Here is a 64,499-nt window from a genome sequence, read left to right as displayed (position 1 = left end):
TGCAGTTAGGCCATGGGTGTCCAAACTTTTGTTTACGACTGTAGTCAAAACACACTGAAAGAGAAGGTGAAAGTTTTAAAAAACTCAAAAAAGCTTTATTACATTACATAAAACTTTATCATAAAAATTTAAAAAACAATATTAGCTTGCTATAATGAAAATTCAGCATTAACAAACAGTACATGGCTGTAGACAATTTTGAATTCAATTCAATTGAAGTTAAAGTTAACGTCTTTAATTTTTCTTAAATTATTTGTGATAACAGCTGCTTTTGTAAAGACGCTTTATACTAGCTAAATAATGAGTGAACATTCAGGTCTTATGGGATACGCCGTTGACAGAGCTGCTGATTATGATTTCGTGCAAATGTGTCCTGCCCTTCATAGTGGACGGGAAGACAAACTAGACCAATGGAAAGATCACACGACACAATGGCATAGACTGAACGCTTCCGTGTTATTCCGATAACATAACATGCCAAGTTCAGTCTTTTACTCTCAATGTCAAATGTTTTTATGCTCTTGCACAAGTTGCCTCTTTCCCAAATGCTCTGTCCATTGCAAATCCTTTCTATCTCCAAACTGGAAGAAAGACTGACCACTAGACCCTGTCCAACCACACAGGCCCTTCCTGTTTAAGCAATCCGCTCATGCTGACCTTTGCTCAACTAGAATTAAATGTCTGATCATGAAAGTTTTGTAGGCAGTGATGTTTGCAGCACACAAACATGGATAGTTGTTATGGTCAGAGTAGGCCTTGTTGTGGTCATCACAGGGAATCGAACATATCAACCAAATTCTATATAATGCAATGAGATGGACCTTGGAACATAACGCTGATAGTTAACAGTCATATTAATGTGTCTTTCAAAAAAACGTATTTTTGTTTAACTAAAGGACTGAAAATTAAAATTAAATAACCAAAAACTAAAAAGAAGTACAGTGTTAGCAACTGAAACCTTTATACTACAAAGTTCTAAAAAAAAATTACTTGGAAAAAAGTCTGGTTCTATTAACTTGCATTATACTTAAAGTAGGCTTTTCCCTTCTCCTGTAAAGTTACTATTTTGGAGATACAAATTTTTGTTCCGATAGCAGTGAATTGTTTGCTTTCATTATACTATAGATTTTTCCAAAAGAGGGTCCCGAATGCCACTATTTTTACGTGCACGCTTCATTCACACTCATGCATACAATTCAGAACATTACATGAATGATCAACCTTCCTATTCAAATAGGAACTGTTATTTTGGACATTAAATCAAATTAAATGAGTTTTTTTAACTAATAGCATTGGTCAAACACTAGTTCAATAGTAAATCGTTTACATCCCTAGTTCATCCCTACATCCCCTACTGAGCCCGTCTTTGATGACTATATGATTAGTTACAGATGAAAAAGATCATGTAGAATATTTGTATGACATAAGAAAAAGCAGGAACTCGGAGAAAAATACTATTTTTGGAATTTGGAATTTTGATATATAGTACAGAAAGACTCCCAAACCGAGGGTGTAGTTGATAGTGTATGACTCATTGGCTAATTTTGGATACATTTTCAGAACTTTTAACAGCTCTTTGCAAAAAAAGCCTCCAGCTAATTAAAAAAAGCTTACCTTTGCTGTTTATTGTTTATTGAGTTACTCTGGAAACTTCCAGTTGGGCCAAAATGCCAAAAGCCTGATGTGCACAAGACGTCTTCAGACTTTATACTTCTGTTTCCTCCACACATCTCATTCTCCACCCTACCCGCTGTGTAGAAGTGGTGTTACAGTCACACACGTCAACCACAACTGAATGTTTTTATGGTCTTGAAACTTGAATACGCTTCACTGAACATTGATCTAATCTATTGTCATGATCACTAAATAAATCACCCATTATTACTAAAGCAAAATCAACCCAAAATAGAGAAACTTAAGAACTGGCCTTTTAATCATTGAGACTGGTGTAGTAGGTTTAGCACAATTAATTTCTACTCTTTTACAAGCACAACTTCATCGATGTACATGATGATAAGACTCAATGATGGCATTACACTCTGTGAGCCATTGCTAAATTATGTATAGTAGATGTTTAGGTTGAATTTGCTCAGTATTGGACACTCTGAATACACTGAATTCCTTCACAACAAATGAATCTTTCACATGTTTCATGAGCGCAAAACCACTTTTAGGATGCTGCTATTGTTTCAGATTCTTGAAAGTATGTTATTATACTGTGAAAAAAGCAACAAGACTATGCGTTTGTAGACAGTAGGGCATAAAAGGGTATAAATTACATGGTAAGAAAAGAAAATGTGAATGATAAACAGGGTATTTGCAGGCCATTTTAAAGTAATATTTATCAGTCTAAACATTCACCTCAAGGGGGAGCTCTTAGCCTTTATATTGCTACTGTGTGCGTCAATAAAAGAGAGGAAACCCACACTAGCAGGATATTATGACTGTTTGTAGCTACCAGTTGCTAGTATGTGAGGTAAAATTCTACAATTGGAAAAAGGTATATGAAGGGTGAATGAAGTAAAAGCTTTTGTTCAATTAGGTCAATAAGATTGGACAGTTAATTGGCTAACAGGCTCTTCTGGTAGTTTTCAGGTAGTCACTCATTAAGCCACTATTGAAACAAACTTAACGGCATCAATGATAACATCAATGGAGCACATTGCCTCTGTTAATCTGATCTGATATGAATTGATTCTAGATCAATTTTGCACCTTGACTGTTAAACTCTCCTTGCTAAGGATCAAGTTGTGAAAAGCCTATTGAAAGAAAGTAAAATCAATGTAAACTTTTTGGCCTAAAACTAAAATGTGAAACCAATCCAGTTGGTTGACAAAATATTTCTGTATTGAGATTAACAAGAGTGAGAAGAAAACATTAAAAAAAGCATTAAAAACTTTTTTAATTTTAACTTTTTTACAGTGTAAAAAATATTTTAGTTCCACTGAAAAATAAAAGCAAGAAATCAAATCTAACAGTGAGCAAATTTCTTTTTCTAGCTATTATTTCAAAACGAGACATTTCCATTTCTTTGATCCTTAAATAGGTTCATTATTCAGTACAGCTACTATCCATATGCATGACCAAGCTTTACCAACACATTTACTAATATAATCGATAGCAAAATATACGCATATATAATCGAGAGAAATTGCCCCTTAAAACTGCCATTGAGGTAAATTGGCATTAAAAATCGAAACTAATACAAGCAACATAAAGAAATATACTTACTATACAGATATGTCAAATATATTTAAAATTAATTTGGCAACACTTTCTATGAATGTCACATTTGTAAGTATCTATAAACACATTTAAAACATGTTATAATGCATTCATACAGCATTATAAACATGGTTATAAATATTTCTAAAAATGGATTACACTGAGTGACACTTTGTCAAGCCTTGCTTTAATGTTTCAGTAAATTCTACAGTAAATACTTCAACTTGAAGCCTCACTCTTAACAGTTGAGGAGGCTTTAGTACAGTACGCTCTACTTTACTTAGAATGGACAAACACAACTTATAAGCTCTTATAATTTGTTATGAACAGTACTTATAATATTATGCTAACAATTCATGCATAATAAAATAAATGCACAATAAGCATGGCTATAATGTGCAATGCATTTTTATAAATATTTATAGCCATATTTATAATGCCTTATGAATGCATTATGACATGTTATGAATGTGTTTATAGATGCTTACAAAGGTGACATTCATAGAAAGTGGCACCATTCATTTTATATATATATATATATATATATATATATATATATTTGCAGGGACATACCTTGCTTTTGCCTGTATTACTGACTGTTTCTTACGTTCATAGCTCTGCCAATGACATTGTGCAACATATGATCGTATGCAAAAGTTTAGGCACCCTGGTCAAATGACAAGTTCTGTTGATTTTCTAATTGTAAACACATGAGAACAAATTCTGCACATTTCAATGCAAAATTACTATTTATTTGCTGAATTTAATATATATATATATATATATATATTGGGGGGGATTAAACATAAAAAGTGTTTATTATGTATATTGTTGTTTTCAATATGGTAAAACTAGCAAATAAACAGAAATTGTGCCCTAAAATTACTGGAAAAATGCAATATTTCAGTGTATTCTCTATTGTTATTGTGTTAACCTATTTTTACTTAGAAAATCAGCATGAAACCCAAACTTTTTCACATCACTGTAACTTTACAGTCTAAACTTGCCTGTACAATTAATTAGAGAAGTCAGTCACTGTGATCTACAGGGCAAATGACCAGTGGGCTTGAGTTATCACCACCCTGACAAAAGTGAGGGCTAAAGTAGGGACGAATCACTTCATTGAACACACAGTCAGTGAATGAGTAAATGTGAGTTTTGGCTTCCATATCATAGAAGGAGACCAGCCCCTCCTCGTAGTCCATGAACACTCCCACTTTCTGGGGCTTGTCTGGGAGATAGAGCAGAGTCGGCGGGTCTTCCAGAGCTGCATACTGATCCCCATTGTAAAGCACAATGGCCCAGTAGCCTTGGCTTGGTTTGAGGGACAATTTCCCCTTTCTTTTGACCTCATTTCTTGCCACCCCAATATCCCACCCTTGTTTGTTCCCAACATCCACTACCCAGAAGGCCTTGCCCTTGTTCAGCCGGTTCTGGCCCAAGACACTGCCGAACATATCAAACCTCTCAGCAATGTCAGGAACATCCTTCCCTTCTCCAGAGTCTTTCACTTCTTTGCCGTCATCAGAAACCAGTAGCTGAGCATGAGCAGTGTCTGGATCCAGAGTCACATCCACTAAAAGATATCACAACATGTAAGATGAAACGTGAGATGCATTCTATGTACAGGAGCAATGGTGGCTTAACATGCCTTAAATTAAATTATGAATGGCTGTGATGTCTTTTTTGATGCTGTTAGTCATGAATTAATCATTAAATCAATAAATCAAGTGGAGAAATTCTGTCAAATGTGCATTTTCTAAACTATTGGTCAATGTTACATTATGTTGAAGAGATTCAGTACTGGATAAAAGTCAAAGGTCACCCTTCATATATTGAATTTCCAGCTATCCTTTATAGTTATAATTAGTATTGTAGTGGTATCATAAAGCTTACCTGCAAACTTCTTAATCCTCTCAATTTCTATAAGTCAAATGAGAAACAAAAAATGATCACACATATGCAATAGATCAAATGGAAAAAAATGAGTTTGGGAAACTTTGGTAATGTCTCTTATAGACAATTAAACCTTGAGCTGAAAATAGTTTCCCTCACCAATATTGGAGAGTTTCTCCAACTCAGTCTCAATATCAGACATCATGGTTGTCCGTGTGTTCCTCAAGGTGCCAAAAGTCAAGTCTGTATTCATGGCAACATTAGTCCAGTCTTTTCCATTGTCTGGCGCTGGGACAGAGGGATAACTCTAAAAAAAAGAGAATCAACATCATTATTTCCAATTAAACAATCAAAGCATACAGCCCCTTAATCAACACCACATGATCTAATTATTGCCTTCAGCTGAGGTGAGCCATGTTTACAGCTCCCAGGTATCGTTTGACTACAGCTTTAAATTCAAAACTAACACAGTGACAAATAACTTAAGGCTTGAGGCAATGGTGGATTGCAATGGTTGCTAAGCAGAGATTGGGACTATGGGATGGGACTATACCTTGCATGTTCATGCATGATGCAGACCACGTTGCTATAATACAGTAAAAACACTCACAGAAAACCAATCAAATTCCAACATCTTAACATCCCAGAGAGCAGGATGACATTGATCCATTATTGATTGTCCATTAGAACTTTTGTTCAAGGGTGAAATTTGAGAGTCTGTATTGTGTTGTCCTAACACTGGCCACAGAGACATGGAACACACAAGGATTTATAGTTGACTGCAAAATAAAAGTCACAAGTTTTTACTGGTAGCAGTAATAAAGCCAAAACATTGCTTTACAGTAGGCCATGAGATCATGTGATGGGCACAAGAACATGAACTCTCATGCATCCTGTGCCCAAGTTCTCCTCACAGTTTGTTAAGAAAAATGTGACTACTGCTTTTGACATAATAAAAAGAAAAAGGAATATTCCTCTTGTATCACAGGTTAAAACATTGTGCCTCATCCCCTAATGTCTTTTTCCTGCAATTTGCCCTTGAGAAAGAACTAAAAAAAACCCTTTAGAAAGATTCTAATAAAAAGTTCTTTAAAAATTCAGTTCTTAAACTGCAGAATTGTTTGCACCTTTGAGCTCAAGTGTGTGTAGAATCCCAAATAAGAAAAATACTGGTGAATGTCAGAATCTTGGTAAGCTGCAGAAATGGGCGGAATTTCTTAAGAGTGGCTGGTGAACGAGGCCCAATAATTTCTTGCTTTTTTTTTAGTTCAGCTCTCTCCTCATTATTCACCACCATCACTGTAATATTTTATCTAACGACTCATCATCAACAGTTAATGGATAAGATTAAGAACTGTAATAGCTTCTCTCCTAAATTCAGTCTTAACTAAAGTTAATAAAACAGATCAGATTTCAGTCTCAAGAATCTGTAATACAGCCCTTGGTCTGACCTCTGTTTAACTCATAATGTAGGCCCACACCTGGCTTGTGGTTAGTTTCTGACCTGTAGGAAGAGGATGTGGTCTTCTTCCTCTGTGATCTTCTTCAGGTCAGTGATGGCCTTAGAGAACGTAATGACCTCTCTCTGCAGCTCTTGTTTGAACTGTTTCTCCTCGTTCTCCACACTCCTCCTCTTCTCCTTCAGAGCGCTCAGCGCCTCCTCCTCTGCTCTGGCCACCACCTCCCTCACAGCATCAAACACCTCTTTTATCTCCTCCTGCTCGCGATCAATCAAAGCCTGTAAGGGTTTGACCAGCAGAGGGCGTCAGTGCTGGCCTTCGCTTCTCTTCTTTAGTGAACTTTTCAGTTTCTTTTAAAGGAAAACCTCACTGTTGTTTAATGTATAAACCAAATGGACATGTTTTGTTTGTTATATAAAGTAAGACAAATGTGCAAAATCTCTCTATATAGTAGGTCACCATTGGCACACCACACCCCACAACACTACATCAAGGACTCCTTAGTAAAGAAAAGGGTTCTATATAGAACCATGAACAAGAACCCTTTGCATGATTAAAGGGTTCTTTGCATCATCTTCAGATTGGTGGACAATGTTTTATTTATGGTTCTATATAGAACTGTTTTGAAAAGGGTTCTACATAGTACCAAAAAGGGTTCTTCTATTGTTATGATGTCAAGCCTGTAACAACAGAAGAACATGCAGAAAGCAGCATGTGAGAATCCCCTAAGCAGGGTGCCCACTGCTGTTACTGCATAGCCCTAATTACCCCTTAGTGGTGTCACCTCCCCCTAGTGGCTGGAGGTGGCCTAGCACAAGGTCAGGACATTACAGTTCTTATTATTATCTACTACAAGGGTCTTCAAGCACTGTCTTAAAAGAACAAAACTACTACTACTACTACTACTACAGGGACAATAATAATAATAACAATAACCTAAAATGTATGAATATGTCATCATTGTAAATTATTATATAAAAATGTTATATCAATATTATGAGGATTATTGTTATTAACAATATCAATGATGATGAGATGATTATTATTATTAGTAGTAGTCCAGTTATATGAAGTAGGAGGTTTGGTATATAATTTGTATATAATTATTATTCTGTGTATGTGTTTTATATTTTAATATACTTTGTTAATAATAAGAATAAGAACAGCGACCTCAGCTGTTTTGGTGCAGAACTGCAGGCAAAATCCAACTAAAACAGCAGTTCCTAAATTACAAACAGGTTGCATTTGTTGTTAATTTACTGGTGAGTTTGAACAGCACTTTGGTTAGGAAGGTTTTTTGGGGAATGCTTGATAATTAACAAACATTGTTATATTGAGCAAATGTAACAATCCAGTAAAGAAGCCGCTTGCCCCCCATTGTAAACCATTATGGTGAACTGTATGATGTATGAGTTATAGAGACGCACCAGACAGTTTGCTTTTGAATGTTCAAACTCCTTCAATTTCTCCTCCCTCTGCTGTATTCTCTGTTCCATGTCTTGGATAACATCGCCCAGCTCTCTCTGTTAGGAAACACGCATGCATGCACACACACACACACACACACACACATTTTTGCATCCTCATTTACAAAATCTCTTATACATGAACAAAAGGGTTACAGTCAGTCATAGCAACAGTGTGCCAGCAGCTGAGATTCAGCCAAAAACTACTACAGGAAAAGTGTTTACTGTGTTTAAAACATTATTACTATTACTAACACACTGTAACTTTAATCTAAAGGCAATGAACAGATTCCATGTATGATCCTTGATTTGACTGACAAATAACATCAGTCTTGCTTCGCTTACCTCCCTCCTGCCTCTTTCAGTTTCCACAGACACCACCTCTGTGGCTTCCTCCACACACAGGCTGCAGATGCACTTGTCTTCTTTGGCCAAGTAGAGCTCCAGAGGCCGGCCATGGGCCAAGCATGCCCGTTCGTCCAGCTTCTCAACCGGAGCCACCAGCTTGTGGCCCTTCAGTCGCAGCTTGTTCTGGTGTCTTTTCAGATGGCGAGTGCAGTACGACAGCAGACACATCAGGCAGGATTTCACTGCTTTACGTTTGCGATTCTCAGGGCAGATGTCGCAAGCTACCTCGTCTGGTGCCAAAGCGAACTCCTCTGGACTCTTCTGGGCTTTGTTGTACTCCTCCAGAATAGATTTCAGTACAATATTCACGCCCGGCCTCATTGGCAGGTACTCTTTGCACAGAGGGCATACCAGGTCGTTGAGGGTCAGGTGGCGCTCCAGGCAAGGCTTACAGAAGGTGTGGCCACAGTTGGTGGTGACGGGGTGCCCCAGCACATCCATGCAGATGGAACAGCTGATGAGGTGGGAGATGGGTACAGGTATGTCCGGTAGAGGAGCATCAGAAGTTGTGGCTGATCTGAAGGAAGCTGTGGTTGAGTCTGAGGTGGCGGAACTTCGCCGGAGCTGTTGGAGGAGATCAGTGGTGTGGTTTATTTAAGAGGAACTGAACACAAATCTAACCAAATCAGAACTGCGTGTGGCACCAAAACATACAGAGGGCATGATATTAAACTGAGCAGTGCTGTTAAAAGCTACAGACAGAGAGACAGACAGACAGACAGATTGGCATGCAAACAGGCAGATAAATAGACAATCAGGAAGACAGAGAGACAGGTAGACAGACAAACGGGTAGACAGTGAGACAGACAGACAGATGGACATGCAAACAGACAGACAGATAGACAGACAGGCAGGTAGGCAGGCAGACAGACAGACAGATGGGCATGCAAACAGAGAGACAGACAGACAAACAAGAGGACAGATAGAAAGGATAACGGACAGACAGGTAGACAGTGAGACTGACAGACGGGCATGCAAACAGACAGACAGGTAGGCAAGTATACACACAGACAGATGGACAGACAGACAGGTAGGCAGGCAGACAGACAGACAGATGGGCATGCAAACAGACAGACAGACAGGTAGGCAAGTATACAGACAGACAGATGGACAGACAGACAGGCAGACAGACAGACAAACAAGCAGACAGATAGACAGGATAGCAGACAGACAGATGGGCATGCAAACAGGCAGATAAATAGACAAACAGGAAGACAGAGAGACAGACAGACAGATAGACATGCAGGAAGGCAGACAGACAGACAAACAAGCAGACAGATAGACAGGATAGCAAACAAGCAGATGCACAGACAGGCAGACAGACAAATGAACAAGCAGATGAATCGACATGTAGGGTGACAAGCAGATAGAGTAATAGACATACCAGCAGACAGACAGACATACAGACAGATACACAGACAAAGATACAGACATACAAAGATGTGGAAATAATGCAAAAAGACAGTCCATAGTTGAGAAGACACGCTGCTAAAAGCAGAAGCAGTATATCAGGTGATGATATTATATGTATGATATACATTTACTCGGTCAGGCGTTTGAAGAGAAGCAAAAAAAGGTGTTGCTGATCTGAAGGGTCCAAAGATCGGATCTGTCTGCCATGTCTGTTGGTAGAGATTAGATGTCCATTTAACATCAGCTCACAGCATGAGGAAGGCCACAGGCAATGGGCTGGGTTTTAATTAAAACTGCTGAGCTGCACACACATCTGACCTAACCTGAACAACACAAGACATGCTGGCGTGCTGAACACAAGACTACACAGACCTACATCAACAACTGCGCAGAGTTTGCCGAATGTGCCTCTTCCCTTAAACTTATCAGAAGAACATAAACGGCTTCATTTATCAGGTAATAACGTATAAAGTCATATAGAAAGTCAGAATTACCTTGAGAGAGGTGGGGAGGGAGGCATCAGGTAGGGCGGCTGGTCTGAAGGGAGATGTTGCCATGTCTGAGGTGGGGAAGGTTTGCTGGAGCTGTGGGTAGAGATCGGCGGGGTGGCTCATTTAAGATCAGCTTACAGCGTGAGCAAGGCAGGGCTGAGTTGTTTTACAGCCTAACCTGTCCTGAATCACATGACACATGGTGACATGCTGAATACAAGCCTGAAGAGATGAAACTGAAGAAGACGTCTTTTTTTTCTTTTTTTGGTTGACCCAGGTTTTTGTTGGCCTAATTGAAATGAAGTACTAAAAGTGTAAGTTAAGAGAACCTTTGACAAAACTAAGCTGAGTTAACTCAAAAAGCTTTGACATCAGATCGATGTTGACTTTCATAAGTTGATGCACATTTGTTAAAATATGGGATCACCAGGCAGGTGCTGCCTTTCCTCACTTTGAGTTTCACTATTTTAGTCTCACTTCCTTCAAATTACTCCTACAGTGTGGGAAGTGTTAGACAATACATGAAGTTCTTTGGCTTTCCAGGATTCATGTTCATTCACTTACACACAGTGATAGATAGATAGATAGATAGATAGATAGATAGATAGATAGATAGATAGATAGATAGATAGATAGATAGATAGATAGATAGATAGATAGATAGATAGATAGCAGAACACATTACAAACATGACATGCTTAATCAGGCAGTCAGATTAAAAGAGGCTTTACCTTGTCAAAAAGTTTGATGTGTTCGTTGTCGCTGTCTGCCTCTCTCTCTCACTCTTCCCAGCCTGCTGTCTGCCTCTCTCTCTCACTCTTCCCAGCCTGCTGTCTGCCTCTCTCTCTCACTCTTCCCAGCCTGCTGTCTGCCTCTCTCTCTCACTCTTCCCAGCCTGCTGTCTGCCTCTCTCTCTCACTCTTCCCAGCCTGCTGTCTGCCTCTCTCTCCTTTCTTTTCCCCCGAGTTTCACTACTTTAGTTTCATTTCTTTTAAAAGGGCAGGGTTAATGACTTCCCTGTTCTGTAGAGGCAGCTGTTGTACCTGTATATGTCTCCCTGGTGTTACTGTGTGTGTACTTTCACTGTTGCACAATACGTGAAGTAGTTTCGTTTCCCAGGTTTGTTTCTCCACCTACGCACAGTTAAAGTGTTATTGACAGCGCTTTAGACTGATGACTCACATCACTGCATTAAACATAGGACAGAAACTCACTGTAAACATTTAATTACACAATCATTCATCATAAACACATCATGAGAAACAACTCAAACTCAACTTTTTCTTATCACAGTTTATTTTTACGCATGTTCTAATTTTCGCATGCAGTAAGTCGTACTAGGCCTTACTAAAATCAGGAGGAGACACTATTAATTTATTAAATTAATAATAATAATAACAATAATAAAAATAATACATTTAAAAACATATTTAAGAGTAATGTGTAACATAATTATATAGCAAGTAAATCATCCCTTTAAGCACTTTTTGTGGTTAAATGGTTCTTCTCTATGGTGTCATATATGATTGTTTAAAGAATCTTTTAAAAAAGTTCTTTATAGCACCAAAAATGGTTCCACTGTTGTTCCAAGTCATAGAACCTTTCTTGACACTACACGAAACCCTTTTTTGCTGCAACAAAAAGTGCCTCAAAGGGTTCTTTGAGAAACATAAAGGAACAATTTAAGTGTTCTGTAACAATTTACACGTTCTTCCTCTTACAACCTCCTCATTTATAAAAGTGGTTCTTCTATGGTGTGACTCAAAAGACCCATTTTTAAAAATGGCTCTTCTCTATGATGTCATTCCTGGTTCTTCAAAGAATTGCTTAAAAATGCTTCTCTATTTCACTGAATAGGGCTCCACTCTTAGTCTAAGTCATAGAACCTTTCTTGATACTATACAGAACCCTATTTGCTGATCTTTAGACAAGGTGCCACAAAGGTTTCTTTGAGCAATGCCACAGAAGAACCTGCCAAAGAGCGATATGGAGAACCTTTTTATAATGTAGATGTTCTACACCAATTTAGGGTTTTTTCCTGGAACGTTTACATGATGTGGAGGTTCTTTAAACTTCAAGAAGGTTCTTCACACTCTCATATCTCATTTACAGAAGTGAAAGAGTTTTTTCTATGGCGTTGCTCCGACATTTTTGGAACATTCATGTTTAAACGTGGTTCTTCTCTATGATGTCATTTATGGTTCTTCAAAGAAATGCTTTTGTTGCAAGTCTTAGAACCTTTCTTGATACTGTACAGAACCCTATTTGCTGATCTTTAGACAAGGTACCACAAAGGTTTCTTTGGGCAATGCCACAATAGAACAACCCAAAGAACGATATGGAGAACATTTATATAATGTAAATGTTCTACACTAATTTAATGCTTCTTCCTTTGAACTTTGAGGAAGTTCTTCACACTCACACGTCTCATTTACAAAAGACGTTCTTGGTTATCAAGGACCATTGAAAGGTTTTTTAAGGAACCAAAAGTTGGTCTTCTATGGCATTGCTTCAAATACCCCTTCTTGGTAACTTTATTTCTAAAGGTGTAGAAGCTAATCAGTGCCAACATCTTCCTAGCATCAGTGTTCCCCCTTTCTCAGCACTGTTTGTTGGGCATTCTGTCCATAACAGGGCAGATGCTCAGCGTGTCTGAGGCCTTATCGCAGCAGTACAGGTAGAAGAAAGGGTAGAGTTTCTCTCTGAAGGAGTCCATGAAAGTGTAGATGTGGCTTCTCGTCAGTACGTTGTAAAACGAAACCTGTCCTTCCTCGAAGTCCACGTACACGCCCACCCTCTTCAGCTTGGGCTCGATGGAGAGAATGAGGGGTGGGGAGGAGGACACTCGGTACCCCTGTCCCTTCTTCATAGCCAGTGCCCAGTAGCCTTGAGTCATGCTCACCGAAATCCGCCCCTTCCTGTTGACCGACTCGCGAGCCAAGCCCAGGTACCAGTCGTCCTTTTCGCCAACCTGTACCTCCCAGTAATGACGGCCAGAGGTAAAACCCTCCTGGCCCAGGGTGATGACCACTGTGTCGAATCGCTCAGTGTTGTCTGGTAGGTCCTGCCATGCGCCCAGGTGACGCACTTGGCGCCTGTCCTCGGACAGCTGCAGCCAGGGATTGGCCGTGTCAGGGTCAAGGATCACGTCCACTTCACAAGGGAGAAAAAAGAAAAAACTTACTCAGATGGACTGAAAAAGGTTACCATTCATTTTTTAGTCCATACAGTCCATATATAGACACTAAGCTGTGAAAAAAGATTGTTCTGAATAATCACATTATTTTAGTGATGTCACAAAAAACAACACATTTTTTTGCATGTTCGATCATTCACCTACTCCAGTTTAGCCACGCCCATTTAGGTTGATGTTATAAGGAGTGTTTCAGCCCAAAAACATACAGTAAATAACAACAAGAGGCAAGTTTTCCAACACAAATAACATGAAAAAACAGGATTTTCCAAATCAAGAGTTAAAAAATGCTAAAAGTTGTGGGATTCTTAACAACTATGTAAGAACTGGAGCACTTAAAGCTTTCATATTTGAGAGAGAGGAGAAAATCAAACTGCTTCAAAAACTGTTTCTGTCCATCCTTTCACTGTGAGGAGACAACTCAGCGTTGTGGGTCTGAAAGGACGTGTAGCAGTTCAAGAAGAACCTCACTGAGAAAAGGAGACGAACACATCAAACAAAGAAGCTGAACAGCTGACTGACCACCCCAGAGTCCAGACGTCAACACCACTGAATGTGTTTGGGATTAGCTGGATTGTGAGAAGCAGAAAATGCTTAAGTTAAATTCAGTTGTCGAGGTTTTTAAGTAATTTATCGTTATCTAAAAAGCGGAGTGGTCTGAGACCACCAGTGAAGACGTTTCCATTTTGTTTTCCTTTCTGATTTAATACATTTTCATATAACATATATTTTTCATTACAGATTCCAACACTGAACACTGCATTTACTGATGTAGGTTAAGGGAGGTGACGCATAAACCGTACCTGAGTATTTCTGAATCCTCTTCAACTCTATTAGAAAACAAAGTGATACATTTATTACTGTAATACATCAATACGTCATTATATAGATTACTATAGTTTCTGAAAACTATAGAGCAACAACGGATGATGGACCGACCATTTGCTGCCAGTTTCTCTATCTCCTCCGTCAGGGTCTCCTCCAATTTGGACACGGCCCTCCTGATGGTCCCCACGCACTGGTCTGTGTGCACATGGGTCCCAGACCAGTCTTTAGTTTGTGGGTGGGTGATCAGAGATGGGAAGTTCTGTAAATGCAGATTTCATCAAATATTTATTGACATCTTGATATCCTGGTAAAGTACAGAGAAGGTCAGAAGGAGCTACATTGTGTCTTTGTGGATCTAGAGAAGGCATATGATAGGCTGCCAAGAGAGGAACTGTGGTACTGTATGAGGAAGTCAGGTGTAGCTGAAAAGTATGTTAGGGTGGTGCAGGACATGTATGAGGATAGTGAGACAGTGGTCAGGTGTGCAGTTGGAGTGACAAATGGTTTCAAGGTGAAGGTGGGGTTACATCAGGGATCAGCTTTGAGCCCCTTCTTGTTTGCAATGATGATGGACAGGTTGACAGGTTGACCTCATCTATGAGGTCAGGCAGGAGGCTCCATGGACCATGATGTTTGCAGATGACATTGTAATCTGTGGTGAGAGTAGAGAGCAGGTGGAAAAAGAATCTGGAGAGGTGGATGTTTGCACTGGAGAGGAGAGGAATGAAGGTCAGTAGAGACAAGACGGAATACATGTATGTGAATGAGAGGGAGGCAGGTGGAAATGTGAAGATGCAAGGAGTAGAGGTCGTAAAGGTGGATCACTTCAAATATCTTGGGTCAACCATCCAGAGCAATGGACAGTGTAGAAAAGAGGTGAAGAAGAGGGTGAAGGCAGGATGGAGTGGGTGGAGACGGGTGTCAGGGCTGATGTGTGACAGAAGGATAGCAGCAAGAGTGAAAGGGAAGGTTTACAAGACAGTAGTGCGTCCTGCTATGATGTTTGGTTTGGAGACTGTGGCTCTGTCTAAAAGACAGGAGGCTGAGCTGGAGGTGGCGGAGATGAAGATGCTGAGATTTTCGTTGGGAGTGACAAGGATGGACAAGATTAGAAATGAGCAGATCAGAGGGACAGTGAAGGTGGAGCAGTTTGGAGATAAAGCCAGAGAGGCCAGGTTGAGATGGTTTGGACATGTGTTGAGGAGGAATAGTGGATATATTGGTCAAAGAATGTTGGAGATGGAGCTGCCGGGCAGAAGGAGAAGAGGTAGACCTCAGAGAAGGTTTATGGATGTAGTGAAGGTGGACATGGAGATGGTTGGTGTAAAAGTAGAGGAGGCAGTGGATAGGGCAAGATGGAGGCAGATGATCTGCTGTGGCGACCCCTAAAGGGAGCAGTCGAAAGAAGTTAAATAAATAAATAAATAAATAAATCACTGTTACTGCCCAATACTGGCCACAAGATGGCAGAAGAGTACACCATAACATTTACAAACATGTTTTGTGCAAAGCTAATGAAGCATAAAATGAGACAACTTTATAAACAAGAACTACTGTTGCTACTTTTGGTCTAGATGTGATTTTAAAATCTCATACTGAGGCTTTTTATTCAGTAACTACAGGGACTTCTGTGCAAACTGGCGGAGCTATTCTCCGTGTATAATAAAATTGGTGGGCCCTGGTCAGTGTGTGGGCAGGACAAACCACATTAGCCTTGTGATTGGTGAGGATCCTGTTTAGAAGATCAGGACTGCCCAGTTTACATTAAAACAGGAGAGTTTGGGCAAAATCCGTTGGCCACTTAGTAGACAATGGAAAGTTATTCACAGAGCCCTATTGGATAATTTGGGGTAATAAAGTTTGTACATTTTTGCTTCTAGAGATCTAGAAAACAAGTTGCACCTCAGATACCTTTTCAGAAATTGTTAGTCTGGAGAATCTGTGAGTAAAAATAAACAGTTAGCATAAGGCAGCCATGTTTTTATAGATTTTCTGTCCTCTTGGATTCATGCTGAGTGCTAAAACTCTGATGCACAGCAAGAGAGGCTTTATTTTTAATTACAAATTGAGGTGCATTTTTAATATTAGATATTTTTAATAGTCAAAATCAATGTAAACTGAAAGACAGAGAATTTTTAAAAATGTTGTTATAATACGTATCATATTTAATGTTTATCTGTTAAATATTACCGATAAACTCCCACCTGGAGAAAGTGAATGTGGTCTTCGGTGTGAGCAAGATGATTGAGCTCACTGTTCCTCATCTTTAGCACAGTGATCTCCTGTTCTAGCTCCTCGATGAGACTCTGAGCCCAACACTCTGTTTTCTTCTGCTTCTCTTCGATGGCCAGAACAAGCTCAGCCTGGGCCTTCTGGACCGCATGGACCAGGTCTGAGAACACCTGCACGCTGTCTTCGATCTCTCTCTGTGCGCTGCTCTGAAGGCAGCCAGATAGAAACAGCAGAGAATATGTAGGAGTTGTACTTCTGGTAACGCTTGAGGATAGTGGGACAGTAGAATGTACTTATAATGCTCTTAATAAGCCTCATAGCAGCTAGTAATTAACTTGTTGCTCATTACTACTTTATTAAGCTACAACTGGGCTGAATTAAGCAATTGTTTTGCTTTTATTAAACTTTACTAAACCCATAATTAAATATTTATAAATAAGCACATTCCCTTTAGGCCTTATGCTCAAGTATTGGTTGTGCACAATATTATAATGTAAAATTCATTGATATTACTTGAAGTGGACCTCCAACCAATTCAAAATTCTGCATAATTAAATGCTTAAGATGTAAACAAAATCATTCAGAGTGGTTTGGAGTGAAACGTTCTGTTCTAGGGAAACTAACAGAGTCAGAATTATTCACAGTGGTGGTGATAGGAGCCAGAAATACACCTCTAAAAGCTCCCTCACAGAAAGTTATTACAGGAAGTTACAGATTCACTGCCTGATGGCTTAGATATTGTTTTATGATCATTTTTGATAAGGTGAGTTTGAATTGCCTTTTAATCCATATATTTTAATCTATTCATGGTGGAGAAATACATGCAGGTTGCTGTGAGGCAAATAGTCCCCAAGTAAAACTTTTTTTTTCCAGATTATGACTATTTTACTATCAACACGCCATATAAAACTCAGAAGACTCACTGGTGAGTTTGGATAGTGAGTAAAATGTTTATTCATATTGTAGTCATGGTGACCCCTGGTTCCTATCACCACCACTGTAAAGAAATCTATGAAAGATGTCTATAAGTTTCCCTACAATCAAGCACTTCACATCAAACCACACTGGATGAGTCTGTTTACATCTGAAAGACTGATTTATTCAGAAAGTTTGAAAGATTGGTGGAATTTCCCTTCAATAAACTAGTAATATGGAGCCAGTTTCTTAGTAGCCACTAGCTTGATAAGGGCACAATTCACAATTTACTGTAGTTATTGCTTAATATAGTAATAATGAGCAGCTAGCTGCCAGCTACAGGCTTGTTAGCATTACTAGGCCATTATAATGTCCCCTAGATCCTAGAGTATTAGTGTATATGTCGATTAGCATTCAATACTGTGAAATGATCAAATACAGATGAGAAGATTTGACAACTGCTTAAACCGTTTTCTAATTTGATGATAAGAAGATTCAACTCAGCTTCGTGTTTTGGTAAAAAGACCATGCTAGCTTCACTACAACACTGTAAGGTAATCAGCATGCTAACCAGTTGTGAAAACTCCTACTTTGTTCAGTTCCACACAGTGTTTAATGTCCTCCACCTTCTTCAGCCGTTCCTGGATCATCTGCTGAACCTCTGCCTCAGTTTTCCTCAGCTGAACCTGTCAATCATCAGAATTTATACACACCCATTAAACTGCCTTCCTCGGTCTCTACTCTTGTTTCATCTTGGCATGCTAACACGATGCTGTTCTCCAGCATGTTAGATCAAATGCAAGCATTTGTTTTCGTTCTCTTACCTTCTTCTCGCTCCATTCTCGTTCAACAGGCACAGTGTAGTGAGCCCTGTGGTCCATCTCGGTGCAGAGCACGCACACCATGATTTGATCTTTCTTACAGAACAGCTCCAGCAGCCTTTCGTGCTTCTTACACATGCGGTCCTCTAGATTCTGCACCGGCTCGATCAGTTTGTGCTTGGTGAACCTGGCCGTGTGCGTCTTTAGATGCTCCTCGCAGTACGAAGTGAGGCAAACCAGGCAGGACTTCACAGCCAGTTGCTGGGGCCCAGTGCAAACATCACAGGACACATGCTGTGACCACAGTCCGCTCGGTGGGATCAGTTCTGGCACTTCTGTGGGGAGTTCTTCTGGATATTGCTCTGTCTCAAGGATCTGTTGACTACTGGGCTTCAGGACAGGTTTGGCCCTCATTTCTTTGAACTGCTCCGCAATCTCACGCAGCACAGTATTGATGCTAATGTCTGGCTGCTTGAAGAAGGTCTTCTTGCAAATGGGGCACATGAAGAGAGCACTGGTCTTCCAGTAGTTGCTGATGCAGGCCATGCAGAAGTTATGTCCACAGGGGATGGACACCGGATTGGTGAACACATCCAGGCAAATGGAACAGTGCACCTGCTCTTCAACTAACATGTTTGTAGGGGAAGCCATTCCCTGGACAGAAGGGAAATTTGGTGATTTGTAGAGAAGGTATTTTGGTTTGTATTGGTGAGTTTTGCTCCAAAATCATGTCATGGCTGATTCCCAACCACTACCACAGACTCAATGTGGAGCCAGCCATCTTTATGAAATGCTGCTCACACCGCTGAACAGCTCAACATGCTTGGAGGAGAACACTAATCACCAGTTGTGTTACATCATCTAATAGACACTCTTATTGGCTAGCACTGTGCTGAGTGATGGGGATAGAGAAATGACCATCCTACACACCCAGAGGGAATAAGGTCAACTATGTTCTAAGTAAGGTCAACTAACTCCTTATACCCTCAGAACCTAGCACGTTACTGCCATATCTTTGACATCTATGATTTATTTGCATTAATATTTGCAACTAAAGTTCCGTCAAACTGGATGTGATATCCTGAGTATGAATGGCCAACAGATTGTTCATTATTGAATCATATAGAGATGTTTGCAACATTTCTCACTCATGAAAACTGAAAACTAGAAAGCACCACAGAAGCACTCACATTTTTTTTGTGTAATTGTAGCCACACACGCACAAAGGAACTATTTTTTTGCTGAACGCAGTACGAATAGGACCATTCCTATGATGTTTTCCATTCATAAAAACTGAAAGCTTGGCTAGAAGACCCACAGAAACTGTCCAGTTCTATTCACACATGAGCCCTCCTGGTAGTTTTTAGGGATGAAATATTCAGATGTTTACGCATTGAGTTTTTAATTTTGGAATTTGAATATAGTTTTTTTATTTTGGACAGGGACAGTAAATGTGGCCTATGATTAAAAGCAAACTGCAAACTACTATAACATACAAGAAGAAACACGACCTCTAAAGCACTAACAGCTAAAAACTCAGCCATTTACTCTGCTCCAGAAAACCCAGCACTCCACCCATGTTCAGGCCCTTCAACATAAAAGTCCTTGTAAGACTAAACCTAAAAACAGCCAAACATAAATATTTCTTCTCTTTAAAAAACTGAACTACTAACAGCTCCGGAGCCTGACATGCCTCTCACTTACAGCTGTGAACATCATGCTAAGGCATTGCTAGACAGCATGTTTTCCCAGTGTGGCTTCAAACAGTGACCTGCTCTACTGGACCCTTTCTAGTACTTGAGTTACACTACCTCCATGAGGCACTAGTTAACCCATTCATGTACTGTGCTATTCTCCTCTGGGCCACCATTAAGAGAGCCTAGCAGGCCTGGTAGATGGATCGAATCTATTCTGTGAGTGCCGCAGCACTTTGCGAGGAAAGTAGCTAGTCTGGAGATTCCAATTCGGATGAAGCCATGAATGTGCTTTCAAAATAAGCATCAGACTCAGGTTGTTCATTCATGCCGAAGCTCAGGAACCCAAAAAATGGTATTCAGGACAGCCCTAGTTCTTTCTTAGGAATTGTACTAGCTCTCATGCGAATTGATTGACATATGAGTCTTACAGGAAATTTGGACCCTGGCTTGCATTCACACTTAACCGCTTCCTAAAATTTGTGCATAAAAGTGCATGTAAAGGGGGCTTTGGACTCCTTACCACAGATGGCTGGGATAAAGGTCACAGTCTCCTGATTGATTTCTCCTGTTATTCCACAGCAGCAAATGTTTCTAACCAAAACTCAAATAATCAAAAACTTTTGCCTTTTAATTTCACTGAACGTCTCAGATACAAAAAAACCCAATACTAATGACTCCTTAGTTCTTTTAAATGGCTAACAACCAAGTTCTCCTAATGGCATCTGTTGCCCATAGGCTATTTCCATATACTTGGCTGTAGCATCAAACTAAACTTGTGCAAGCGGGTTTGATTGGTAATCCTGCTGTTGAGACTGTTGGCACATGCTCTCAACAACATGTCCGAACCCCCAAGTCAGAGCAAAGAGGGCTTGCAGAAATATGGAAGGCCTGGCTATTCATAGAGCTCCAAGATTAACATGCCCCCAAAAGTACCAGTCAAGGCAACGTCCTGCTTCACCTCACTGTTCACAACCAAGTACAGTCACATGCAAAACTTCATATCAGTTCTAAAGACTTCACATTGTTTCTAAAGGCAAATACATTGCATGCTATCTGTGTTTGATGATGGTTTGGGAGCAAGACTTTGAGCAGTCCAGCGACAGTAACATGTTGCTTCTTCTTATCTAGATAAATCTTCCATATGAAACATGTCTTCTATTAATAATTCAAAATAATAACATGTTAGGTGAGCATTATTGGTTATACAGTTTTTAAAGAGACTCACCAGGGAGAATGTAGCTGCAGAAAGTCCCTGCATACAGTGACCGCTCTGCTGTGGACAGCAATGACACGCGACACAGCTGACACCCCCCTTCAAAATATCACCCTTTCCCACCCCCCTTCCTTTAGCCTAGTTTCAAATTTACACTTCCAGATTGGGGGTCTCTCAGTCTGTGAAGGAAAGAAGTTTAACCCCTCATACGCCACTTTTTACTTCATTCTGCTACTCTGCAGCACATCCATAGTGCCCGTTTACTTGTGAACAATCCTCTGGTCATCAAAAGAGCAAAAAAGCAAATAATATTTCATTTATTTTATTCAAATGTTTTGAAAAATATAGAAAACAGAAAGTGACATTCAGTACCGACTGGCATTACTGCTCATCATCGTTTTAAACATGTTACACAAATATTTTTCGCATAGAAAATTTAGAAAAAGATTATCATTTTAAAACTGGCATGCACTTTGTAAACTTAACTGTTTTACTTCCTACTTTCTCTCAAATGATGACACAAGCAACTCAAGCTCAAATAAACAAACATCACTCACTGCTGCCCTCTAAAGTCGATTCAGTATTGTTTTTCAGTTTTTGACAATTTGAAAATACCTGTTGTTCTTAAAATTGTGTGTAAATTTAATGAAGAATGGACCAAAAAAATGATGCAAATGTAGGTGGAAAAGAGTCTGGTTCCATTGACTTGCATTAAAAATAAGGTATGTTTTTTCCTTCTCCTGTAAAGTTACCATTTTAGAGATACAAGGTTTTGTTCAACAGCGATGTGTTTTCTTAACATAATCTTAATCTGCTGCACTTCTGATTCTCAACATAAGCAAACTGTTGCAAAATAATAATAAAAAAGTCTTCAAAATAGCAACTTTACAGGAGAAGGTAAAAACATTCATTGCTTTTAATGTAAGTTAATGTAATTAGAATATTTCCCAAGTAGTTCTGGATCATTTCTATTGGCCTATTCATCATGAAATTTTGGCACGATGGAAAGGACATCTGTGGTGTTCAAAGGATGTAGAAAAAAATAATAAGAAATCTGAAAAAATTGATATATTTTTCAATTATTTTTTTGAATGGCGATTTAACTGTAAAATCTAACGAGTGTGGCAAATAACCAGTTTTTATGTAATAATTGCAGCCAACATACTGTTAGTTTTAAGGTAGCTTCAGTTTGGATTAAATATGTACAATTATTTTATCAGTTGATTAAAAAATGTTAAGTTTCCCATCTCCCATTGATACATCCCTCCAAAAAAACATTTCATAGTATACCATTAAAAAATGTGCCATCAATATTTTTAATAATACAAACCAGAGTGTTATAGTATTCATTATAATTTATAATGATTGATTGAATTTTGGATACATTTCCAAAACGATTCTAGTCCTATACAACTGCATGGGTTCTAATAGAGAAAGTGAGATGGGTAAGAAACTCAGACCAATGAAAAGAGCTTCCAAAATGATGAATAAAATAGCAAATAACTACAAAGATGAAGTTAAAATACAAATATTGTCTAGGATGTTTCATACTTCAAAAGCAGTAATCAAATATTGAGGTAATTAATCTGTAAAATTATTGTGAATAGGTAATTACCCATTAATTACCAATATTTAATGTATTCTTGTTGTACTCAAACTATCAGAAAATTGAGCAAAACATGTTAAATGTACATTAAGAATATTTCTAGTTAGGAATGTACATAAAATGAAGATATTAACATTAGTAGTGATCCCAAACTTTTGAATGGCAGTGTATTCCTTAGCCAAGTGAAAAAAACAGGCAGGTCCTTAAAGTTGGTCAACAGCATCAGCCATGTTTCACTGTTGTGATGGCCAGTGCTCCTGCATTCTTCCCTTCTTGACTGGCACAGGGGCTGAAGATGGGGTGCACGTTCTCACTGAACATATCCATGAATGTGTAGAGGTGGGACTGCGCCTTCACGTCATAGAAGGACACCTGACCACCCTCGTGATCTAGGTATATGCCCAGCTTTTGGGGCACCGTGGGCAGCTGTAGGGGGATCCTGCTGGAGGCCAGGGCATTCACCTCTCCGTTCTTCAGCCACAGGCACCAGTAGCCGCCTTCTGGGCAGAGCCGGATTTCTCCTTTGCGACGGGCAGACACCCGGGCCACCCCGACAGTCCAACCTGTCTTCCGGCCCACATCCACCTCCCAGTAGTGCCTGCCGGAGGAAAAGCCCTCGCGGCCGAGCACGAACAGCGCTGGGCTGAAGCGCCGTGGGCTGTCTGACTGGGACGATGGTTTGCGGCCCTCTTCATAATGCACCTGCCGGCCGTCCTCAGAGACCACCAGGTTGCGCTGTGCTGTTGCCGAATCCATGAACACGTCACCTGAAAATGGGAGCATTGAGATGTTTCTGGCGATCAGTCACTTAACAGAGGAGCTGAAACAACTATAGTTCCACCACCAGAGTCTTTTCGGAATTGCCGATGCATTTAAACTCATTCTCAGCAGAAATGGAGCCTGAAATTCTAAACAAATGACATCTTTTGTTTCTTCAGTCAGCTGCAAAGTTTGAATATCCCTGGAAAACTGTTTTGTAATTAAATATGCCATTTTTCTGCAAATTTGAGCACATTATTTCAATTACTTGCTGAGTTAATGTACTGGAAAAATTATATACGTATATGTATCTGTATATGATTTCCAGGTGACAAGCAATTAAGTAATTTGCTTATTCAGCTATATTCAGGAAGGATTTTCCATGGGGAGGTGAACAGATGCCATGTAGTGTTCATGAGCAATTCATGCAGGATAGGAAATCTCAGTATAAATGACAGAGATTGGCTACCTCATTTTGGTAAAAAAAATTGTAGAAAATGTGAAGAAACACTTGATTTAAATGTTGCTGTATTTACTCTAACCATCTACCTTGCTGTCTTGAATGCAGTGTGTCGTTAGCATCACATTTAGCTTGTTAATTTAGGGCAAACAGTCAAATTCACTGCTTAAAATCAAACTTTTCACTTTTTTCTGCAATTTTTCAGCTAAAGAAAACACTAGTATATGCATCTTCAAGCCTCCTAAAAAAAGTAAAAGGTGCCAGAAAATTTCCTAAGGCTGGATTGTGTCGTTGGTAAAAATGGCTGTCATGGTGCATTGGGACAGGAATCACTGAGAAACACTGATAAAAATGACATTATCCCACCCCACCATGTAAAACTACTCCTGTTTGAGTAGGGCCTGGGATTGTAGGGGGTACAATGGTTAATCAGCATTTTAAGTCAGAGATTTTGTCACTTACTTGCATAGTTCTGCATCTTTCTTAGCTCTGCAAAATAAATAGTGAAAGTTATTAATAGCATAGAAACCATCAACAACAGATAAACAGAGTACATGTTTCAGTGAGAGATGATTAGACACATGTTGCTGTCAATCACCTGAATATGTGTCATTACTGGCACTCTCTGCAGCTCTTTAATGGAATAAGTCACCAGCTTTCATTTTCTTATTCCGTTTTTTGCCAAATATCATGCAGTCACATGACCACAGACAATCATTTTGAGCTGTTTCCCTGTGCTTAGCAAAATAACAGAAAACCTGTTGACTGAAAAACACCAAACTCAATGGGCAGATGCTTCAACACCTGCTCTTTGGCTCCTGCTCTGGGTGTGTTAGTGAGTCAATGGGTATTTTATTAATATGTACAAGGAAACACACCTAAATTCTGTATAGTACAATGATCATTTTTTTAAGCTTCCCGGAAAGAAACTAGGTGCATTGTTTATGTTTTTGATTGGATGCGCTGATCAAAGACACATTACCTTTCCCATACAGGCGTTTCACCTCTTCTTGGAACTTCTCAACTAGTGTGTTGACGGACTTCCTGATTGTACCCAGGTACAGATCTGTGTTTACTGACACACCTGACCAGTCAGTAGGCTCAGGAAGAGGAGGGACAGTGGTGAGGTGCTATGAGAGATACAGTACATGCGTCAGACTCACTGATAAACTCACTTACAAATGTACAGATTAGCCAACACAGCATGACCACTCAGAGGTTAAGTGTATAACATAACAACAAAGGTCTGGAATATATTAGGCAAGCAGTCAGTTCTTGTTGTCAGCAAGTTGGATACAGGAGAAGTGGGCAGGAGTGAAGACCTGAGCAAGTTTGACAAGGGTCAAATCATAATTTGACAACTATGTCAGAGCATTCTGAAATCAGCAAGGCTTGTGGGGCGCTCCTGGTCAGTGGTAGTGAGTACCTACCAATAGAAGTCAGAGGAGGGACAAACCAGGAACCAGCAACAGGGTGATGGGCAACGAAGGCTCAGTGATGCACGAGGACAACAAAGTGCTATCACATCTAGTCCAAACCAATAGAAGGGCTACAGTGGCACAGACATTTTTTACCCCTTAAATGGCCAGGGCCCACCGGCAGGCCCAAAGCTGTTACACACTTCTATAACCTAAGAATAGCTCAGCCAGTTTGCATTGGTGGCCCTGTAGTTACTGGATAATAAACCTTAGTATGTAACAAGCCGGGGATTTTGGGGGATTGATGATGGTTACGGGAGTAATTTGTCACTGCTGTACATGGTGCTGCGCAGCCACAGACCAACCAGAATGCCTATGCTGCTAACTACCTACTGTCAAAAGTGCCTACAACAGACACACAAGTGTCAGAACAGGACATTGGAGCAATGGAAGAAGGTTGTCTGGTCCAGCAATTCCGGTTTTGTTTTACATCATGTGGACAGGCCTAGTATGACTGCGAACTAGGTACACCCCTTCTTGATAGGGGTATTCCCTGATGGCAGTGGTCTCAATCAGCAGGATAATGCATCCTGCTGCACTGCACACAAAGAGAAAGACGAAGAGTTCAAGGTGTTGACCTGGCCTTCAAATACTCCAGATCTTGATCTGTGGTGTCTATGGTACAGTCCGATCTGCAGTGGCTTCACCTCAACTTACAGGACTTTGAGGATCTGGTGCTAACGTCTTGATGACAGATACTACAGGGTGCCTTCAGAGGTCTTGTAGAGTCCAGGCAGGATGGAAGGTTTTTGGCAGCACAGGGAGGACTAAAAGCATATTGGGCTGGTGGTCTTGATGTTTTGGCTCATCGGTACACCATACTGCTGAGAAGTTTAGAATCACTTGTCATATTAACATTTTTTTAGTACAACCTTATATAGTGTAGACAGAGATCAGAATGTATATTTTTCACTTTGTGGTAGGTTAAATAGCATTTCTTGTCAAGTTATCTACCTTCCTACATCTATCACCAGGTACCTGGTCTTATGTAACTAAAACAGCGATTCTGAATGTTCTTATATTGTTCCTAAATGGTGAAACTGTAAGTCGATGTTCACACAAGTCTGCACACACACACCTGTAGGAAGAGCACTTTGTCTTGTGTGTGTGCAAGGGCATCCAGGTCGCTGCTCCGGTTCCTGAGCAGGTTGAGCTCATGCTCCAGACGGCTAGCCAGCTCTCTGGTCTGCTGCTCGGCGTGCTTCTGCCGGGAGGTGATCTGCTCCACCAGCTGAGCCTGACTCTGCTCCAGCATCCTCTGCAGCTCTGCATACACCATCCAGCTTTCCTCGATTTCCCGCTGACTGTTCGTCTGCAACATACACAAACCCTTAAACATATCTACCTTGTGTAGCATGCCATAATTAGAAATCTACCTGCTGTTTAACACTTAGGGACTCTTATGTGGATTCACACTAAATTCCTCACTCTTATAACTGTATGATTATGTATATATTATATTACTTATTATTATAACTATATTATAACTTCAGGCCATGTTAGGGAGCCATTTCGTGACTTGTTGCTACATCATCTTTAGAGCGCAACAGTGAGTACTGTTTGTTTATTTGAGCTCCTGCTGTTTCTATTGTCCGTTGGGAGATACTAAGTATCAGCTATGAAGCAAGATAGCTAATCAGCCAATTTGCCCATATCAGCCATGTACTTTAATGGTTGCATTCAATTAAGAAAAAAAAGACAATTTAACTGATATAAAAATAGTTATATAAATAGTAATTAATTTTGTGGTCGTGACAAGCCTAATTCTTAATAATCATAGTAGTTTCTGAACAAGAAGTCTGAAAATGAATAACTGAATAATAAGGCTTATAATAAGGTTTATCAACTGTCAGCACAAAGGTTAGCTAGCAAGCGTCAAGCTACAGTGGATTTCAGTCTTAATAACTGGTTGAGTATGCACAAACATGTAGCAAAAAATAGAAGAAAGAAAACCACTGTGAAACGTACGTGCACAAATATTGCCAATAATTTCTTGGTTTATCTTGACTTTAAAATTGCGTTCTATGGCAAAACAAGATTATTAGAATTATCAAATTAGTACAAAGGAGAAAGTTGGCACTAGAGGGCGCTCTAATAAGAGTTTGGTTTAAATAGGAAGGTGCACTGCTGTTTCATGTAAGTCCGGCTAATGCTATTTGTCGGACTGCTAAGTGAGCCAGTGATTTAGTAGCTTCAGGTATGCCAACACACACACACGCACACACACGCACACACACACAAACACACAAAACAAACAATCCAGGCATAGATATCAGTGCCTTCTCCTGTTTCCACTAACCACAGCTAAAATGGACAGCCCAGCAAAACAAACACACACACACACACACACCTGTCAACTTCTAGCTTCGCTGTAGGCACCTGTTAGCAGTGCTGTTAAAAAACATACACACACACCAGCATTTACATGACCTATTTATCTATATGCCCTAAATATGTACACGCCATATAGATATATATGTCCTATATATCCTATATGTCTAGACGCCTTATATATTTATTTGTCCTATATGTCTACACTCCTTATATATTTATTTGGCCTATATGTCTACATGCCTTATATATTTATTTGTTGTATATTTGTATATATATATATATATATATATATATATATATATATATATAGAGGAATTATCTGTTATCATGTCCTTATCTGTATAATGTTTATTTTACATTTGAGGCCTAAACATTGAGGCCGATTTCAGGCTTTACAGGACGACACAAAACAGCACATGCACAAAATATTTTAAAGTTTTTTTAGCATTCTGATAAATGCTGAAAACCTTACAGTGCAGCTTTAGTAACTAAATGTGCCAACAGTTACACAGCCCCTCCTTTACACGCACATCCATTCACATGCACAGTGTGCAGTGCTTCCAGCTGTGCTGTTTGTTTAGCTGCTTGAATGTGTTTCTTGCGTGTTTGGGAGTAACTGCACTGACCGGTCTAACCGCACTGTGGAACCGTCCTGAATAAACATCCACACATAATCCTCACGCACTCACTCCAGCCACGTACACAATCAACTCCACAGCGTTATTACTTTCCTCAACATAATCAGCTCGCTGTAATTTTGTGATTTTCCGCTACCCAACTTTACATTTCACAGCATGTATGTAAGCGAGCGTCGGCTTAAGGATTGGAAACAATCAGTTTAATGGCACTGAAATTAGAAAACTGTTTTTAACCTCAGTGGAATAAAAATTCATTTCTCTGATGTACATAAACGTGCTGGTGGCTTTTACATGAGGATTTGTGTACAAAGCAGCTTAGCAAGTAGTGCTGTGTGCATAGATCCACTCTTAAAAGCTAAAGTGCCTGAATGGTTCTTGGCCTGAATGTACATTTCTGGGAAAAACCTTTAACTGGAGAAAAGCACTGATATAATGTGGGTGTTTTTTAAGGTTCTAGATAAGATTAACATAATGCTACATAAGATTGACATAATCTTGCCATAAACAGATCATATGAAAAATGTGATTAAGTTAATTTGTAAGCGTGTTATTTAATATAATCGTCATACATGCTGTATTTCCAATTTTGCAAATATTGCTGTCTGTATTGATGTGTTAAATTTTTGAACCGCCAAATAGAAAAAGGTCCAATCAAAGTTTTTTTCTCTGTGGTATTTAGGTAGATACAGCCATGCAAGCTCTCCCATTGGGCAGGACTTCAGGAGCTGAAATGAAGGCCTAATATGTCAGCTCACCAATTAACATAATTAGAAACTGACAGAGGGTTCAACCAATCATGTTTTGATTTACAATGCCAATTGTATAAGACAAAAACGTCACAAGTCTACATACAGTACTGACTGTGAGTATGAGCAGCTTCAAATATCCACGGTTAATCTGGAATGACAAAGAAGCTTAGTGCTAACATAGTACTAGAAACCATTAGCTAGTAGTAAGTAGTGTTATTATAGAGCTTTTCCCTCATATTTTGACCTAGATTTACCCTTTATGGACACACTGAAGGCCCAGATTTAGCAGTCAATTCACCTCTGCAGTATGCTATTTGAAGTCTTGAGTTTGGCTGATACTTCTTTGAAAAACTTTCAAATGAACCGATTTAACAGAAGTGCTTCACTTAAGATATCAACATCTAAAAGTATTCTCAAACTACTTGAACCCTTACCACCCCACAGGAAGAAATGCACAGCTAACTATATTATATCACACAATGCGTGTGTGCTTTTCAGGCTAAGTTTGTCCTGCTAGCTATTTTTATTTAATGTAATCATCATTCATCATTCATTGTGTTCAACAGATATTGTTACAGTATTTTTATTTTACTTTTTTTGGTTGGAAACAAAAGGGCTAAATTGTTGGACCACCCAATGGAAAGTTATCCAATCAGGATTTGTTTGCTCTGTGGTGTCTACTTAAGCTAACACTCCATTTGTTAGGACTTCAGGAGCTGAATGGAAGACCTTACATGCCTAATGTAGCAAAATTAGAGGAGAATGGAATCAACATTTTACTCTTCGATATCTGATCCAGCATTTTCAGGTCATGTCAGGCCCATATAGGAATGATGACATTGCTACATTTGAGCTGTTGTTGATCATTAAAATGAAAATAAATGCATCAAGAACGAAAACTGCTTTAAAGCTTAAATGCCTACATGAATTTTGGGGGCCTTTTTGAGTGCATGTCAACAGAACCTGTCAGCAGGCAAAGAATTCCTAAACAAAACCCTGCTTCACCACGGCTGCTGTGTTTTGCTGCAGGAATTTCCAGCAAGCCACAATTTAAATGGCTGAGAATATCTGTGCTTTTGTCTAGCCCTACCTAACAATTAAAACTCACTCCCTCTTGCTCGCTCGCTTTACCCAAAAGGAGAGAGACAAAGATCTGCCACCGTGCGTAACTTCATCCTCATTGTATTTTTAAACACTGCTCCAGCTGGGCTCTATTTCCAGCCAATGATTTGGCAGTGACACTGGCCTGCAGCTGCAACACTAACCTCATGCTCACTCAGCATGATACTGACACCAAATCACATTAAATGTTTCCTCCAGGGGAATCAAAACCTGTTACAGCCGACTGCTGCAGACCTGACCTGGATAGGTTCGCTTAGAAAGTATCCCATCGATATTTCATATCATGCTATACATATCGTTGTCACTGTTTTCCATTCAAATGGAGCTCATCCGCTTACATTTCTTGGTTTTCAATGCTCTCCAATCTCATTTTCTGCTCATTACAAGCCCTTTAGGTTTTCCCCTGACGTCTGACATTTCAGTTCCTACTGCGTTCTCCTTCTATAGAGCTGGGTGTGTTAAAGCAGGTAAATATTTACAGTGGTTCTGCGAGTTGGGTGAGTCAGTGAAGTAAAACCACAAACAGAACTAAATGGGTGAAAGGAATTTAACCTGCAGCCTCTAAAGAGTTCGCTATCTAGGATCTGTTGTTTGAATTACATATGTTGGAACAAAACCTTGTATCTCCATTTTTGTCATTTTTCAGTATTTGACATAATTTGAAAATGCCATAATTGACATAATTTGAAAAATGTGTGGTTCCTTTGACTTGCATTGAAAGTAAAGTGCGTATTTCCTTTCTCCTGTAAAGTTACCATTTTGGAGATACACGTTTTTCTTCCAACAACAGCGATATACATTTGCTACACACTTCCGAGTTGTAAATGAAGGTTTATGTAGCTGTTCTAACTTCATTTTAACACAGGTTACCTCTTTTCATCATTTCTACCTGTATTGCAGAATTGTCTAAAGTCAGAAATCTTAACTTATCTGCTTGGTCACCATGACAACTTCAGTTAGGACGGAATTAAGGACAAAAACTATTACAGTGTTTAAGTTCATAATCTTATCCAAATAAGAAAACAATATTACAGAAACATCCTAACTAGTGTAAATCTCGTAAATTCTGTCCTAACTTTGAGACAACCCCAGAGCTGTTCTAACTTAATTTAACCATCTGTTTCCTTTGGTTTGTGCAATTGTAATGATATTACATTTTCTAAATTGAAAACATTGGTTTGACCTGTGAGGGTGTTTTTTAACGGCGTTTTAAAAGCCAGATGTTGCAGACTCGATCTCCACCATCCACCTCCACCAATAAGAGGTTATTACCTTTGTGTGTTTATGTTGATGATAAAATGTTGCAGTGATGGTGGTGAAAAATGAGAAAACAGAGCTGAACGCATTGCATTTATTAGGAGGAATAACATTAGTGCACTCGGCTAAAGTGTTGGAATGGGAATGGAGACTGAAACTGTGGAGTTGTGATGGTCTGATAAACAGCGGGAAGGGATTTCACTATATTCTTAACGTCAAGATTCTCAAGGTTTAGTTTTGCTTGCCCTTTTTATATCAGTAATATTTGCTGTCTGGCTAACTAACATGATTTCTTTGATATATGTGTTTATGTATGGTCAGTTGCTAGGTAACAGACATGACAGTTAATTGTCGACTTTGATAAAAAAAAAAAAAGTTACGATTTCCTAACTTGAGATAAGAGTCTTAAATGAAATGAAAAAAGTCTTATCTTGACCTGTCAGATCATACCTTAAGACAAAAAGACAGGAAGTTTCTGTAATGCAGCCCCTGGCCATCAAATTACAGTCCCCTGAGTACAGATATTTCGTGATATTTATCTCACCTGGCTACCTTCTTTTGTATGGTCAGGGAATTTATTACCATATCATGCTACAGCAAGACCTAGAGCAGTGATCATTCGACATGTTCCAATACAACCAAAACAAACAAGAACATAAACCTTATAAACAATGAAATCTTTCCTGATCATGTAGATGACATAAATTAAAACTGAGTGAAGCAGAAATGTACAAAAAGATTTTTAGAAAAAACTTAACACCACTTAACAACAATCTTGGCTAAAGCATACTGCCATAGTGGGCATGTAAGTGTTTTTATTTCTCCTTATTTATATCTACCAAAAAGGATGATAACTTATTTCTTTAACTCAGGGGGCTAATATTTTATATTTGGCTTTAGAAATGGGCATCCTTCATATCTTTTACAGATCCCCCAGATTAATCTCTTAAATATCTAGAGCCACAAATCCAAAGTAGTGAATAGGGGCAGCTGTTTACATTTTCTCACAATTCACCATGTGCGTCCCCTTGTGGCCAGAAATATTTGGGAATTTTGGAAATAGACCCCATAACATTGAACCTGTTTTTGACAAGATCATAAAGACAAAACTCACTTTGATGACTTTGATGGACTGTTTGATCTCTTCTAGTTTCTTGGCTCTCTCCTTGATCAGGTGTTTCAGTTCTGATCTCCTCTTCCCCAGTTGACTCTGTAGAATATGCATGAGTCATGTTAGGAGTGCACAACTACAACTGCTGTAGGCCCACATGTTGTGACAATTTAAGTAATGGGAAAATGAATTAAAGAGGACTCAAGTTATAGCCACCTTTATTTAACAGGAAAGTTTTTGCAAAAAACACTAATTTACACAATCTTACACTTACTTCAGACGTTGTCAATCAGTAAAGTCATGTTTGGAGTCTAGATTTTGCTTCTTAAGTTTAGTGATGGATCTACAGGGCTAACATCTCATAGCAAAACACTAAAAGTCATTAACAAACAATAGAAGTCATTAGTCACCCAAATCCTTTCTGTAAATACATTCCCAAAATTTCTCTGAACAGGGAGAGAGCCGCGAGTGGGGGCAGAGCGCAAAGCCTGAGCTTCGTCGAGGGATGTGAGTCACGTGAGTGACGGTGGGAGCAAGAGGACGAGGACGATAGTGTCAGCCACGAGAGGCACCAGGGCAAAGAGCAAGTCCCAGGCCCGCCACCGACGCCCCACCCACTGCTCTTCTGCCTCCAGCGTCCTCCTTGAGCCTGGGGTAGCACATGCCATGCTACAGTGGTGCCGATATCCGGGAGGAGGATGCCAACACGCTGAGGTAGTCTCCACGGCAGAGGAAGAGGCCATCAAGGCCCTGATCTACCTGTACCTGGCCAGCTAGCGGGAGCTACAGGCTATCTTCCAGGATGCTGAAAAGCACTGTAAGCAGCTTGACGAGCAGCAGGTGGCAACCCGTCAAATGGTCAGGAGCCTGCTGGTGAAGCAGCAACCTTCGGTGTGTGTGGGGGCAGGAGCCCACTCTCGTCACCCCTCAAGCCTCCATTCCTAGGACTGGAGCCCTTCTTCCCCCTCTCCTTCCTGCTCTGAGGGCAGCGGAGCTTGGGCTTTGCGCTCTGCCCCCTCCCCACTCACAGCTCTCTACCTGCTGTTGTCGCTGGGTGTTCAGGCCCTGCCTTCCTGCCAGCTCTTGCAGTCATCATCATCAGGGCCCAGGAGATGGGCGCATGCCACAATATGACATAAAAATCACGCTTTTCTGGCTACAGCACATCTCCACAACAAGGGGGACTTTTACTTACACCACTTCTATCCAGCCAACTGGCTCTTTTAATTAAAGGGTGGAATTTTCCTCTTAGATAGAATCCCTGTTGAGTGTTATGATCTCATTTATTTTCCAACCATTTAAATGGCTCCTCCTACATGCAGTATTCAAATACGTCATGAAGAAGGCCCTGCCGCCATTTTGGCAGGCAAGCTGTAACTCTGTGTTTGTATCATAGTTGCTGCAGCTACAATCCTGCAGGTGGATAAAGACCAAGCAACATAGAGCAGAGTGACCACCACAAAGATGAAAAGATGTGTGGATGGATGAAAATATGTTACTAGGAGGATCTTGATTGGTGGACTGCATTCAAAGACCTGTGCACCTCAACATCAGTGCGTAGAATTTCTTAAAAGATAATAAAAAATGGCAGTAAAAACTGCCAACGCTTTTAAATAATAAACACAAGCATGTATATGAACCTGGAAATGGCTTCTTATTCTTCAGCTTATTACATTTTTTTATTTAACCTTAAATGTGAGGACACTTTATACACAAACATTTTTCAACTGGATATGTGGCAGAAATATCTGCTATATGGGTATCCCCTATCCACTAGGGCACATCAGTTGTACACTACTTATTGCGGTGCACTGTGGGATTTACTTAGGTTTAGGCACTAGATTTTCTGACACAAGTACAGCATGGCGGAACCCCAAAATAAGGCACTGTATAGTGAATAAGTGACATTTTTGGATACAGCTCACGTCTCTGATGCAGAAGACAACAGGTGCTATGTTGAATTCCAACCTCACCACAGAATCTGACTCTCCTTCACAATCATGCACCTCACACAGGGAGCAATTTCTGTTCATTCTATTCATAAACAGACAATGTTGTTTAAAACATTCCAAGATCTGCAGTTATTTATACAGTGAAACAACTGAAAGCTTGAACAGTCTGTAGCATCCTTTGTAGCAAATTTTGTTCACTTAAGCTACACTGTGTCTTAAACCATATTGACAAGTCTGCATAACCCTAATGAAGACTCAATTTGAGTGGATTGAGAGAAGTTCTGGGCAAAGTTAGCCATGTAGCTCCATCGCTAAACTAAAGAAGCAGGTCTTAGCTGAGCAACTACATCTGGGGTAAGCGCAAAATAGTTTAAATGAATCATTCCTATAAGGAATCCTGAGAAACATTAGAATCTTCAATGTAAAGATATGATCACTTACCATCCTCTTCTTGTATTCCCTATCGGCTGAGATGATATCATGTGTTTTGTGCCCCGCATCCGCACACTCTCTGCACACACACATGTGGTCGTTGCAGCAGTATGCCTCTAGGAGACGCTCATGCTTCCTGCACAGTTTCTCCTCCAAGTGGTGGACAGGGTCCACCAGCTTATGCTTAGCCATGGTCTTCACTTTCCTATGGTGCCGGAGGTGGGCCTCGCAGAAGGAGCCGGGGCAGCTCAGGCAGGACTTGAGAGCCTTTATTTTCCTTCCGATGCAGGCATCACAGGGGATGTCTCCAGGTTTGGCAAAGTCACCCCCACCCTCGTCTCTTTGCGGGGTCCCTGGAGAGGCCCCTGGGGTTCCTGCGGTGCCACCATCGGTGACCCCTGCACCTGGGCCCATGGACAAGCCCTGGAACTGCTCTGCTATCTCAGCTAGCACACGGTTCACGCACAGCTCCGGCTTCTTGGAGAAGGTCTTCTTGCACATGGGACAAACCACCTTCTTGCTGTGGTTCCAGTAGCCCTGCAGGCACGCCTTGCAGAAGCTGTGGCCGCATGGAGTGGAGACGGGCTCCACGAACACCTCCAAGCAGATGGAGCATGCAAATTGTTCCTCAGAGAGAGTGCGACCCCAAGATCCCGGGCCTGAGTGAATGAGGGAGAGAGAGAACCAAAGGGTACTGAAACTGGTGAGATGCATCAATCTGCAGACCCAGAGAGCCAGCAACAGTATGTTTTGGTGCCCACTCATGTATCATGTAACCATAAAAGTGCTAGCATAACACTAAGGGTGGCATTGTGTTAGCATAAGCATTAGCTGACTAACTAACTAGTACCACCTTTACCATACTAGCTAACTAGTATAACTAGTAACCTTTCGGCCTCTACTTGAAGCTAGGAAATCCCCACCACTGATGATGTATCTTGAAGGTAGGAGGTGCTTTTGAAAAACTGTAAGTGGTTTTGGGGTAGAAACTTGAGGGCTGTTTGAAATGTTTTTCTTCTAGTTAGCTAAAGCAGAAGGAGGCCAAATGGCTAATATTACTGCTTGGACGCTGATTAGCATGCTATGTTAGCAGACACGATTTCTTTATCACTATGGGGAGATTCCCAATGATTGTATGATGTATTTGCACAATGCATGCTGGGTTTTGTAGTGAGAGAACACTGATGGAAGAAAACACAAAAAGTATACATAATTCTGTTGAACCAATGAGGCCCAGGAATGCCATGCTGCCTTCCAATATTTTGCAAATCATGACAAATAATATATTAAATGCTAGTCTTAGTAGTTTAAGGTAGAATAATCAAAGATTTCATTCATTTTAGGCATCAAGCCGGAAGCCAATAACAGTTTAAGTCGAGCATTTTGAATGAACTAACCAGCTAGCTAGCTGATTGCTTTGCTACTCTGTAAGAGGATGAACCTGAAACCATGTGATGACCTGAATTTGCAGGTATGGAACTGCTCTTTGCAGATTAAGTGTATATCCAAACAATAATAGTAAGATCTAAAATACTATGTAAACATATAGAGATACTTTGCTCCTGCAAAAACGAATAGTGCAGGCACATTCCACAATAACAGGCCCTCCAGGAACTGGAGACCACCATATATGTAAAGGGGCATTATGGCCTAAAACTAGCATGTAATATATCATTTGTCTTGTCATGTAATAATCTGTAGTGCAGCACTGCATCCTTCAGCCTCATCAGATTCACAGAATTCACTATTTTCTGTTTTAGTCCATCAGTGTTCACTCACTACACTACCCAGCAGGTATAGAATGAAGCTTGAGGCGTCGCCTGTCTCGTCATCTCAGGAATGCAGCAGCACAAGATTCACCCTAACAGTGCAACTATTCTCTCTTTAAATCAAAACAAGCATCTCTTTCATTGACCCTGTCCTCATAAAATACTTCCCATGTAGCGTTGATCTCTTTTTTGGGCCACAAAATGACGTTAAAGCATTAAGTGTTACATGAACCAAATGATGAGGACAACTCTGTCTGTGTAGTTTGTGGATCAGCCTTGAAAGGAATGAAATGCCTTACGGTAAAATTAGATCAAGCAGGAACTGGAACTGAAACATATTCCACCAAATGCAGTTTCATTAAAGGGCCCGTATCATGGAAAAAAACATTTTCTTACTTTTTTTTGGTTATTGTTGTTGTTTAAGTTAAGTTAACATAGTTCGATATAGAATATAAACACTTCAAGTTTCAGATCATAGCTTTCACACTCCAGTCCATATATGTACTGTACAATATATAACTGTACAAACAAGCTGCTTTGAATTTCCTGTTTTTTTGTGATGTCACGAAAACCAGCACATTATTGTTCGCTTATTCAGCCCACAGAGGTTTAGTCCTGCCCATTTATGCTAATGTTATAAACGGAGTTTAGGCCTGGACTGCTTTTTGAATAAAGCACAATACCAGACACCCAATCAGAACAGAGATCGTTTGCATGCAGTTGTGTGCAGAAGTTTGGGCGCTCCTGGTCAAAGTATGTGTTGTTGATTTTCTAAGTGAAAATATTAAAGTTAATACATCCTGTACAGTAAACATTTAATGCACAATTACATGCAATTAGAAATAAACATAAAACCTGGCCTGTGTAAAAGTTATATTTTATGTTTTGTTTCTTTTCTAATATGCTAAACACAAATAAATTGTGCCGTTTTTGTGCTTAATATGCTTAATTATGTACTTCAATTAAAAGGAAAATGACACCTTTAAACTTGCTCCCTCGTTTTCACTTAGAAGACAATGAAACATTATTTGCATAAGACTGTATAAGGGATTTAAGGGATAAAGGGATAAATAAAGGTGTGAAAAAATAAAGGAACATTTTGAAAACGGGCTCTTTAAGATAAAAAAAACAAGTAATTTTACTGTACACTGTTAGAAATAAAGGTTTTGTGAAGGTACATTTTTCGTTCATCAAGGTACAAACAGTGTAAATGTACCTCAAAAGGTACAACAGTGGTTTTAAGGTCTAGTTGTGAACCTTAAAAAAGTTTTTTTCCGGTGAAAAATACATCTTTGTATCTTTTTTATAAACTAATGTTTTAAAACAGAACAGTAATATAAAAGCCTGGAGACGAGACGGGGTGTGTGGAGTCAATACAGCATAGAAAATATCATTTCAGTGGATTATGGGACAATTGTGAGTACCACCTCAGTGACAAGAGGGGCGCTGCCCTAGGGAAAGTTTCATACCTTTTTGTCTAAGAGTGTAGCCAGTATTAACCCCTAATTTTCAACATTTTGAACAAAACCAACCAATAAATTCTACCTTCCTGAAAAAAAATATTCTCTTTCATTCTAAGATACACATCTAGATGTAAAATAACATAAAAGAATAATTCAAACTTTTAATCTAACAGCATAAATTAAATAAATATATGTTGATTATTTAAAAGTTTCTTTTGCTGCTGTTGGAACAAAACCTTGTATGTCCATTTTTGCATTTTTCAGTTTTTGACATAATTTGAAAATACCAGTTATTCTTTATATTGCATGTAAATATCATGAAGAATGGCCCAAAATGACATCTGGTTCCACTGACTTACATTAAAAGTAAAGTATGTTTTTTCCTTCTCCTGTAAAATTACCATTTTGCTCAAGGTTTTGTTCCGACAGCAGCAATTTATAACTCAGGAATGTCATGTATGGACACCCGTGGGAAACTTCAATATATATGAGTAAGTTGACTGAAAATCCCAACATATAAATTTTAAATAGAGAAAAATAGCACTTGAAAGAATAAAAGTAACTCAATTTGAGAATTTTCATTAGAACTGTACTTGTAGAAAAATAATTATTCCCTGCCAGACTTTTAACCAGGTGTTTAGGGTTATTTTTTACTGTGTGCCTGAGAACATCTTAAAAAAGCAGACTTTTGTGACTTACTCTGCATAGTGATGTGCTGTTTTGTGCTCTGTTCCTGTTCCTCAGTGTTCCGTCGGGGACAAATGTTTGTCTTTTCTATGCGGTTACAGACTTTAAACCTGTTTCTCCTCTTTCTCTGCACTCTCATAGGCAAACACCCAAACTCTCTGACAGAGCCCCACCCCTTTTTGTTGGGTGTGGTGAAGTGTCAATGGGGGTGTTTAGGACGTTACGACTAAACAGAATTAAATCATTAAGTAGATTGCTAAATGCCTCATGCACATTGTTTTGGTTTGTGTTTTGCTAAACAAAACACAATTCAGTCAATAAATGAATGTTTTTCGTGAAAAATCTAAGTTAAACACTAGAAGTCAATAATCACCCAAATCTTTAAGGCTAATGTTGCTTGCAAACAGTAGAAGCCAATAGTCACCCAAATCTTTAAGGCTAATGTTGCTTACAAACAGTTGAAGTAAATAGTCACCCAAATCTTTAAGGCTAATGTTGCTTACAAACAGTAGAAGCCAATAGTCACCCAAATCTTTAAGGCTAATGTTGCTTACAAACAGTAGAAGCCAATAGTCACCCAAATCCTTTCAGTAAATATGTATCTAAAACTTCTTGTAACCCTCTAATACTGCATCATGAGTTTCAATAAGGTTGCACAGATGGGGTTTAGAGGACAATGTGACTAAATCTGAACTATAAAAAAACCATGTGGCCAAACACTGCAGGCTCTAAAATTGCTTACTCCATTTCTATAGTTCACAGTGACTCATACTGACCTCTTAACCATATTCACTAGACTGCGAGACCCTGGAGAACAGGTTTGAGCAGGTGGAAAGAAATTTTGGGTATGTAGTTACAGAAACAATTAGGGTGACTATTGACTAAAAGTGTTTCACAGTGCTAGACTCGTAGTTCAATTCCTGAGCTAATAAAGCACAATTTGGACACCAAACATGTCTCAGATGATCGACTACATCTGTGGTAAACAGACGCCAGTCATCCAGGTCCTGAAAGTAAAAACCCTCTCCAGGATTTTGTTCCAGCTGCCTGAAAACCTTTGCCACTGGTTTGAGTAAACTAGAGAAACCAGGCAGCTGGAACAAAATCAAGGGGAGGGTTTTTCCTGTTTGGACCTGGATTACTCACTTCTAGAGGCCTGTAAATATTGTGTAAATATGATTTTTTTGACAAACTATTGTTGTAAAGCATTAAAGACAGTATGAGAGCTTGGGTGAATGACTGCATGACCAGGCACTCTCCCTGCCAAAAAAGAGACTGGTTAGTCATTAACTGTAAGCCATGTTGAAACAGTGCTATCTGAAGGAAGTAGCCTTGCATTAAAACACTGGGTTTCTGTGTGTGTTTGCAGTTTAGGCACACAAGACAGGCTTTTTACTTGATAAAATAAAACATTAACAGAAGTAATTCTCTTTGCCACTGTTGTGTTGAGAATTATCAAAAAAAATCTCAACAGTGGCCCTGTGGTCAGAAACTGACCAAGGTAGTGGATGGCTGATAAATTGTGCATGACAACAGATGAGCTATAGACTGTAATCACACATCTCTCAGAAAACAAGTCTGGGGTTTCTAAAAAAGTGGTCCGTGAATGAAAATACAAAGTCATGGTTTCCATTAAATTGATGAATGAGTGGAATTACAAGCTTGGGATTTCAAATAAAGTGGCCCATGAGTGGACATACAAATTAGGTGTTTCTAATAAATTGTGTACTGAATGGTAGTGTGAGATGGGGGTTTCTAATGATGTGGTCAGTGAGTGGAAATACAGGTTAGGTTTTTGGAATAAAGTGGTCAGTGAAATTTGTAATGTAACTGTTTCTAATAAAGTGACCAGTGAATGAAAAGACAAGGTTGGAGTTTCCAGTAAAGTGGCCTGTAAGTGGACATTAAAGTAGGTGTGCAATGCTTCTAATAGAGTGGCTGGTAGGGGAAAGTGTAATGTAGCTGTTTATAATAAAATGGCCAGTGAGAGAAAATGTAAGTAGGTATTTCTCATAAAACAACCAGCGAGTGAAAATACAAAGTCACGGTTTCCAATAAAGTGGCCAGTGAATGAAAGTATAATGTAGCTGTTTCTAATAATGTGGCCAGTGTGAAAAAAATCAGAATGTAGCTGTTTCTAATAAAATGGCCAGTGAGAGAAAATGTATTATAGCTGTTTCTAATAAAGTGGCAGGTGGGACAAAATGTATTATAGCTGTTTCTAATAAAGTGGCCAGTGAGAGAAAGTGTATTATAGCTGTTTCTAATAAAGTGGCCAGTGAGAGAAAGTGTATTATAGCTGTTTCTAATAAAGTGACCAGTGGGAGAAAATGTATTATAGCTGTTTCTAATAAAGTGGCCAGTGAGAGAAAGTGTAATGTAGCTGTTTCTAATAAAGTGGCCGGTGAGAGAAAGTGTAATGTAGCTGTTTCTAATAAAGTGGCCGGTGGGAGAAAGTGTAATGTAGCTGTTTCTAATAAAGTGGCCGGTGGGAGAAAGTGTAATGTAGCTGTTTCTAATAAAGTGGCCAGTGAGAGAAAGTGTAATGTAGTTGTTTCTAATAAAGTGGCCGGTGAGAGAAAGTGTAATGTAGCTGTTTCTAATTAAGTGGCCGGTGGGAGAAAGTGTAATGTAGCTGTTTCTAATAAAGTGGCCGGTGAGAGAAAGTGTAATGTAGCTGTTTCTAATAAAGTGGCCAGTGGGAGAAAGTGTAATGTAGCTGTTTCTAATAAAGTGGCCAGTGAGAGAAAGTGTAATGTAGCTGTTTCTAATAAAGTGGCCAGTGGGAGAAAGTGTAATGTAGCTGTTTCTAATAAAGTGGCCAGTGAGAGAAAGTGTAATGTAGCTGTTTCTAATAAAGTGGCCAGTGAGAGAAAGTGTATTATAGCTGTTTCTAATAAAGTGGCAGGTGGGAGAAAGTGTAATGTAGCTGTTTCTAATAAAGTGGCCAGTGAGAGAAAGTGTATTATAGCTGTTTCTAATAAAGTGGCAGGTGGGAGAAAGTGTAATGCAGCTGTTTCTAATAAAGTGGCCAGTGAGAGAAAGTGTAATGTAGCTGTTTCTAATAAAGTGGCCGGTGAGAGAAAGTGTAATGTAGCTGTTTCTAATAAAGTGGCCGGTGGGAGAAAGTGTAATGCAGCTGTTTCTAATAAAGTGGCCAGTGGGAGAAAGTGTAATGTAGCTGTTTCTAATAAAGTGGCCGGTGAGAGAAAGTGTAATGTAGCTGTTTCTAATAAAGTGGCCGGTGAGAGAAAGTGTAATGTAGCTGTTTCTAATAAAGTGGCCGGTGGGAGAAAGTGTAATGTAGCTGTTTCTAATAAAGTGGCCAGTGAGAGAAAGTGTAATGTAGCTGTTTATAATAAAGTGGCCAGTGAGAGAAAGTGTAATGTAGCTGTTTCTAATAAAGTGGCCAGTGAGAGAAAGTGTAATGTAGCTGTTTCTAATAAAGTGGCCAGTGGGAGAAAGTGTAATGTAGCTGTTTCTAATAAAGTGGCCGGTGAGAGAAAGTGTAATGTAGCTGTTTCTAATAAAGTGGCCAGTGAGAGAAAGTGTAATGTAGCTGTTTCTAATAAAGTGGCCAGTGGGAGAAAGTGTAATGTAGCTGTTTCTAATAAAGTGGCCAGTGAGAGAAAGTGTAATGTAGCTGTTTCTAATAAAGTGGCCAGTGAGAGAAAGTGTATTATAGCTGTTTCTAATAAAGTGGCAGGTGGGAGAAAGTGTAATGCAGCTGTTTCTAATAAAGTGGCCAGTGAGAGAAAGTGTATTATAGCTGTTTCTAATAAAGTGGCAGGTGGGAGAAAGTGTAATGCAGCTGTTTCTAATAAAGTGGCCAGTGAGAGAAAGTGTAATGTAGCTGTTTCTAATAAAGTGGCCGGTGAGAGAAAGTGTAATGTAGCTGTTTCTAATAAAGTGGCCGGTGGGAGAAAGTGTAATGCAGCTGTTTCTAATAAAGTGGCCAGTGGGAGAAAGTGTAATGTAGCTGTTTCTAATAAAGTGGCCGGTGAGAGAAAGTGTAATGTAGCTGTTTCTAATAAAGTGGCCAGTGAGAGAAAGTGTAATGTAGCTGTTTCTAATAAAGTGGCCAGTGGGAGAAAGTGTAATGTAGCTGTTTCTAATAAAGTGGCCAGTGAGAGAAAGTGTAATGTAGCTGTTACTAATAAAGTGGCCGGTGGGAGAAAGTGTAATGTAGCTGTTTCTAATAAAGTGGCCGGTGGGAGAAAGTGTAATGTAGCTGTTTCTAATAAAGTGGCCAGTGAGAGAAAGTGTAATGTAGCTGTTTCTAATAAAGTGGCCAGTGAGAGAAAGTGTAATGTAGCTGTTTCTAATAAAGTGGCCAGTGAGAGAAAGTGTAATGTAGCTGTTTCTAATAAAGTGGCCAGTGGGAGAAAGTGTAATGTAGCTGTTTCTAATAAAGTGGCCAGTGAGAGAAAGTGTAATATAGCTGTTTCTAATAAAGTGGCCAGTGAGAGAAAGTGTAATGTAGCTGTTTCTAATAAAGTGGATAGTGGGAGAAAGTGTAATGTAGCTGTTTCTAATAAAGTGGCCAGTGGGAGAAAGTGTAATGTAGCTGTTTCTAATAAAGTGGCCAGTGGGAGAAAGTGTAATGTAGCTGTTTCTAATAAAGTGGCCAGTGGGAGAAAGTGTAATGTAGCTGTTTCTAATAAAGTGGCCAGTGGGAGAAAGTGTAATGTAGCTGTTTCTAATAAAGTGGCCGGTGAGAGAAAGTGTAATGTAGCTGTTTCTAATAAAGTGGCCGGTGGGAGAAAGTGTAATGTAGCTGTTTCTAATAAAGTGGCCAGTGAGAGAAAGTGTAATGTAGCTGTTTCTAATAAAGTGGCCAGTGAGAGAAAGTGTAATGTAGCTGTTTCTAATAAAGTGGCCGGTGGGAGAAAGTGTAATGTAGCTGTTTCTAATAAAGTGGCAGGTGAGAGAAAGTGTAATGTAGCTGTTTCTAATAAAGTGGCCAGTGAGAGAAAGTGTAATGTAGCTGTTTCTAATAAAGTGGCCGGTGAGAGAAAGTGTAATGTAGCTGTTTCTAATAAAGTGGCCAGTGAGAGAAAGTGTAATGTAGCTGTTTCTAATAAAGTGGCCAGTGAGAGAAAGTGTAATGTAGCTGTTTCTAATAAAGTGGCCAGTGAGAGAAAGTGTAATGTAGCTGTTTCTAATAAAGTGGCCAGTGGGAGAAAGTGTAATGTAACTGTTTCTAATAAAGTGGCCAGTGAGAGAAAGTGTAATGTAGCTGTTTCTAATAAAGTGGCCAGTGAGAGAAAGTGTAATGTAGCTGTTTCTAATAAAGTGGCCAGTGGGAGAAAGTGTAATGTAGCTGTTTCTAATAAAGTGGCCAGTGAGAGAAAGTGTAATGTAGCTGTTTCTAATAAAGTGGCCGGTGGGAGAAAGTGTAATGTAGCTGTTTCTAATAAAGTGGCCAGTGAGAGAAAGTGTAATGTAGCTGTTTCTAATAAAGTGGCCAGTGAGAGAAAGTGTAATGTAGCTGTTTCTAATAAAGTGGCCAGTGAGAGAAAGTGTAATGTAGCTGTTTCTAATAAAGTGGCCAGTGAGAGAAAGTGTAATGTAGCTGTTTCTAATAAAGTGGCCAGTGAGAGAAAGTGTATTATAGCTGTTTCTAATAAAGTGGCAGGTGGGAGAAAGTGTAATGCAGCTGTTTCTAATAAAGTGGCCAGTGAGAGAAAGTGTATTATAGCTGTTTCTAATAAAGTGGCAGGTGGGAGAAAGTGTAATGCAGCTGTTTCTAATAAAGTGGCCAGTGAGAGAAAGTGTAATGTAGCTGTTTCTAATAAAGTGGCCGGTGAGAGAAAGTGTAATGTAGCTGTTTCTAATAAAGTGGCCGGTGGGAGAAAGTGTAATGCAGCCGTTTCTAATAAAGTGGCCAGTGGGAGAAAGTGTAATGTAGCTGTTTCTAATAAAGTGGCCGGTGAGAGAAAGTGTAATGTAGCTGTTTCTAATAAAGTGGCCAGTGAGAGAAAGTGTAATGTAGCTGTTTCTAATAAAGTGGCCAGTGGGAGAAAGTGTAATGTAGCTGTTTCTAATAAAGTGGCCAGTGAGAGAAAGTGTAATGTAGCTGTTACTAATAAAGTGGCCGGTGGGAGAAAGTGTAATGTAGCTGTTTCTAATAAAGTGGCCGGTGGGAGAAAGTGTAATGTAGCTGTTTCTAATAAAGTGGCCAGTGAGAGAAAGTGTAATGTAGCTGTTTCTAATAAAGTGGCCAGTGAGAGAAAGTGTAATGTAGCTGTTTCTAATAAAGTGGCCAGTGAGAGAAAGTGTAATGTAGCTGTTTCTAATAAAGTGGCCAGTGGGAGAAAGTGTAATGTAGCTGTTTCTAATAAAGTGGCCAGTGAGAGAAAGTGTAATATAGCTGTTTCTAATAAAGTGGCCAGTGAGAGAAAGTGTAATGTAGCTGTTTCTAATAAAGTGGCTAGTGGGAGAAAGTGTAATGTAGCTGTTTCTAATAAAGTGGCCAGTGGGAGAAAGTGTAATGTAGCTGTTTCTAATAAAGTGGCCAGTGGGAGAAAGTGTAATGTAGCTGTTTCTAATAAAGTGGCCGGTGGGAGAAAGTGTAATGTAGCTGTTTCTAATAAAGTGGCCGGTGAGAGAAAGTGTAATGTAGCTGTTTCTAATAAAGTGGCCGGTGGGAGAAAGTGTAATGTAGCTGTTTCTAATAAAGTGGCCAGTGAGAGAAAGTGTAATGTAGCTGTTTCTAATAAAGTGGCCAGTGAGAGAAAGTGTAATGTAGCTGTTTCTAATAAAGTGGCAGGTGAGAGAAAGTGTAATGTAGCTGTTTCTAATAAAGTGGCCAGTGAGAGAAAGTGTAATGTAGCTGTTTCTAATAAAGTGGCCGGTGGGAGAAAGTGTAATGTAGCTGTTTCTAATAAAGTGGCCAGTGAGAGAAAGTGTAATGTAGCTGTTTCTAATAAAGTGGCCAGTGAGAGAAAGTGTAATGTAGCTGTTTCTAATAAAGTGGCCAGTGAGAGAAAGTGTAATGTAGCTGTTTCTAATAAAGTGGCCAGTGGGAGAAAGTGTAATGTAACTGTTTCTAATAAAGTGGCCAGTGAGAGAAAGTGTAATGTAGCTGTTTCTAATAAAGTGGCCAGTGGGAGAAAGTGTAATGTAGCTGTTTCTAATAAAGTGGCCAGTGGGAGAAAGTGTAATGTAGCTGTTTCTAATAAAGTGGCCAGTGAGAGAAAGTGTAATGTAGCTGTTTCTAATAAAGTGGCCGGTGGGAGAAAGTGTAATGTAGCTGTTTCTAATAAAGTGGCCAGTGAGAGAAAGTGTAATGTAGCTGTTTCTAATAAAGTGGCCAGTGAGAGAAAGTGTAATGTAGCTGTTTCTAATAAAGTGGCCAGTGAGAGAAAGTGTAATGTAGCTGTTTCTAATAAAGTGGCCAGTGAGAGAAAGTGTAATGTAGCTGTTTCTAATAAAGTGGCAATTGAGAGAAAGTGTAATGTAGCTGTTTCTAATAAAGTGGCCGGTGAGAGAAAGTGTAATGTAGCTGTTTCTAATAAAGTGGCCGGTGGGAGAAAGTGTAATGTAGCTGTTTCTAATAAAGTGGCCAGTGAGAGAAAGTGTAATGTAGCTGTTTCTAATAAAGTGGCAATTGAGAGAAAGTGTAATGTAGCTGTTTCTAATAAAGTGGCCGGTAAGAGAAAGTGTAATGTAGCTGTTTCTAATAAAGTGGCCAGTGGGAGAAAGTGTAATGTAGCTGTTTCTAATAAAGTGGCCAGTGAGAGAAAGTGTAATGTAGCTGTTTCTAATAAAGTGGCCAGTGAGAGAAAGTGTAATGTAGCTGTTTCTAATAAAGTGGCCAGTGGGAGAAAGTGTAATGTAGCTGTTTCTAATGAAGTGGCCAGTGAGAGAAAGTGTAATGTAGCTGTTTCTAATAAAGTGGCCAGTGAGAGAAAGTGTAATGTAGCTGTTTCTAATAAAGTGGCCAGTGGGAGAAAGTGTAGTGTAGCTGTTTCTAATAAAGTGGCCAGTGGGAGAAAGTGTAATGTAGCTGTTTCTAATAAAGTGGCCAGTGAGAGAAAGTGTAATGTAGCTGTTTCTAATAAAGTGGCCAGTGAGAGAAAGTGTAATGTAGCTGTTTCTAATAAAGTGGCCAGTGAGAGAAAGTGTAATGTAGCTGTTTCTAATAAAGTGGCCGGTGGGAGAAAGTGTAATGTAGCTGTTTCTAATAAAGTGGCCAGTGAGAGAAAGTGTAATGTAGCTGTTTCTAATAAAGTGGCCAGTGAGAGAAAGTGTAATGTAGCTGTTTCTAATAAAGTGGCCAGTGGGAGAAAGTGTAATGTAGCTGTTTCTAATAAAGTGGCCGGTGGGAGAAAGTGTAATGTAGCTGTTTCTAATAAAGTGGCCAGTGAGAGAAAGTGTAATGTAGCTGTTTCTAATAAAGTGGCCGGTGGGAGAAAGTGTAATGTAGCTGTTTCTAATAAAGAGGCCAGTGAGAGAAAGTGTAATGTAGCTGTTTCTAATAAAGTGGCCGGTGGGAGAAAGTGTAATGTAGCTGTTTCTAATAAAGTGGCCAGTGGGAGAAAGTGTAATGTAACTGTTTCTAATACAGTGGCCAGTGAGAGAAAGTGTAATGTAACTGTTTCTAATAAAGTGGCCAGTGAGAGAAAGTGTAATGTAGCTGTTTCTAATAAAGTGGCCAGTGAGAGAAAGTGTAATGTAGCTGTTTCTAATAAAGTGGCCAGTGGGAGAAAGTGTAATGTAGCTGTTTCTAATAAAGTGGCCAGTGAGAGAAAGTGTAATGTAGCTGTTTCTAATAAAGTGGCCGGTGGGAGAAAGTGTAATGTAGCTGTTTCTAATAAAGTGGCCAGTGAGAGAAAGTGTAATGTAGCTGTTTCTAATAAAGTGGCCAGTGAGAGAAAGTGTAATGTAGCTGTTTCTAATAAAGTGGCCAGTGAGAGAAAGTGTAATGTAGCTGTTTCTAATAAAGTGGCCAGTGAGAGAAAGTGTAATGTAGCTGTTTCTAATAAAGTGGCAATTGAGAGAAAGTGTAATGTAGCTGTTTCTAATAAAGTGGCCGGTGAGAGAAAGTGTAATGTAGCTGTTTCTAATAAAGTGGCCGGTGGGAGAAAGTGTAATGTAGCTGTTTCTAATAAAGTGGCCAGTGAGAGAAAGTGTAATGTAGCTGTTTCTAATAAAGTGGCAATTGAGAGAAAGTGTAATGTAGCTGTTTCTAATAAAGTGGCCGGTAAGAGAAAGTGTAATGTAGCTGTTTCTAATAAAGTGGCCAGTGGGAGAAAGTGTAATGTAGCTGTTTCTAATAAAGTGGCCAGTGAGAGAAAGTGTAATGTAGCTGTTTCTAATAAAGTGGCCAGTGAGAGAAAGTGTAATGTAGCTGTTTCTAATAAAGTGGCCAGTGGGAGAAAGTGTAATGTAGCTGTTTCTAATGAAGTGGCCAGTGAGAGAAAGTGTAATGTAGCTGTTTCTAATAAAGTGGCCAGTGAGAGAAAGTGTAATGTAGCTGTTTCTAATAAAGTGGCCAGTGGGAGAAAGTGTAATGTAGCTGTTTCTAATAAAGTGGCCAGTGAGAGAAAGTGTAATGTAGCTGTTTCTAATAAAGTGGCCAGTGAGAGAAAGTGTAATGTAGCTGTTTCTAATAAAGTGGCCAGTGAGAGAAAGTGTAATGCAGCTGTTTCTAATAAAGTGGCCAGTGAGAGAAAGTGTAATGTAGCTGTTTCTAATAAAGTGGCCGGTGGGAGAAAGTGTAATGTAGCTGTTTCTAATAAAGTGGCCAGTGAGAGAAAGTGTAATGTAGCTGTTTCTAATAAAGTGGCCGGTGAGAGAAAGTGTAATGTAGCTGTTTCTAATAAAGTGGCCAGTGGGAGAAAGTGTAATGTAGCTGTTTCTAATAAAGTGGCCAGTGAGAGACAGTGTAATGTAGCTGTTTCTAATAAAGTGGCCAGTGAGAGAAAGTGTAATGTAGCTGTTTCTAATAAAGTGGCCGGTGGGAGAAAGTGTAATGTAGCTGTTTCTAATAAAGAGGCCAGTGAGAGAAAGTGTAATGTAGCTGTTTCTAATAAAGTGGCCGGTGGGAGAAAGTGTAATGTAGCTGTTTCTAATAAAGTGGCCGGTGGGAGAAAGTGTATTGTAGCTGTTTCTAATAAAGTGGCCAGTGAGAGAAAGTGTAATGTAGCTGTTTCTAATAAAGTGGCCAGTGAGAGAAAGTGTAATGTAGCTGTTTCTAATAAAGTGGCCAGTGAGAGAAAGTGTAATGTAGCTGTTTCTAATAAAGTGGCCAGTGGGAGAAAGTGTAATATAGCTGTTTCTAATAAAGTGGCCAGTGAGAGAAAGTGTAATGTAGCTGTTTCTAATAAAGTGGCTAGTGGGAGAAAGTGTAATGTAGCTGTTTCTAATAAAGTGGCCAGTGGGAGAAAGTGTAATGTAGCTGTTTCTAATAAAGTGGCCAGTGGGAGAAAGTGTAATGTAGCTGTTTCTAATAAAGTGGCCGGTGGGAGAAAGTGTAATGTAGCTGTTTCTAATAAAGTGGCCAGTGGGAGAAAGTGTAATGTAGCTGTTTCTAATTAAGTGGCCAGTGGGAGAAAGTGTAATGTAGCTGTTTCTAATAAAGTGGCCGGTGAGAGAAAGTGTAATGTAGCTGTTTCTAATAAAGTGGCCGGTGGGAGAAAGTGTAATGTAGCTGTTTCTAATAAAGTGGCCAGTGAGAGAAAGTGTAATGTAGCTGTTTCTAATAAAGTGGCCAGTGAGAGAAAGTGTAATGTAGCTGTTTCTAATAAAGTGGCCGGTGAGAGAAAGTGTAATGTAGCTGTTTCTAATAAAGTGGCCGGTGGGAGAAAGTGTAATGTAGCTGTTTCTAATAAAGTGGCCAGTGAGAGAAAGTGTAATGTAGCTGTTTCTAATAAAGTGGCAAGTGAGAGAAAGTGTAATGTAGCTGTTTCTAATAAAGTGGCCGGTAAGAGAAAGTGTAATGTAGCTGTTTCTAATAAAGTGGCCAGTGGGAGAAAGTGTAATGTAGCTGTTTCTAATAAAGTGGCCGGTGAGAGAAAGTGTAATGTAGCTGTTTCTAATAAAGTGGCCAGTGAGAGAAAGTGTAATGTAGCTGTTTCTAATAAAGTGGCCAGTGGGAGAAAGTGTAATGTAGCTGTTTCTAATAAAGTGGCCAGTGAGAGAAAGTGTAATGTAGCTGTTTCTAATAAAGTGGCCAGTGAGTGAAAGTGTAATGTAGCTGTTTCTAATAAAGTGGCCAGTGGGAGAAAGTGTAATGTAGCTGTTTCTAATAAAGTGGCCAGTGGGAGAAAGTGTAATGTAGCTGTTTCTAATAAAGTGGCCAGTGAGAGAAAGTGTAATGTAGCTGTTTCTAATAAAGTGGCCAGTGAGAGAAAGTGTAATGTAGCTGTTTCTAATAAAGTGGCCAGTGAGAGAAAGTGTAATGTAGCTGTTTCTAATAAAGTGGCCAGTGGGAGAAAGTGTAATGTAGCTGTTTCTAATAAAGTGGCCAGTGGGAGAAAGTGTAATGTAGCTGTTTCTAATAAAGTGGCCAGTGAGAGAAAGTGTAATGTAGCTGTTTCTAATAAAGTGGCTGGTGGGAGAAAGTGTAATGTAGCTGTTTCTAATAAAGTGGCCGGTGGGAGAAAGTGTAATGTAGCTGTTTCTAATAAAGTGGCCAGTGGGAGAAAGTGTAATGTAGCTGTTTCTAATAAAGTGGCCGGTGGGAGAAAGTGTAATGTAGCTGTTTCTAATAAAGTGGCCGGTGGGAGAAAGTGTAATGTAGCTGTTTCTAATAAAGTGGCCGGTGGGAGAAAGTGTAATGTAGCTGTTTCTAATAAAGTGGCAGGTGAGAGAAAGTGTAATGTAGCTGTTTCTAATAAAGTGGCCAGTGAGAGAAAGTGTAATGTAGCTGTTTCTAATAAAGTGGCCGGTGGGAGAAAGTGTAATGTAGCTGTTTCTAATAAAGTGGCCGGTGGGAGAAAGTGTAATGTAGCTGTTTCTAATAAAGTGGCCGGTGGGAGAAAGTGTAATGTAGCTGTTTCTAATAAAGTGGCAGGTGAGAGAAAGTGTAATGTAGCTGTTTCTAATAAAGTGGCCAGTGAGAGAAAGTGTAATGTAGCTGTTTCTAATAAAGTGGCCGGTGGGAGAAAGTGTAATGTAACTGTTTCTAATAAAGTGGCCAGTGAGAGAAAGTGTAATGTAGCTGTTTCTAATAAAGTGGCCAGTGAGAGAAAATGTAATGTAGCTGTTTCTAATAAAGTGGCCGGTGGGAGAAAGTGTAATGTAGCTGTTTCTAATAAAGTGGCCAGTGAGAGAAAGTGTAATGTAGCTGTTTCTAATAAAGTGGCCAGTGGGAGAAAGTGTAATGTAGCTGTTTCTAATAAAGTGGCCAGTGGGAGAAAGTGTAATGTAGCTGTTTCTAATAAAGTGGCCAGTGAGAGAAAGTGTAATGTAGCTGTTTCTAATAAAGTGGCCAGTGAGAGAAAGTGTAATGTAGCTGTTTCTAATAAAGTGGCCAGTGGGAGAAAGTGTAGTGTAGCTGTTTCTAATAAAGTGGCCAGTGAGAGAAAGTGTAATGTAGCTGTTTCTAATAAAGTGGCCAGTGAGAGAAAGTGTAATGTAGCTGTTTCTAATAAAGTGGCCAGTGGGAGAAAGTGTAATGTAGCTGTTTCTAATAAAGTGGCCAGTGGGAGAAAGTGTAATGTAGCTGTTTCTAATAAAGTGGCCAGTGAGAGAAAGTGTAATGTAGCTGTTTCTAATAAAGTGGCCAGTGAGAGAAAGTGTAATGTAGCTGTTTCTAATAAAGTGGCCAGTGGGAGAAAGTGTAGTGTAGCTGTTTCTAATAAAGTGGCCAGTGAGAGAAAGTGTAATGTAGCTGTTTCTAATAAAGTGGCCAGTGAGAGAAAGTGTAATGTAGCTGTTTCTAATAAAGTGGCCCGTGAGAGAAAGTGTAATGTAGCTGTTTCTAATAAAGTGGCCGGTGGGAGAAAGTGTAATGTAGCTGTTTCTAATAAAGTGGCCAGTGAGAGAAAGTGTAATGTAGCTGTTTCTAATAAAGTGGCCAGTGAGAGAAAGTGTAATGTAGCTGTTTCTAATAAAGTGGCCAGTGAGAGAAAGTGTAATGTAGCTGTTTCTAATAAAGTGGCCAGTGGGAGAAAGTGTAGTGTAGCTGTTTCTAATAAAGTGGCCAGTGAGAGAAAGTGTAATGTAGCTGTTTCTAATAAAGTGGCCAGTGAGAGAAAGTGTAATGTAGCTGTTTCTAATAAAGTGGCCCGTGAGAGAAAGTGTAATGTAGCTGTTTCTAATAAAGTGGCCGGTGGGAGAAAGTGTAATGTAGCTGTTTCTAATAAAGTGGCCAGTGAGAGAAAGTGTAATGTAGCTGTTTCTAATAAAGTGGCCGGTGAGAGAAAGTGTAATGTAGCTGTTTCTAATAAAGTGGCCAGTGAGAGAAAGTGTAATGTAGCTGTTTCTAATAAAGTGGCCGGTGAGAGAAAGTGTAATGTAGCTGTTTCTAATAAAGTGGCCGGTGGGAGAAAGTGTAATGTAGCTGTTTCTAATAAAGTGGCCGGTGAGAGAAAGTGTAATGTAGCTGTTTCTAATAAAGTGGCCAGTGAGAGAAAGTGTAATGTAGCTGTTTCTAATAAAGTGGCCAGTAAGAGAAAGTGTAATGTAGCTGTTTCTAATAAAGTGGCCGGTGAGAGAAAGTGTAATGTAGCTGTTTCTAATAAAGTGGCCGGTGGGAGAAAGTGTAATGTAGCTGTTTCTAATAAAGTGGCCAGTGAGAGAAAGTGTAATGTAGCTGTTTCTAATAAAGTGGCCAGTGAGAGAAAGTGTAATGTAGCTGTTTCTAATAAAGTGGCTGGTGGGAGAAAGTGTAATGTAGCTGTTTCTAATAAAGTGGCTGGTGAGAGAAAGTGTAATGTAGCTGTTTCTAATAAAGTGGCCGGTGAGAGAAAGTGTAATGTAGCTGTTTCTAATAAAGTGGCCAGTGAGAGAAAGTGTAATGTAGCTGTTTCTAATAAAGTGGCTGGTGGGAGAAAGTGTAATGTAGCTGTTTCTAATAAAGTGGCCAGTGGGAGAAAGTGTAATGTAGCTGTTTCTAATAAAGTGGCCAGTGGGAGAAAGTGTAATGTAGCTGTTTCTAATAAAGTGGCCGGTGAGAGAAAGTGTAATGTAGCTGTTTCTAATAAAGTGGCAGGTGGGAGAAAGTGTAATGTAGCTGTTTCTAATAAAGTGGCCAGTGGGAGAAAGTGTAATGTAGCTGTTTCTAATAAAGTGGCCAGTGAGAGAAAGTGTAATGTAGCTGTTTCTAATAAAGTGGCCAGTGAGAGAAAGTGTAATGTAGCTGTTTCTAATAAAGTGGCCAGTGGGAGAAAGTGTAATGTAGCTGTTTCTAATAAAGTGGCCAGTGAGAGAAAGTGTATTATAGCTGTTTCTAATAAAGTGGCCGGTGAGAGAAAGTGTAATGTAGCTGTTTCTAATAAAGTGGCCAGTGGGAGAAAGTGTAATGTAGCTGTTTCTAATAAAGTGGCCAGTGGGAGAAAGTGTAATGTAGCTGTTTCTAATAAAGTGGCCGGTGAGAGAAAGTGTAATGTAGCTGTTTCTAATAAAGTGGCCAGTGAGAGAAAGTGTATTATAGCTGTTTCTAATAAAGTGGCCGGTGAGAGAAAGTGTAATGTAGCTGTTTCTAATAAAGTGGCCGGTGAGAGAAAGTGTAATGTAGCTGTTTCTAATAAAGTAAATCTATCTATCTATCTATAAAGTAGGTGTTTCCAATAAAATGGCCAATGAGTGGTAAAACAAGGAAGGTGTTTCTGATAAAATGTCCAGTGGACGTTAAATTCGCAACAGGCCGCAATCCTCGTGAAGCCACAGCAGGGACAAAGTGTGTGTTAACACATTTCCAGGCACTAGGGGGCAGACGTCTGCCAGCGCTGCTGCAGCTACAGCAGTGCCGCAATCCTGTAAATGATCCCCTGCACAGAGGCTCTTCCTAACTGTCAATCAGTGGCTCTGCCTTCTGGGAAACAAAGCATATTATTTGAAACAGTGATACCGTGTGCAGCAGCCGTTGGAACCCGTGCCTTTGTGCCGATGTGTAACAGGCATTTTCCTGCAGGAGCCCTGATTACATAAATAGCAGGGGTGACTGACAGTGCCATCCATTAGAGAGAAGCCCAGCTGAAATGTCTGTTAATGCGGAGCAGTAATTGGACGCTGTTGTGGAAATGAACGATCCTGATCTGCTAGAGCACAGCAGTGGCAAAGATCAGCCGAGCAGTCTGAATCGACACTTGCTCCAAGGATCACCTCCGAATAATCTTAGCGTCGTGTTGTAAAAACGGGCTGAGAATATTTTTCTATACAAGTTTAAAAACAACCTCAAAGCTGCTGCAGTGCTTTTCATCTGATGTCCGTGTTTGTCTTTGTCTGGACAGATTTATTCTCGCCAGGCGCTAAACAGTAAAATGTTCTCTGCTCTGAGTTTTTGTCACCTGCTTTACTGTCACCTCTTTTATGTTCAGAGCCAGCCATTCTACGCAGTTTATTCATCCTCTCCTCACCCCTCTCTTCTTCCTGCACACTTTCGTTTACCTAGCCTCTCTCAATGTTCTGTACCTCAATCACTGTGTTCTCTCTCTGGTTTATTATTAGAAGCACAGCCCTCCTCCTCTTCTCCCTTTCATTCTCTCTCTCTCTCTCTCTCTCTCTCTCTCACTCCATTTCTCACTTTCTTTCCCTCTCTCTCTCTCCCTTACTCACTCCACCCCCGCATAACAGCACTTTGCACTGCTGCTACAAGCGCAAACACACACACACACACACACACACACACACACACACACACACACACACACACACACACACACGCACACATATATACACACACAAGGTGTTCTCTTCCAAGCACCCAGCTCTAAGCACAGCATTTACATCATCATCGTAGGGATATTCCTGATTCATGAAACTCCTGTTTGGTTTGGCTTTTACGCCGTCTCTGATTGGACAATTCACCCCATTACATCATGCTACAAAGAAATGCAGAGATTTTGGACTGTGCAAATGATTTAACCCTATTAACCTGCTATGGCTAATCTGGGTTTTATCTCTGCATCTACTACAAAACACGGAAAGGGTTTTTTGGAGCAAGTTCCCACAGAGGAAGACCCTTCCCAGGTAACAGGACACTTCTGGCAAACATATGGCACCGCTGGCTCACCGTCAGCATGGGCAGAATACATGTGAGCCCACATTATAACATGCTTATTTGGCCCACATGTCCACAAACAGATCTGGGCCACTTCTGGCTGAGATACTGCAGTATACTGGCCTATGTGACATTATTTAATATTGGGTAGTCTAACACAATCTGTACTAACTAATCAGCACTAAAACTACAAAATATATTACTTAAATTAAACCATAATTTAATCCAGATTGTTTTTAATGATTTGTTCAGACATAAAATGCTGTATTCACTGAACATTGAATTGTAAGGTAACATTCCGGCACCTGGACTTGGACAAAGTCATAGGCGCCGTTCCACGGTGGTATGCAGGCAGGACGAGGGTAGTGGTAGTAGGAAGTGTGGACCAGAACTCTCTATCTGCGTTTCAAGGGATGTGAGAAAGAGGCTTAAAGAACCACCATATAATGCAAAAGTTCTTTATAAATACCAAAATTTGTACAAGCCAAGAGCCATTTAGAGTCTGTCATTGTTACCCTTTAAACTCTAAGGGTGGGTCACAGCAACAAGAATTTGTACCAAACCCTAGTGGTGACAACCCGTATAAATAAACATAATGCATCGCCACGACTTAGTAAGGTGTGAGAACAAGATAATTAAGTCGTGGCCATGACATAGTACGTTTTGGGAACGAGATTCTAATGCATGGCCACGCCTTTATTAAGGCATGATCTTGTTTCCACACCATACCTTGTTTCCACACCAGGCCAAGATCTCATTCCCATGCGTTAACACAGTGTGGTCAATAACAACGGTTGTTGTGAGTTTTTAATGGAGAAAAATCTCACATTTGTTTGGTTGATTGCGCAGCCATCTTGCCATTTTTTCCTTTTTCTCATAACACTCTGTTTGTCTTTATAAAACCTCAGTTCTGGGGGGGTCATGTAACCCTAACACTTCACCCTACCCTTCTTTCTCAACAAAAATTGGGACACCCTACCCCTAAAGGTGAATGTGTAAAACGGAGGGGTAGGGCTAAGTAGTAGGGGCAGGAGGTGAAATGGGATCGGGCCTAAATGTGTGATAATCTACCAGAGCCCTTTTGGTTTATGTAGTGCTCCAATAACAATAGCATGAATGAAGCTGGGTAAAATTTAGGCTCAGTCTCAATTGGCTTCCTGCTCCCTGTGTAGTGTGCATTACACAGGTCAAATAAAGTGGCTTTATACTGCACAGCATTAAACTAGGAAAGAGAATGAAACTGCTTATCACTGCTTTCAGAAAGAAAAACCTTCTATAAGCTAACTGCTAATACCATATCATTAAAAAGGATGTACGCTTAAGGACTACATGTTGTATGCATTTAGGAGAGGTGTTCATGTAGTCCTTTCTGGGGGAAACTCATTTTATCTGATGAAACTAGCATTGAAAGCAGCATCAGACCTGGAGGCTCGGTGACAGGGGGAGCTGTTTAGCTAGCAACGAGAAGACTGCTTAAATTACACACAACACCTGTTGATCATTTGAATTAAAACATTTTGAATGCAGTCACTCTGTATGTTACTCTTATTGTTGCAGTCTTACTTAATAAAAGCATCATAATTATTAATACACTTAAGCCCAACATTGAATATTTTTAGAGTAGCCATCTGTTAAGTTCATTGCAGATCAACTAGTTGAACAAACTGCGTTCTTACCTGACTTTCAGTCGCCAGGCCTTTACTTCATAGACACGCAGTTTGTAGCTGCAGACGTACATGCATTAGTAAAATCCTGTTGTTGTGATGTTTTCTTCTTTTCAACGATGCACACAAATGATACTTGAGTACTAATCGTCCCCCCTTTGTGGGGAGAACCATTAGCAGTAACCCAAGTAAGTTCCCAGAAAGAGCCTTAAGCCAGGCATACACCGTGCAATCGTACAAACTTTGTTCTTTGGTAGCAACTCACACTGTACTGTAGCATCGGTTCAGAAGAAGACATGGAAAACATAACACATTTAGACAAATAGTCTTTTAGTTTGAACAGTAGTAAGAAATGCCCAGCCTAACACTCCCCAACCACAAAACACAGGGAGGGTGTAACATGGTAGGACATGACCTACAAGGAGGGTGGACCCTTTCAACACATTGTAACCCACCCTCCTCGGTCACAATCAGTCTCTAATTAACTACAAACTAAACCATCCAGTCACAAAAACCAGGCCTATGGCACGCTCTGAGGGCCTCTTTTTGCATAGCCACATCCCCTAAGCTCCTTATTGCCACGTGAAGCCAATGGCGGATACGACAGTATGTTTGAATTACCCAGGAAAATGTAGTCTTGGACTAGGCCTAATCCCTGTCTGGGAAACCCGCTCTGGGAAAGAACCACATGTGGGCCCACACTTCAGTTCCAAAATAGTTTTCTAATGCACTCTTAGGAAAAAGGGCTCTACAGAGTGCCAGAACAACAAGCATGTGGATTGGATATACAGAAATGTGTATGATTTACCAATTTCATAAAATATGTCTTTTTATTGTGTTTAAATGCTATTTTTTTACCATGGTAGATCAACATAATTGTCCATTTTATCTCAGCACGACTGTCTTTGTGGAGAGGTTTGAATTGTTTGTCACAGCAGGGGGTTCTCACCCCTCCTCTTTCACCTCTCATTTCTCGCTAGCGGCTCAACATAGAGTATGTGTGTGTGTGGGGGGGGGGATATTTTTATTTGATTATCTTAATTTAAAATCTTTTATTTCCATTACTTCAGCAGAACAGCCACTAGGGGCCCTTTGGAAAGAGGGTAAAGAACCATATGCAGATTTTCCATCATAGAGAAGAGCTATTTAACCATGCAAAGATTTATGCTTTTAAGTGGTGCTTTGAGTTGTCATGGGTTTATATATTACCATTAGGTTTACTAAAGAACCCATAAAGAACCATTTTTCACAGGTGTACTTAATGGATTATTCATAAAAAATATCAAATAATTTGTAGTAGTTGCTGAAAAGTACATCTTTACCTTCAGAGACCCAATTCTGCCTCACTAAAGCCAAATATTTTGCAACAGTCCACAAACAAAATAGTACATCAAATTAAAGTAAAGTCAAATTACTACCTTATATTAGCATCATAGCTATGTGTTTTGAGGCACATTTGGCAGTCTTCCAAGCAAATATTTGAGCTGTAATATTTCTGTCCTTCATTGAAAGTATATTTAGTATTTACAAAATGTTACAAGAAGTAAATAAAAATGTACAAATTTTAGGCATTTTTGTAAATCTTACAATCATGATGCTTAGTTTTCACCACTTTTAACATTATTCAACCAATATAATTCATTGCTTCACTCCCTCATCCATCGGGTCATGATGAAGTTTGTCCAGCTGCTTGAGTCAAGTACATTCCCTGTACTTCTATGGGTTCTTACTGAACTATTCAGCATATACACCCTTTTTGTTCTTCCTTTAGTCACGTCATAGATGGCTATCTCTATTAGCCTACCTGGCTAGTAACCTACAAGCAGGCCACAATAGCTCACTGCCCTCAATTTCCTCCTTCACAATGGATTTCTCATAGATTAGCCCAGATTCCCAGAGGCCTGAGGTACCTGATTGTATTGTGACTTCTATATTAGATTAAATCTCTAAAAGAGGCAATGACATAGACATATTTCAGATTTTAATCCAGTCTGGAAGCCACAATCCAGTTAGAGAGCTTTTAAAAACCTATCTGCAGGTGATAGCTCCAAGGAAGCTGTGGTGGCTTGGTTTAGAGAGAGAAACTTCAGTCTCTTCACAGCATGTAAAATTACTCGGCTGCATCAGAGAAAGACATGTTCACCCGCTTGAAAAACAACATGCTCCTTTGGGGGGAGTCTTTCTGCTCAATCACCTTACCTCTGAGTGAAAAACACTAGGTGGTTTGCCACCTCATTGTTTTTCAGCATTCAAGATGAAATACTTTGCAGAAACTGTAATTCTTATGCAGTGAACCACAGGGCCACCTGCTGAGGAGAAGCCTTTCAGTCTCAAGTCCAGACATGTCACTTTAGGCCACAAATGTTGGACATGTAGGTCTTTCGCCTGAACCAGCAGTTGGTCTTTCCCCAAAATCATAGTTAAAGAACATCAAAACAGGCATCCATCACCTCTAACCAATTAATGCAGAACTTTAACTGGAAAAGAGCAGAGAACATTTTGATTTAAACAGTATATATGCAAGAATCTGTAGCCACTTGTTCATCAAACGCTTCTTCAGAAATCAAGGATATTAACCTGGGAGTTTGGCTTTCCTATGCTGTAGTAAGAGCCTCTTATCCTCTGGGAAGGCTTTAAACTAGATCAATGTGCAAAATGCTGGGGTTCCTAGGGGGTATGGGACCTCCTATTTAACCTCTTAAAGTTATTATGACGTTATGCTGCCATTGTTATCTGCTTCACCCACAAAAGGCTCTGTCTTTGGTATTCTTAACTAATTAGAGAAGCAGCACTGGTCTGTCTCAGGGTGGTGCTTCATAGTCTAGCGACTGTAGCTATGCTGAGAACACCTCTAAAGAACTTTACAGAATGCATATTTGTAAATCTGAAAACTTTAGTGGAGTTTGGTGGACAGAATGAATTGTTGTGCAATTCTCAAACCCAAGACAAGAGAAGATGTGTCAATCTCAATTAACATGGTGAAAACTGAAATACCAAACTAGAACAAAGCATTTCTAGAAGAAGAATTGTTAAACCAAACATTTTGTTTCCATTGAAGTTAACATCACCCTTCCTATGGCCAGTTAGCTAGTAATTAGCCAGTGCTGGAGTAGCCAGCCAACATGGGACCCTCTGAATACCAGTGTGTATTTCACACACTGGACTAGATGTTGAAATTTTAGTCACAAGAGCATTAGTGAGGTCTGATATTTGGTTGAGTTCTGGATTACAAATGCCACTTCAACTCATCTCTAAGGTGTTTCATCTCTTCAGAGAACACAGTTCCTCTTCTTCACAGCCCAATGTCAGGAGCTTTTTAGACCAAGACGCAAGACTCGACTCAGACTCACACTCCAGAGACGCAAGATTCACCTTGGCCTTGCACCTCAGACACTCGACTTTGACTCATACGACAGAGACTCAAGACTCGAAATGGACTAGAACCTGAAAGATTTGAGACTTGAATCGGACTCACACTTCAGAAACTCCAGACTCACCTTTGGCTTGCACCTCAGACACTCAACTTTAATGCATGACAGAGGCTCAAGACTCGAATTGAACTAGGACCCTAAAGATTTGAGACTCAACTCTGACTCACACTCCAGAAACTCAAGACTCACTTTTGGCTTGCACCTCAGCCACTCGACCTTGACTCGCATGCCATAAAGACTTCATAGAGACTCGAGACTAGATTCTAACTCACCCTCCAGAGAACTGAGACTTGGCTCAAACTTGCACTGCAGACAATTGACTTTGACTTGCATGACAGAGACTCAAGATTCACATTGGACTAGAACCCTAGAGACTTGAGACTAGACTCTCTCACACTCCAGGAAATCAAGACTTGTCAAAAGCTAATCATTTGAGACTCGACTCAAACTCACAGCTTAGACAGTCGAGACTTGACTTCTCTCACATTAATCAACTTGTGAAAATCTCTGGCATTTGGTGATATTGCTGCTACTATCTTAAAGCAAATAACTAAAAATGGATTGAAATGTAGATACTGGCATCTTCATCATTAAGGAGCCTACACGAAAACCTGGTTAGATCCTGCACTGAAATACTGACAGCTTAACAATTCTCATAACCTCTCCCCCAATACATACTGTACGTACCTCACACTTCAGTCCCCCTTATTTTTTCGGTCCTCCCACACATGGTCCAGACTTTTCACACAAATCTTTCTTTTTGACGCTCAAGCAGATTTTGTTATGGAACCTTGGGTCCAACTGGGATCAGTTTCCAGCACACATCTCACATTTCATTCCTTACAAACACATGCCAGATGGTCTGATTTCATTGCTACTGCAGCTCAGTGTAGCACCATCTCCAGTATTTACTCCGTACACAGACGACTGTTGAAGATCATATCCAATTCTCCAATAAGCCGAAGGCATGTTTATTATACTTAAAGCCAATGACTGGATGAGTACAATGCCAGCTATTTCAGTTGAAATAACTGATATAGCTGTGGTAATTCAGGCCTCTGGAAATCTGAGCTAATCTATGAGAAATCCATTGTGAAAGGGGAAACTCAGGGCAGTGAACTATTATGGCCTGCTTGTAGGTTACTCGCCAGGTAGGCTAATGGAGATAGCCATCTATGACATGACTGTAGGACAAAGAAAAAGGATGTCTGGACTGAATAGTTCAATAAGAATCCATGGAAGTACAGCAAATTTAGTTGCATCAGTAACTGTCTAAATCTTAATATATCTAAAGACAAACAAGTTAGTTGTACTCCTATATACCTTTACACAATTAACTGACCACTATCACAACAGACCATACTTTGACAAGAACCTGAGATCATGCCCATGGGTCTGGGTGTTCGGGAAGGTGTAGACAGAAAACTGGATATTGTTGTGCATCATAATAGAGTGAGTGCTGAGACGATTGCACTCTTTCAAAAAATGCTCCTTGAAGAACCAAAAGTGGTTCTTACATGATATTGTTCCAAAGAACCTTTTTTGGCAGCACACATGAAGATAAAGCTCCAGGTGTTCTGCAAACTTGAGCGACTTATTGTTTTTCTGGTTTGGCTTTCTTTTGGCAAGTCTTCCACCAATTTGTGGCATTGAAATGGCACCTAGTTGTAATTTTTGGAGACTCAGTGACCTCAGGATACACCCACCTTTTCAACACTGCAACTGTCATCCATAGAAGGTTTTACTGCTTAAGCCATCCCCTTCATGGCACACGGTGCATGATACCTCATCTTCTTGGAAGATTAATCACAACTTGCCATCTTATTTATATGAGCATGTAATGGAGATGGGTTTTCTCAATAGTGCAGCTATTTTGTCAAACTGAAATGATCAAGGTCAACAATCTTTGGTCTCTTACCATATCAGTATACATCTATTTTTGAAGACTAATGGTGTTCATGTGGCCTTCATATTTATGCTTCAGTGAAACAGGAAGTCATGAACGACTACTTAAGAGTTCATTCTGAAGTGTGCTTCAAATGAGGCATTTTGTCAAAATAAGCTATGATCGTTGCCAGTACACTGAAGGTCGAAACAGAATACAAATACAAAACAGCCACTGACAGCAAGAAGATTTTTCTAGAGGTGCTCTCTTCAGTTCATCATAGTAACATGTTTTACAGCAAATATCTTGGCATCCAAACAACCTCAAGAAAGGCTTGATAATTACTGAATCTCTTGTGTCATAGGGAGAACATGGCCTCCAGGACTGCAGTTTGGCACCCCCCAATTTGGAGCCCAGAAAGTGCAACACAGAATCTCCCAAATGCAATTTTCAGCATGAGTGGCAAACGTCATTGGACCAGACAGCGCTGGAGCTCTCGAGCTGCCCGCACAACCCGCCACAACGGTTCAGTGTTATGTTTTTAACAGTCAAGAGCTCTTCTTGCACTCCACTCTGTTTGATCACTGCTAAATTCATTTTATTTATAACATCGTGATCACCAATGGTGCTTAACACTATTTCCAGAGTTCAATATGCATGATGACTGGATCTGAATGAGATGTTCTTATTAAAATCAGCACTGTGATAGATATTCTTTCTGTATGCAGTCAAGCTTTTTTGGGCTAAGGTACATGTGAACGTTGAACAATTGCACCAATTGTGGTGCGTGTTACATACATCAATGGTACACTTTTCAACATGTTTCTCTATATTATGGAGCTCATGTTCTACATTTGTCTTGTAATATTGCTCATTCTTGAGGTCCATTTATTACCTCTATTTATCGTGTAGAATTAATTTTAGAATTAATTTTTGGACTGATAACTGTAAATTACCTCTGTTCTAATTGGCTGCAGGGGTAGTTCTAGACCTTTTTCATCTCTGTCTCCCAAAATTGATCAGTCTTTCCTAAGTACATTGCTTAATTTGTTTCTTTCACTTTCCCATAATCTTCCGTCTGAACGACAGGTATAGCGCAGCATTGAGTTTGGTGCTAGATACGTATTCTTTAAGGGAAAATAAGCGTTGATAATGTTGATAATGTGGTATTTGCTGATGCTATATCTTTACACTAGATTACACATATTAAAAAATTGTACTTCATTAACATTACCTAATCCTGGTTCATTAACCCAGATAGCTAAGTTTGACTGAAACAATGTTGACCTTATGTTGAATCAGTGTAGCTCTCCAGTGTTGAATTTGCATTGAACTTGCTTGTTGTTTTGGCAGTTGATTTAATAAAATCACTTTTGCAATATTGACCATACTGACTGTTAATCTAAGGAGGTTGAATAGCTGTAGATCAGATTTCAATACTGGTGTTTATTTAATGTGGAAACAATGTTTACTCAAATCAATGTCAACACATATTTACATGCACATACCCACACATACAAATACACACAAACACACACATACACAGGAACACACACACACATAGAAACACCCACACATACAGAAACACGCACACATACATGCACATGCACATAGAAACACATACACACAAGCACACACACATATAAGGTCAAAAGGCGAAGGTCAAAATTGGTAGTACATTTTGATATCTATAAAACAACATTACAGACTTACAACAGTGAAGTGAAATCAGCACGGAAAAACTATTACTCTACCTTAATCGACTCAACCAGTAATAACTCAGCTGCCCTGTTCAGAAGTATAGATCGGCTAGTAAACCCCACCTCCCATGTCTTCCCTGAATCCGTTTCAGTTGAAAAATGTGATGAGTTTGCAATATTTTTTAGGGACAAGATTACTAATTTAAGGCAGAATATAGCAACAAGCACTAATAGACTACCAGCCCTGATATCAGTTAGTCATCCTAACTGTAATATGTCTTACTTCAAGGAAGTTGACATGGTAACACTATTTGACGTGATTTCATCACTTAAATCCTCTACATGTGAACTGGACCCTCTACCAACATGCTTTTTCAAGCAGGTTCTGAGCTCATTATCTAATGAAGTTCTAATGATTGTTAATCAGTCTTTGCAACTGGGAGAATTCCCTAATATTCTTAAAACTGCAGTGGTTAAACCACTACTAAAGAACAGAAATCTTGATCCCACATTTCTCAATAATTATCGACCTATATCTAACCTTTCTTTTCTTAGCAAAATCATTGAAAA

The 64,499-nt window shown here is 39.7% G+C and overlaps 3 protein-coding genes across 4 annotated transcripts; all 3 read right to left on the bottom strand.

The window, feature by feature from the left end:
* Positions 1 to 4,024: 4,024 nt before the first annotated feature.
* On the bottom strand, positions 4,025 to 11,227 carry LOC108442770 (E3 ubiquitin-protein ligase TRIM39-like). 2 transcript variants are annotated; one of them, XM_017722962.2, is made up of 9 exons: positions 11,091 to 11,227; positions 10,363 to 10,452; positions 9,994 to 10,077; positions 8,393 to 9,019; positions 8,009 to 8,104; positions 6,626 to 6,859; positions 5,281 to 5,428; positions 5,122 to 5,148; positions 4,025 to 4,801 (listed from the first exon to the last, which is right to left on the bottom strand). In XM_017722962.2, the coding sequence occupies exons 2-9, from the start codon at positions 10,423 to 10,425 to the stop codon at positions 4,254 to 4,256; spliced, it is 1,827 nt and encodes a 608-aa protein (XP_017578451.1). In that variant the 5' UTR covers positions 10,426 to 10,452; positions 11,091 to 11,227; the 3' UTR covers positions 4,025 to 4,253. The 2 variants fall into 2 exon arrangements, with proteins under 2 accessions (XP_017578451.1, XP_017578452.1); XM_017722963.2 differs by having other exon boundaries at positions 10,000 to 10,077.
* A 419-nt stretch (positions 11,228 to 11,646) lies between these two features.
* Positions 11,647 to 21,326, bottom strand: si:dkey-46i9.6 (E3 ubiquitin-protein ligase TRIM39). The gene is made up of 7 exons (XM_017722970.1): positions 21,271 to 21,326; positions 18,352 to 19,002; positions 18,118 to 18,213; positions 16,585 to 16,818; positions 14,492 to 14,639; positions 14,356 to 14,382; positions 11,647 to 13,512 (listed from the first exon to the last, which is right to left on the bottom strand). The coding sequence occupies exons 1-7, from the start codon at positions 21,301 to 21,303 to the stop codon at positions 12,959 to 12,961; spliced, it is 1,743 nt and encodes a 580-aa protein (XP_017578459.1). The 5' UTR covers positions 21,304 to 21,326; the 3' UTR covers positions 11,647 to 12,958.
* Positions 21,327 to 22,550: 1,224 nt separating this feature from the next.
* On the bottom strand, positions 22,551 to 39,189 carry btr12 (bloodthirsty-related gene family, member 12). The gene is made up of 7 exons (XM_017722969.2): positions 39,088 to 39,189; positions 35,166 to 35,815; positions 32,776 to 32,871; positions 26,640 to 26,873; positions 25,066 to 25,213; positions 24,546 to 24,572; positions 22,551 to 23,631 (listed from the first exon to the last, which is right to left on the bottom strand). The coding sequence occupies exons 1-7, from the start codon at positions 39,092 to 39,094 to the stop codon at positions 23,087 to 23,089; spliced, it is 1,707 nt and encodes a 568-aa protein (XP_017578458.1). The 5' UTR covers positions 39,095 to 39,189; the 3' UTR covers positions 22,551 to 23,086.
* Between the last annotated feature and the right edge of the window lie 25,310 nt (positions 39,190 to 64,499).

This window comes from Pygocentrus nattereri, chromosome 22 (assembly GCF_015220715.1).
Source record: "Pygocentrus nattereri isolate fPygNat1 chromosome 22, fPygNat1.pri, whole genome shotgun sequence".
Classification (NCBI taxonomy): Eukaryota; Metazoa; Chordata; class Actinopteri; order Characiformes; family Serrasalmidae; genus Pygocentrus; species Pygocentrus nattereri.
This window is presented reverse-complemented; position numbering and strand designations above follow the sequence as displayed.

What these genes read in the sequence shown, in the direction of transcription:
- LOC108442770 (XM_017722962.2), bottom strand. Translation starts at nt 10,425, where the DNA reads ATGGCAACATCTCCCTTCAGACCAGCCGCCCTACCTGATGCCTCCCTC. An exon ending in AAACGCCTGACCGAGTAAAT is followed by an intron (nt 9,020 to 9,993) that starts GTATATCATACA and finishes CTCCTCCAACAG; the next exon opens with CTCCGGCGAAGTTCCGCCAC. An exon ending in ACCACATCCTCTTCCTACAG is followed by an intron (nt 5,429 to 6,625) that starts GTCAGAAACTAA and finishes TCTTTTTTTTAG; the next exon opens with AGTTATCCCTCTGTCCCAGC.
- si:dkey-46i9.6 (XM_017722970.1), bottom strand. Translation starts at nt 21,303, where the DNA reads ATGCAGGGACTTTCTGCAGCTACATTCTCCCTG. An exon ending in CTGCAGCTACATTCTCCCTG is followed by an intron (nt 19,003 to 21,270) that starts GTGAGTCTCTTT and finishes CCTTCTGTCCAG; the next exon opens with GGAATGGCTTCCCCTACAAA. An exon ending in GAGAATGGAGCGAGAAGAAG is followed by an intron (nt 18,214 to 18,351) that starts GTAAGAGAACGA and finishes GATGATTGACAG; the next exon opens with GTTCAGCTGAGGAAAACTGA.
- btr12 (XM_017722969.2), bottom strand. An exon ending in GGGAATACAAGAAGAGGATG is followed by an intron (nt 32,872 to 35,165) that starts GTAAGTGATCAT and finishes CATATTCTACAG; the next exon opens with AGTCAACTGGGGAAGAGGAG. An exon ending in ACAAAGTGCTCTTCCTACAG is followed by an intron (nt 25,214 to 26,639) that starts GTGTGTGTGTGC and finishes TATCTCTCATAG; the next exon opens with CACCTCACCACTGTCCCTCC.